The sequence below is a fragment of the Heterocephalus glaber genome, unplaced genomic scaffold (genome assembly GCF_053883595.1).
Source record: "Heterocephalus glaber isolate CG9 unplaced genomic scaffold, H.glaber_assembly_v1.0 deba00001442, whole genome shotgun sequence".
Lineage (NCBI taxonomy): Eukaryota > Metazoa > Chordata > Mammalia > Rodentia > Bathyergidae > Heterocephalus > Heterocephalus glaber.
This window is the reverse complement of record NW_028258296.1, coordinates 55,970,741-56,041,657: the sequence shown is the minus strand read 5'-3', so window position 1 is coordinate 56,041,657 and position 70,917 is coordinate 55,970,741. Positions and strand designations below refer to the sequence as shown.

Genomic DNA, 70,917 nt, shown 5'->3' with positions numbered 1-70,917 from the left:
GGAAGTTTTCTGCCATTATTTCTGTGAAGAGATTTTTTATGTCATCTGCACTCTCTCCTGTTTCTTCATTGAGCCCAATCAGTCTTATGTTATTCTTTTTTGCATCATCTAGCAGCTGCTGGATTGATTTCTCATGTTCCCTTATAATTTTGAAGCAATTTTTCTTTTCCTGGTCACTAATTGCAATCTTATCTTCTATATCTGAAATTCTGTCCTCACACTGGCTCATTCTGTTGTGTAGACTTTCAATGGAGTTTTTCATGTCCTGGAAATCTATTTGCATCTGTTTTATGGATTCCATTTGTTTCTTATGTTGGGATTCCATCATGTTCCTGAGCTCCTCTCTAGATTTATTAATCATGTCTTGCACTAAGGGCACAATTTCTCCTGTTATCTGAGAAATTATTTCTAATTTCATTTTTTCCAGATCCCCTTTTGTTGCCAGTTCAGTGGGTCCAGGTGGTTGAGTATCAGAGGGTTCCATCTCATTTCCCTTTGGGATTTCTGTAGGTGATCTGGAAGTCTAGTTTTGAGACTTATTTATGTGTTTTCTCATTTCAACTGGGGCGGGGGCTGTTAGTGCCTGCACGGATTATCTCCTCTGAGCTGGGTGAGGTGGAACAGGGGCCAGGAGCAGCGGTAGGGATGGTGACCCAAAAGCCCTTTCCTCTGGGCTGGGAGCAGCTGGAGGGATGGTGGCCGGGAAACCCCTTCCTCTGGGCCAGGAGCAGCGGGACAGAAGGTGGCCCAAAAGCCCTTTCCTCTGGGCTGGGAGCAGTGGGAGGGATGGTAACTGGGAAGCCCCTTCCTCTGGACCAGGAGCAGTGGGATGATGGCTCAGAAGCCCCTACCTCTGGGCTGGGAACAGTGGGACTCAGTACCTTGGTCTGGTGGTCTGGTGTCCTCTGCGCCTTGGTAATGTGGCTGCCTGTCTGCAGTGGGGTGATTCGGTGTCTTCTGCATGACTCAGGACCTCGGTAGGGCGTGTGTGTAAATTTTTTTTTTTGATCGTGGCTAGTTGGAGTTCTATATGCCTCACTTATCTGTATGTCCAATTCTCTTCCTCTGTCTGGGAAGTTTTCTACTATTACTTCTATGAACAGTTGTTTTATTTCAATTGCATTTTCTCCTGTTTTTTCATGGTCTCCTATCAGACTTATGTTATTCTTCTGTACATCATCTAGCAGCTGCTGGATTGATTTCTCATGGTCCCTTACTATTTTGAAGAAATCTCTGTTTTCATGGTCATTAACTGCAATCCTGTTTTCTATATTTGATATTCTGTCTTCACTTTCTCTTAATCTGCTGTGCATACTTTCAATGGAGTTTTTAATCTCCTGGATATCTGTTTGAATCTGTTTCATGGATTCCATTTCTTTCTTATATTGGGTGATCATGGTTTCAACTTCCTTCTTATGCTGGGCATTCATGGCTTCCAGCATGTTTCTTTTTTTTTTTTTTTTTTTTTTTTCAGCATGTTTCTGAGCTCATCTATTTTCTTATCTGTTTCTGTTCTAGACCCTCTAATCATGTCTTTCACTCTGCTCACCATCTCTGTAGTCATCTTGGAAATTATTTCTGTTTTGAATTTTTCTAGAGCCCCATTCATCTGTTTTGTTACTTCCTCTGCTATCTGTTCAGGGTGTCCAGATGGTTGATTATCAGACTTTTCCACCTCCTTTCCCCCAGAATTTGCCTTTGGTGGGGTGGAAGTCTGAGTTTGTGCCTTACTTAAATGTCTTCTCATTTTTGTTTTTGGTACTGTCCTTGGTTTAATTCCTGGGTTGATACTTTGAGATTGCTTATTGTAAGTGTCTTTGTTGCTTGTATTTAGAACCCTTATGGAATGATTGCTTCTCAGAGGTGTCTTCCAGATATAGCTGGTCTTTAGGTTTTGAGTCTCTAATGACTCTGAGGCTATCTCATTTTCATTATACTAGGAAGGACACTGATTAGATCAATCACAACACTTTAGCCCAAGTGATACAATCTTAGAAAATGACAATTTGTGGTAGTTATTAATCTATCACCTTTAACTGTGTGAATTAAATCAAAATCGAGGACCAACCCAACATGTTTATAGTGAATAAACTCTTCTATAGAGCAACTTTACCCTTTGGAATGGGAAGTTAGAAGGAGTTGGGGAGGGAGGGGTAGATAAGTAGAAGGATAAGGGAAGGTTAGCAGTGAGGCCAGAGGACAAAGGCAAGAGAAGGAAAAAGAGAAGAAAAGAAAAATAAAGAAGAAAATCCGAATTAGGGCCAGAACAGGAAAAAAAAGGGAGATGAAGAACAATGTGAGACAGCAAGAGAGCAAGTGAGAGAGAAAAAGAAAAAAGAAAGAAAAAAAGAGAAAAATTAAACTTTGAAAAGAGTAGAAAAAGAAGAAAAAAATAAAAATTAAAAATAAGAGTAAAAAAATAATAATTTTGAAAATAACAAAAATGAAGGGCCTCCTTCTGGGTATGTCTCTGCTGTCACAATAGACCACATGGGCAGCAGTGTGCAGAGGTAAGTCAATGAGTCTCAGCAAGCCAGTCACAGACCCATGAGATTCAGGCAGATTTCTGGCTGCAAGTCCCAAGTTGAGCTTCCTGTCCTCTTGCAGGGTTGAACTCTGCAAGGCTCTACTGCAGGTTCCAGCTGCCCTTCCCCTGAAGGTAGTTCAGGTTCTAATGGGAGGTGATGATCCCTCCAATTTACCAAGTACACTGGTCTGGTGTGCCTTTATTGCAGAGATTCTCTTCACTTCTCCAGTGGGCTTCCATTGTCATCAAGGAGCCTGAGAGAGGCCCTCTATCTGTTCACTTCTGCTCTATCTTCTGGAGCTCAGGACAATGGCCTTTATGCCCCCCTGTGCCTTTGTAGTGTGGAACCTGGTAGCAGCACAGCCAGAAGGCCGGGGGGTGGGGGTGAGCTGGTCACTGTGGGCATGGCAAGGGGTCCTTACCATCAGGCTGGTCCTCAGCTTTGTTTTCATTTGCATCTCTCGAATGATCAGTGAAGTTGAACATTTTTTCATATATTTATCTGCCATTTCTACTTCTTCATATGAGAAGTGTCTTTTTATTTCAGATGCCCATTTTTGAATTGGGTCTTTAAATTTGGGGGTCTTATTTTTTGAGTTAATATTCTAGATATTAATCCTTTGTCTGAGGAACAGCTTAAAAAATATTTTCCCACACTGTGGGCTGTCTCTTTGCTCTGTGGGTGGTTTCTGCCATGCAAAAGCTTTTTAATAAGATGAGATCCCAGTTGTCGATTCTTTGTGATAGTTCCTGTGTGATCAGGGTTTTGTTCATAAAGTCTTTGCCTACACCAATGTCTTCAAGAGTTCTACCTGTTCTATCTCCCAGCAGATTTAGCGTTTCTGTTTTAATATTTAGATCTTTGATCCATTTTGATTTTAGTTTAGTGCATGGTGAGAGATATAGGTTTAGTTTTAATCTTCGGCATGTGGAAAGCCAGTTTTTCCAGCCCCACTTATTAAAGAGGCCTAGAAGAAGTCTTCTGGTGGAGTTTGGGGTCTTCCATGTAGAGTATTGTGGGGAAGCACTCTGGGCTGATTCAAAACTCAGGATACCTGAGGACCCTGTAAGGCTGTTTCCTTGCTGTCTAGAACATGCACACAGCAGGACACACTTATGTAAGATTGACTTAGCATAGGCAATCATACATGTGCTACACAGTTATGCAAGGACATGATGCTGTAATACTCGATAACGGCCAATATAAGGGCCAAGGAATAAAGATGAGCTGTTCTCTTGGTGTTGCTGATGTCAGCTCTGCATGCTTTCTTTATCCTGGGGACCTCACCCCTCTCAGCTCTGACAAGTATCATGTCATCTGCAAATAATGATAATTTATCTTCCTTTCCTCTTCTTGTAGGCACCAGCCTACAAGCCTGAACCTGACCAAGGGATGATAAGAATGAAAAATGAACAGGCATAGAAACAGGTTAAGATCTGGAGGGCCAGGGGGCTCATGTCTCTTTTGACATAGAGCCCCAAATAACTGGCGAACCTTAGCTTTATTCACTCAGACATGGATACAAGCAATTAGAGTTGCACTGGATTTGTCTGTCTCCCACCCTCCATAGTATTTGTCCAGGTAAACAACTTACCCTCAGGTGTCTTTACTTCTCCCTGCGCGTTAGCACGCTTGCATGCCCTCTTTCTTCTCAGTGATCCCCAAGGAGGCCAATTAGGCCGCATTCTTCCCATTGGTCTTCCACATCTTATTCCTTTTATTTCTTTCTCTTGTCTAATTGCTCTGGCTAATGTTTCCAGAACTGTATTGAACAGGAGTAGTGATAGTGGGCATCCTTGTTTTGTTTCTGATTTTAGAGTGAAAGCTTCCAGGTTTTGACCATTTAGTATGATGTTGGCTATTGGTTTTTCATAGATGGCTTTTATCAGATTGAGATAAAGACCATCTATTCCAATTTCTGTAGGGTTTTTTTTTTTTTTGGTACCAAGGATCAAACTCAGGACCTTGTGCTTGCTAGGCAGGCAGCGGAACCACTGAGATAAATCCCTGGCCCCAAGCTCTGTAGGGTTTTTATCATGAATGGGTGTTGGACTTTGTCAAACATTTTTGTGCATCTATTGAGATGATCATATGATTTTTTTTCCTTGGCTCTGTTAATGTGATGTATTATATTTATTGATTTGCATATGTTGAACCATCCCTGTATCCCTGGGATGAATCCTACTTGGTCATGATGTATAACCTTCTTGATGATTTGCTGCATTCTGCATTCTGTTTGTCAGTATCTTATTGAGGATTTTTACACCTATGTTTATTAGGGAGATATGTTCTCTTTTTTGGTTGGATCCTTGTCTGGCTTTGGTATCAGGATAATGTTTGCTTACAGGAAGAATTTGGGAGTATTGCTTTCCTTTCAACTTCACTAAAGAGTTTGAAAAGTAGTATCAATAGGTCTTACCTAAATTTCTTGTAGAATTCAATAGTGAATCTGTCAGGGCCTGGGCTTTTCTTTGTTGGTTGGTTTTTAATTACATCTTTAATTTCTTTGGCCAATATTAGTTTGTTTAGAATTTTTATAGCTTCTTGGTTCTGCAGTGGTAATTCATATGTATCTAGGAATCTGTCCATTTCTTATGTGTTTTCCATCTTATTAGAATGCAGGTTCTTGAAGTAGGTATTGAAGATCTTCTGGATTTCTGCAGGATCTGTTGTATTTTACCCTTTTAAATCCTAATTTGTGGATTTAAGTCTTTTATTTCCTTTTTTTTGATAAGGTTGGCTAAGGGTTTGTCAATTTTATTTAATTTTTCAAAGAACTAACTCTTCAATTCGTTGATCCTTTGTATTGTTGTCTTAGTCTCCATTGCATTATTTTCTGCTCTGATCTTTATAATTTCTTCCCTCATATGAGCTTTGGGCTTGACTTGCTCTTCTTTTTCTAAAAGTGTGTGGTTCAACATTAGGTTGCTTATTTGAGCTCACTCTGTTTTTCTGATATGGGAATTCTGATATGGGAATTCACCTTTATAAATTTACTTCTTTGGACTGCTTTTATTGTTTCCTGTATGTTTCAGTATGTTGTATTGGCATTATTGTTTAAATGTAGACTCTAATTTCTTCTTTAATTTCATCTGTGATCCATTAGTTGTTCAGGAGGATGCTATTTAATTTCTATGTGTTTATGCAGTTTTTGTAGTTTCTTTTGCCATTGATTTTCAGTTTTATTCCACTATGGTCTGATAATATGGATGGGATAATTTCAATTCCTTTGCATTTACTTAAGCATTTTCTTTGAGCTAGTATGTGGTCTCTTTTGGAGAACATCCCGTGTACAGCTGAGAAGAATGTGTATTCTGATGGTGTAAGGGGGAATACACTGTAGACATCTACTAAGTCTGTTTGTTCAAAAGTTTGGTTTGGTTCTGATTTTTGTTGTTGTTGATTTCTTTGTCTAGTTGATCTATTTGTGTGTCTGTGTGTATGTGTGTGTGTGTGTGTGTGTGTTACCAGGTATTGAACTCAGGACCTTGGGCTTGCCGGGCAGGCATGGCACCACTGAGCTACATCCCCAGCCTACTTCTGCCCTACGTTCCTCCAGGACTGGCCATTCTTCATCACAGCTAAGGTCAGAAAACCTTTGCTCAGCTGCTTCTTCCAGGATTTATTTCCTTGTGTCGACTCCCTGTCATGAAAAGCTTGTGTTAAATGAACATGTTTGCTTTTCTCTTGTTGATGTTTTTTGTTACAGAAGCCTTAGCCATGATGTGAGGATGGGCGAGGAGAGGACATTTTCCTCCCCTACATGTGGAAATGTCTTTTCCTGTAAACCTGTTTTTAAGGCTGTTGCAGCTGTTCTGAAGCAAGCATCTGAATCGCTATTTCCTTGAAATGAGTTGAAGTCCCCAGATTCCCCCAGACAGAATGAGTTCTCCAGCTCATTCTGAAGCTCCTCAAATATGCTGCAGATTGAGAGGTTTTCCCGAGATCTCCAGTTTGGGGGTTACAGCTGCCTGGAGAGCTTTAGTGTACTGCTTCTAGGAGATCCACAGCCACTGAAAAATACCACTGATGTAACTTAAAGTCAGTTTTCACCCCATCCCATCCTGTGTCCCAAACATGAGGACTAACGATGAGCATGTGCCAGATGCCCTATGCCAGCCCAAGCCCCATGAGTGGTAGCTGTGTTTACTCCTCTGATCCTCACAATAGGTCGGTGTCACAGCAACCGAGACACACAGATGTTAAGTCAGCTCTGCAGGGTTGCTCAGCCTGCGACATGAGATTTGCAACAGGTTTTGTACCTCAGGCAGGCCAGCTCCATGACATGTTCATAACTACTGTGTTTATGGCACTCCTAAGAAACAATCCACAAACGCTAAAAATCTTAACAAGAAATGTAACTCTGCATATTGGTTTGAAAAAACACTGAATGAGGAATCACATGGCAGGCAGGAAATGTCCCAGATATCCTCAGGGTCCACCTATCTCCCCAATATCCTTATCCCAACAAAAGTTCCCCCAAAATCTTCAATGTAAACACATTTCTCTCCACAGCTGTGTTTCCTCCCATTTACAATTTCCTCTCACCTCCCCCACACTCCTTCCTTACAGATCATTTTTTAAAAATTTAGAAATAGAGCTGGGCATGGTGTCGGATACCTATAATTCCAGCACTCTGGAGGCTGAGGCAGGAAGATTACTGTGTGTTTGAGGCCAGCCTGGGCTACATAATGAGTTCAAGGCCAGCCTGAACTACACAGTAAGACTCTGTCTCAAAAAAAATTAGAAATAGAAAAAATGTATAAAGAAGAAAATAACCACTCATCCATTGTCTCGTCTGTGTGATTAGCTACTATAAATATTTTATAGACTTTTCTTCCTATCTATTTTTAAATTATTTGCATTTTTGCAAGAATTATTCATTCTCATTAGATACAACTCAATACAGGAAAGTGCAAATGTGTCATAAATTTAAACACCTTAAATTCAAAAATAACACCAGATAAGCACTGATGAGTCATTTTCCTCTGTCGTCTCCATGACAGAAGGGTGTATATAAAATAGTTTCCCTTCTGGGGGTTGAACACTGCTCTTCTACTAAGCTACACACCTAGCCCTAAATACTGTTATAAAATTGTGGAGTCATTTCTGTTTTTAAAGCATTCAATTTAATAGTGCATGTATATAACAGAAGGAACTGATACAAAAACAAAATCGTCAAATTCCTGAACATTCATTCAAAGTTACTTTTGAAAAAGAACCCTCTAAGGGCTAAAAAATTTAAGAAATTAATGACAAGATTTTGAGTGATTTTCTTTCCAGTCTTCACAATCTTTTTGAGGAGGGGGGAGGGTAAGGATGTTGTGCATGGAACCCAGAGCCTTGCACATGCTAGGAAAGCCTTCTACCACTAAGCTACCACCTTTTGTCTTTTTAAAAATTTTTCACACAGGGTGTCCCTAATTCCCCTGGATGCCTTCAATATCCTCCTGCCTCAGCCTCTGGAGTACTTTGGATGACAGGTGTGTGCCACAGTGTCTGGTTCACAAACTTATAAAGGTCTAATTTTTAAATGTTACAATGTATCTATTTCCAGCTCGGTGCCTTTTGACAAACGAGTTCATTGGAACCACTGCCCAGTTCAAGAAAAAGTACATCTGTATTATTCCAAAATGCCCTCTTGTTCCCCTTTGCAGTCTTCTGATCATTCCCCATCCCGAGAAACCTGTTATCTTTCTGTCACTATGCATTAGTTTTGCCTCTTCTAGAAATCTGTTTCAATGGAATCACACACCATGTACCCTTTCATGATTTTTTTTTTTTTTTTGGTACCAGGGATCAAATTCAGATACTTGCGTTTGCGCAGCAGGTGACGAAACCACTGAGCTAAATCCCCGGCCCTTTCTTGATATTTTTGAGACTCATAATGATGTCTATTTCAATCATCTCATTTTATTGCAGAGCAGTGTTTTGCTGAATGAATTTATCACAGTCTATGCATTTGTCTCTTGACAAACATTTCAATTGCTTCCAGTATGGGGACTATTACAAAGCTGCTAGCAAGTCGTTTATTTTTGTGGATATATGTTTTACAAATTTCACTTTATATTCTTTTTTTTTTTTTTTTTTTACACCGGGGATCGAACTCGGGTCCTTGCGCTTCTGCAGCAGGCGGCGAAATCACTGAGCTAAATCCCCGGCCTATTCATTATCTTTTAATACTAACTTACTATGTGAATGGAATGTCTAAAATAATAAACAAATGGACGAATGAAAGAAATGCCATTTACAATGTGCACTGCCATCGGAGGAGAAGGGGTATTCAGGAAACTTCCTAATTTGCAGTTGGCTGATGCAGGCCAGAAACAAGCTGGAGGGTGAACACGTGTTTCCTCCACTTCTGTAGGCAAAAAGTCAGGCGCTGACAAAAGGGCTAAGGAGTTGGGGGAGGTGAGTGGAATAGGAGGAAAGGAGACGGGAGAGAAAGAGGAGAGGCAGGGATTGCCAAAAATATGAAGAGCGGCTTCGGGGAAATAGCGATACCTGGGGAGTGAGTGGACCAGGCCGCGATGAGGGCGGCAAAATTCTCCTCCCCTTGGCCCTTCGGCGTGGGACGGCGTGGACGTGTTTTCTTTCGGAGGGATGTCGGCCTTCTCCGAGGCGGTGCTGGAAAAGAAGCTGTCAGAGTTGAGCAACTCGCCGCAGAGCGAGCAGACCTTGTCCCTGAGGGTCATCCATCACCGCGAGCACTCGCGGCCCAGCATCACGAAAAGCCAAGCCCAACAGAAAGCTTACCTTTCTCTACCTAGCCAATGATGTCACTCAAAACAGCAAAAGGAAGGGGCCGGAGTTTACAAAAGATTTTGCACCAGTTATAGTGGAGGCTTTTAAGCATGTTTCAAGTGAAACTGATGAAAGTTATAAGAAGCACCTTGAAAGAGTGTAATCTATTTGGGAAGAAAGATGTTTATGAAAATGATGTATTAGACCAACTTAAGCAAGCTCTATGTGGTGATAAGAAGCCTAGGAAGCGAACTTACGAACAAATAAAAGCAGATGAAGATGAATAATTGTTCCTCTCTGGGGTCTCCAAGTGAACCACCACAGACTTTAGATCTCGTTGGAGCATTACAAGATCTAGAAAATGCAGCTTCAGGTGATGCAGCAGTTCATCAGAGGATAGCTTCTTTGCCTGTTAAAGTCCAAGAAGTATAGAAGTATCCCTACTAGATAAAATAACAGATAAAGCAGTGGTTCTGCCGCCTGCTTTGCAAGCGGGAAGTCCCGAGTTCGATCCCCGGTACCAAAAAAAAGAACTTTCTTTGGTTTATGGGCTGGGGATTTAGCTCAGTGGTTCCGCCGCCTGCCTTGCAAGCAAAAGGACCCGAGTTCGATCCCCAGTACCAAAAAAAAAAAAAAAAAAAAAAAAAAAAAAAAAAAAAAAAGAAGCAAGCCACTTAACAGATAAAGGATCTAGAGAACAGCGTTCTAAAATGGTAGAGGATGCTTGTATGTTGCTGGCAGATTACAATGGCAGATTGGCGGCAGAAATAGATGATGGGAAGCAACTCACTTGAATGTTAGCAGATTTTCTTCCTTGTCAAAAGGAAGCCTTTGCAGAGAAAAAGCTTAAATTGGAAGAATACAAGCAAGTGCAAGTTAGCCAGAGTTTCCCTGGTGCACAAAGAGCTCAGGTCCCGGATCCAGAGCCTGCCAGATTTATCTCGATTGCCCAATGTCACTGGCAGCCACGTGCATCTGCCTTTTGCTGGGGATATCTACAGTGAAGATTGATGACCATTCTCTTCCCAGGGCCCAGGACTTTGCAAGAGATGGAAACAGGTTAGGTGAATATTCCTGTAGCGTTACTTTTGTATACTGTCGGGAGAGTGATGCTAACGAAAGAAACAAGTAATTTATATAATTGTTTAAAATGTTGGTTTGTTTACTATTTTATTAGTAAACATGACAGTTTAAACAAAGCGAGGATCTGTGTGTATCAATAAGCTCACAAATAGTGATTATTTTCAAGAGATCTTTTTGTAATTTTTTTTGATCCAAGGTCTTGTGAAAATTTCCATGTTTCTATTTCTTCATGTATTTTCAATTGTTTATCTTTATTTTTTTTCAGTATCTAATCACTGTATACTATCCAGTTACTGAAGGGGAAGAACTAATCAGGAGTTGGGTGACTTTATTATGGTATAGGTAGGACTTGATTATAGGAGAAACTAAATGTTCCAACTTAATCTTCACCTTTCTTCTCCCCAACCCAAGTACTGGTTCTGTGCCTCTCCATGCCTTCAATCCCTAGTGGTCAGCAGTTTAACACTAAACATGGGCACCAACTGAAGGGTCAGGTCAGAGCCTAGAGAACTTGCCTCTGGTAGCCGTCCTTTCCAACTGCCCAGTGTAGAGTAAACAGATGTTAAATAAGGATTCCCTTGATTACACTGTTTAAAATTATTTGAGTCGATTAATATGAGAAAGCTTTGGAAATATTATAAATTTTGACACTCTACCAAGAGAATAACTTTGGTTCTGGAACTGCTTTCTATTTAACACATCAGTTTTTTAACATAATCGATCCCTTTAATTAAAAAACATACCTGTATGGAATTAAAAGAAACAGAATGACGCTTTTATTCCCTAAACTATATGACTTTTAAAAAATAGTATTTTTAGCTCTAATAGCTCTAGAACACAGTATTCATTACTGTTCAGTAAAGTAGACTCAAACTTTTTTTTTTTAGTACCAGGGATTGAACTCAGGTCCTTGCGCTTGCATAGCAGGCGGTGAAACCACTGAGCTAAATCCCTGGCAATTGAAATATTTTTGATGTTTCTGTGGGAATTTTGAGTGACTATATTTGGAAACTAAGCAGTACTACACTACAGGGTAGATCTGGTAAATTTTATATTTGTACATTTACAGATGTAAATACAAAGCAAATGTACTTTTACCTTTTATTTCTATGCTTGTGTGTTAGTGCAGTTGCATGTGCTACAGCTTTCTTTTTGAGTCACATTGTTAAGCTGCAGATTTGTCTTTAATAATGACGTAGGATAAACATTTTTTTCATTCATTGCTTTACATATTAGACTTTTCTTATTGTAAGCACATTCAAATTAGATAATAAAACATTTTTTAAATCACAGAAGCCAATTACATTTCACTACTCTGAATAGCTTCACTCTGGGGGTTTTTTTTCTGTATTAGAGATTATACTTAAAATAAATTTACATTGTGAAAGAAAAGGCATACATTTATTAATAGCTAATAGTTATAGAAACAGTGCTTTTACCAATGTGACCTCTCCCCAAAACAGAGAACCATATAGTAGTCCCAGACCACATGTGTCTTATATTCCAAAGTGTTTTAAACAACTTTTGGGAGTTTGGATACATTTTCTCACAGAAACAACAGTAATTGGGTTCCCTATGCACGCTACCACTGAAAGCTCATATTGGAACCTAATCCACTTAACTATGGATGTACTTAACTTACAATATGGTTGATAATTATTCATCATAGACCCTGACCAATATTTAATAACATCACTCTAAGGAGATTGTGTGCAGCAGCTAAACTCAAACATGGGGGTGTCTGCCTGTGTTGTGTACCTCCGTCCCTAGGTGTAGGAAATAGAAGAAAAGATTCAGCAGAGGGGAACAGGAAGTAACAAATATACAATTAGAAAACTGCTTATATCTATTATGAAAGTATATTTGGGTTTTGTTGTTGCGAATGTGAAGGCAAAAACTTCTATGTTAATTTATTTTCCATATCTTGACCTTATTTATGATCTGCTAAAGTGGTGATTTACCCATATATATGTGTGTGTGTATATATATATATGTGTGTGTGTATATATATCTATATATTCCATTTAAAACTAATTTATAAACTATGAAATTGTGGGAAGATTTGAAATCTTTTAGAAGTTTGTTGGAATATTTTCACCATTAAAGACAGACTTCTGACTTAGATACTGATTTTAATGCTAGTATCTGCTCTAAATATTTATGATAAAAATGCATTCTTTTTTTAAAGAGCTTGATGAGATTTGTGATAAGCAATATTACTCAGTAGTCTGAATCCCTCTCCTTGGTCAATCCTCCACAAACTTCAGTTGGGTGGCTCCCTAACTGAACATAAACAGTAGTCTCTTCTAGAAGTCATGTTCTCAGCCTTACGATAGTTAACTTAGGCCTTAGCAGTAAAGAGCCTTCCTTCTTAAAAAGTAGACTAAATTTTCACAGAAATGGGGTTAAGTTGGGGGTACTATAATACCAAATTCTTAATCATGAGCATTTTCTTCACAGTGTACCTGAGGCAAATCATGCAGCTGAGTTGGTTTGGCCTGGCCCCTCAAGAGAAAAGCATGTCACCATATTTGAATGAGGGGTACTGTGCTTTGAATGGATACTATCACTCTTTTCTCCATGAACAGCGCAGATTGCTGAGTGGCAGTTTGAACAGATTCCCTGGTGCTCCCTCTGCTCTTTCCATCACTACAGCAAGTAAAAGAACCATATTGAGGAACTGGGAGTCTGAGAAAATGAGTTGTGCTCAATACCAACCTCCCTGTGAGGAAAACCATTCCATATGCAGCTATTTTGGTACCTTTTCCACATGCACTCTGAATCAGGGTTTTGCTATTAGAAATCCTTCGGAATCAGCAAAAGCTGGGATGACTCAGTCACCTTGATTTGCAAATTGAAAGAACAAACCTAGGTTATCAGTTTTCGCTGTAAAGGAGCAGTTCATCTCTTCACAGTGTAGTTATTGAACTGGTTCTGACACCTCTTTAGAGAGAAAAATTTCAAAAGTAAAAGTTAATTTTAGGGAAAGGTAGACAGTTCTTTCTCAATTTTTCTAAAAATTTATATAATACGGAGTAACAAAGCTACTAAACTGCTTTGTATTCTATTAAGAAATAGCTCCTCAAAATGTAGTCATGTTTCACAGAAGTTGGACTATGTCAAAGCTTTTTTTTTTTTTTTTGGTCCCGGGGATCGAACTCTGGACCTGGCACTTGTGAGGCAGATGCTGGAACCACTGAGCTAAATATCTGGCCCTATGTCAAAGCTTTTTAAAGTGTACTCCCAGTTATTCTCTGTATGGAAAAGGAACATTGTGTTACTTAATGAATTTATTTATACAGAGCATTTGTTAACAACTTTTAATTTCAGCCACCCACACTGTTCTGAGGTAGCAATAGCACATGGGAAGATGAACTCTCCCTGTTTGTTTATGCTTTTTTCTCTGGCTGTATCTGATGACAGTATAAATGTTAATAAAGTTTTATGTTCTTTTTGAAAAAAAATAGTGGTATCTACATAGTCATCTGGCAAGGATGTGTGATGTGGTAACAAGACTACGGGCAAGGCAGTTGTCACTTACAGGGTGTTTGAGGAAAGTGGAGCAATGTAAAGGGCAGCAGTTCGGTATGAAAGCTACCTGCTGGAAGCACATGAAAATCCACTTTTACAACTTTAGGAGGAGGTTGAAAGTGAGTCATCAGGTGATTCAGCTACCGATGATGACTTGGATCATGTAAGCCAAAGAAGCTGTGATATTGAGACAGAGCAAGATATGACAGATAGAGAAGTACAGAATGAGGAAGAAAGCAGTAATGTAAATAAATATTTGATTAGTCAAAATGAGATAGGACAGTAGGCCATGGGAAAGCTGGCTGGGGAAAAAGGCCTGACCTATTAATTACAAGATTCTGGACACATGCACAGAACAGTTCCCAAAGGCCCTGTACATGTACTTCTGAGAACTCAAGCAGGTTTTCAGTAGGAGGCCTAGACCTACCTGACATCAGCCTGAGGCATAGGATTCCAGCACTGCCTCTCAGGACCCATATGTAGTTCTTAGGTATTTCCTCAAGATTTGGACAGCATAAAGGAGTCAGATGCCAAAAGGAGCTTGCTAGTGTGACTTTCCATGATAGCCAATGCTACGTTTCCCAGACACAGTATGTACTTTTATTTTTGCTTTTACCCTTTTTCTCTTTACTTGGCCCAAGCCTTTGCAGAGCCAGTTTCTCCCCTACTCTTCACCTTTACTTTCTCAAATAAACTTGACCACTGGTTTTTGCTCCTTTTGTTCAATCTTTTGTTTGAGATGAGAAGAACCTGGAATCTAACGCCAGAGGGAGAGATGAGCAAACCAGAAGCTAATAAAGTTTAATTGCCGAGCTACTTTTAGAAGTAGGCTACCCAATAACAAAAATGCTACAAAAGTCATTATACTTGACTGATCCAACATTAGAAGTAGGTGAGAAAATGTTATTAGGTTTTTGCCAGGGGTGAAACTTATTGGACAGAAAGCCAGCACTGCAATTCAGTGTTGGAAATTGTAACAGACAATATGCTACAAGATGTTTTGAAGTACACTAATGATGAAATACAAGTAAAATATTCTATATGCATCAATAGTAATACTGAAAAATATATTTATCATGACACCTATCTGAACTAAAAACCTTCAGAGTAAGACTTTATCATTCTAATCATCAGAATCTAAAGGATTGATGGAGAAGTGACTGAGATTTTTAGAACAATAATGACACTCCGTCAAAATTGCCTACATTTTTCACAACAAAATGACCCACCAAGAAAAAAGAAGAAAATCTGACAATTTGGAGGCTGTTCACTCATATTTTGAAAGCTTTGTTTCAAATTGTCAAGCAATTTATACATCATCCAAATACATAACAATAGAAGAACAATTTGCATCATTTCATGATTGTTGAACTTTCAGCAATATGTGCCAAATAATCTTTTAAAATATGTTATAAAAAGATATGCCCTGGCATATATTGCAAGTATCAACATAAAAAAATAGGCCCTGGTAGATGCCAAGACATTTTATACCTTGAATTTAGAAATTTATCCTGGAACTCAGCCACCAGATCTTTATTCATGCAGTAATAAACCAGATGACATTGTGAACATACTGATTTCACTTATGTCAAAAAATAACCCAAATGGGCTGGGGATTTAGCTCAGTGGTTTCGCCGCCTGCTGCACAAGGGCAAGGACCAGAGTTTGATCCCCGGTACCAATAAAAAAAAAAAAAAAAAACAAATAGGGGCCAGAGACATAGCTCAGTGGTGCCTTGCCTGCCTGGCAAGTGCAAGGTCCTGAGTTCAATTCCCAGTACTGAAGAAAAAAAAATAATAACCCGAAAGTCGTATTTGACAATTGATTCACTGGTTATCCATTGATGTTACATTTGCTAAAAGAACACCAGTTGACTAGCACAGAAACTATTGCAAAAACAAAACAGAGATTCCTGAAAAAGTGCTGCAAGTTCACAAAATAGTGAAATGTATAATACAATCTTTCAATTGCAGAAAGACATAACATTGGCCTCCTATATGGTAAAGAAAAACAAAGTAGTATTGATACTGTCAATATTACACCATGATGATAAAATTGATAGTGAAGCTGGAAGTGGTAGTGCATGCCTGTAATCCCAGCACTCAGGAGGCTGAGGCAGGAGGATCCTGTGAGTTCAAGGTCAGCCTGGACTGCACAGCAAGTCTCCAAAAAACAAACAAAACAAAACAAAAAAGATTGATACTGTATTCTCACTATGAAGCCAGAAAAGGGCACATTTTACAACAAAATGAAAGGCAAAGTAGACGTTGTTGACAAGTTACACAGCAGCTACATCACCCAAAACACAAAGCGTTGGCCAGTGGTTGTGTTTTACTCCATCCTAAATGTGTCAGGCATAAATAATATCACAGTTTACAAAGAAAATAAAAGCACAAAATACCGAGAAATTTTCTTACAGGATTTGGACTGGAATTGATAAATGATCAATTATAACAGAGGAAGAGTATGTATCTGTCCAAAGAACTCCCCCAAAAATTCTGGAGCAGACTGGCGAACATCACAAGACCCTTCTAAGAAGACAGGAAGACCAGCAAGATTTCAAATGTTTCCTACCAAAAAAGACAGGAAAACAAAACACGTGCTATCAGTGTAAATTACACTTGTATATGGAACCTGCTGTTTTCATGTGTGAAAACTGTCTCAGGTGTGATAATTCAAGTAGAGATACTTTTGTGGTAGAGTTTTATTTGAATTGTCATTGTAATTCACATGGGAATTACTTTGTTATTTTTTAATTTAGTAAGCAAACAGTTGGTGTAGAAAATGTTGATATTAAGGCCGGGGACTTAGTTCAGTGGTTCTGCTGCCTGCCTCACAAGCACAAGGTCCCGAATTCCATCCCCAGTACCAAAAAAAAAAAAAGGTAATGTTTACTCTAAACATTCATTACACATTTGATGTTTTATTTTATTGATAGTTCATTTTCCTGTTAAGTACACATTGTATAACAGGAACCTTCTGAGAAAACAGGAAGAAAAGTGATGAGATATGATCTGTCAAAAATGAGAGAGCAAAACTCAGATGTTGTCGGGGTGAGCCAGACTTATGAATGGAACATGCTGCGGTCATGAGTGATGACAGCCTTACGTGTGATAATTGAAGCAAAGATTATTTCTGTTGTTTGTATTTTCATTATAGTTCCTACAGGCATTTATTTCCGCTACTGTATTTTAGATTTTGTAAACAGTTGATGTTGAAAATGTTGATGTTCCCCCTAAACACTCATTACACATTAAAAACATAATACTTATTGATATCTTATTTTTGTTAAGTACACATTAATAAAATTAATACATCAAGACTACTCCTAAAAAGTACCGTTACACACTCTCCACGAGGTGGCTTTCAAAAAAACTCCCTGTGACACCACTCCTAACGACGTAACCGAACAAAAAATTAGAGTAATCTACGTCACTCTATAACAGCAAAACACAGTTTATCCGTGGCACGAAAACGTGACACAAGATACAAAAAAAACCCTATGGTTCGAAGCACAAAAATGTAACACAAAGTACAAAAAAAAACCTATGACCCAAACAAAAAAAGAAACAACAAAACACTCATAAGTTATTCTCCAACCCCTCATCTTTTCAGCAATCTGTTATTAACCGACAAATCGCCAGGGGAGAGCGCGAACGCAGTCCCCCACTACCACAAATTATGCAGTCGAGTTTCCCACATTTGGGGAAATCGCAGGGGTCAGCACATCCGGAGTGCAATGGATAAGCCTCGCCCTGGGAAAACCACCTTCGTGATCATGGTATCTCCCCTGCCAGGTAAGTATGAGGCTTGGTCTCGCCGCCCCAACGGAGCCATCCACTCTCCCCACTTTTCACTCACGGTCACTTGCCTGCGCGCACTCTCGGAACCTCCTAGCTCGTCCACGCAGCAGAGGCATTCGCCCACCACCAGCTGTCTCATGCTCCCTCTCCCGAACGGGAAAGCCATCGCGTTTCAACACCAGGGACCCAACCAGCAGCCCCTGCGCTGCCTCATCTGCATGGGCGACTCCCTCCCGTGACGTCCACAAGCGCCCTTCCCTCCGGCCGACGCCCCGCCCCACGTCGGCTCCTCCCTCCCCCACCCCGTCCACCCCGCCCACCCGCGAGCCGCAGACGCAGACGGCGGGTCGGAGGGGGCGGTGACGCCCCCTTCTGCCCCTTCCCTCGCACCCACGCCCCGGGGGCCGGGGCTCCCCGCCTGGCTCGTCGCCTGGCTCCCCGAGCTGCGCAGGTTCCCACCCTGTGTGTCTGGTCTGGGCCGCCTGCTGAGGCTTGTGTACCCTTCTTGAAAGAATGGCTTTTAATGCGTAGAGTGGAGCATTTATGATTACAAAGGAAGCTGGTTCCTTTCAAATCCGGTCACGTGTGGGATGTAGCGTTCCGGTTACAATGTGACGCTGTCCAGGATCCAAAAGAAAAACGAGACGTATTGGGGAAACTGGAGACTGTGCTCTGGTGACTGCCACTTGCTGGTGTTTTGGAGACAGCCAATCAAATACCATGAGTCTTGTAGGGTTACTGTCTCCAAAAACAGCTGGAAAAGTCCCTCGTACAAGCGTACATTAATTACCCCATAGTTGGTAAGAGATGATACTGTTCTAGCCTAGTTGCCAATGATCCCTCTCAGGTTTTAACTCCAATAAAACCTGTGCTGGGCTGTGGAGCTCAGTTCCTTTTTCCTAGCATGAAGTCCAGTTCAGGCCATTGGAGAACATGGCAATATATCGAAACTGAACACTAAAAGCTTCAAGATGACCCAGGTTCGCTGGATTCTGACAATGAGATCCACAGTTCAAGGAGGAGAGAAAAACTTTCCGGGGTGTCAGGCCGGTCTGAGAGGAAAAACCCGGAAACACCCTGCCCAGGTTTGCACCAGACACTCACTAAAAACACAAGGCAGGTTTTATTCTACACACTGCAGTAGGAAGGAAGGATTTCACCATAGAACTCAGCTGGACACTGTAAGGGTCAGGGGAAGTGGACATCGCTGGAGACCCCTGCAGTAGGTCCCACCCTCCTGTGAGCCACCACAGCACCGGTGAAAGATTACAGAATAGACAGAGCAAGACTTACAGTGGAGAAGCTGAGTCTTGGGTCCTGATCAGTGCTGCTGATGGCAGCAAAGACAAAAGCCCCCAAGCACTTCCAGTATTTATTGAATACAATCGTGAGAGGGAGTAGGGAGCTAGGGAGCTGTGAAGTCACCTAGTGAATTACTGCTGAACACCTGGCATGATGGCGCCAGGCAGGGCTGTCAGGGAGTCGGCACTGCTTATCTTGCTAGGACAGAAGAAACCAGTACCGGGACCAGGTGAAATTAGCAAGCAACTCACAAGCTCAGTGAGAAGCTATGATTCAGGGGAAAGGATTTTAATTGGGGTCACACTGACCTCAGCAGTACATAATTGACCTCAGCAGTACATAATTCATCCGGGCCCTGCCACTTCACAGACCAGGGCCTAGGCCTTGGCGACAGCCATCAGCAAAGGAGCAATACTAGCCCAACTCTGCTAGCTGATATGCCTGTTTGAGTCACACAGAGCTTTGATCTGACTCCTGATATAAAGCAATATATCGAGAAAAAAATATATATATATACATATCTGAATTAGGGAAGGCAAGAAGCACGTGCCACTCGTAGCCTGCTAGTACCGGGCAGGCGTATCTCCTACAGGACACCAAATACAGCACAGAGACCTAGTGATTTATAGCCAGGAGCCAAGATGAGGGAACCTACCAGATGGAAACTTACAAAGATGAACTTGTTTGGATGTCAAAGTGTTGCCATATATACTCAGCTCACAGTCTCACAATATTAGGCAATGAAGTCACCAACGAAAGGAGGAGGTTAGAAGAGTTTTATTGAAAACAAGAAGGCTAGCTTTTGGATTTCTGCCATCCTGCCTGTATGGGTGGCTCCTCAGGCTCTTTGTCAGGGGTAATTAATATACTAAAATCACAGTGTGGGTACAATGTGCAGCAAACTACAATCAACCTACAGGATTGTAAGTACAGTCGCTTAACTAATATTGATCAAATAGAGGGACAAATTTACCAAGGGTATATGGTGAGCATCATTCATTGTTAACTTTGGCTGATCTATAACTTCTAATCATAGAAAGAACAAAAGTGTTCCTGGAAAGGGATGGGAGTATGGGTCCAGATGTTCTGGTCATCTACCTATGTGGCTGATGCCTAGCTGGGCTCACTGGACCAAGTGGTGCTAATTACAGCATAATCTCCAACTTCTATTTATCTCTAGGAAGGCTTTCATGCCTGACTTTCATTAAAATCGCCTGCAGCCACAATTTGGAGCTGTCTTCCTTTTGCATTGACATTCTTCAGGGTCCAATCCCTCTCCGCCTGCCTATTAATTTCTATCAATTTAGCTGTCTACAATAAAAGTTAGGAGAGTCCTGATAACCTGATTAAGGATTACTGGAAAAACTAGGCTCAAAAGGACTCTGCCAAAAGTAGAAGACTAAGTAAACTCAGGGAAGGAGCCCTAAACTCTACCTTGAAAGTTTTTTGAATAAATGCTGACCAACTAAATGAGAACAGCCATTAGGCCAGAGACTGCTGTAGCAAAGGTGTCAGCAGTGGTAGCTAAATTTTGCCAAAGACTTGAAGCCCTAACACTACCCCTAACCTCTGCTGGGCAGCATATTATTGTGGGGTGGGGGGGCGGTGCGGGAGGGTACTGGTTTCTTCTGTCCTAGCAAGATAAGCAGTGTGTAGAATAAAACCTGCCTTGTGTTTTTAGTGAGTGTCTGGTGCAAACCTGGGCAGGGTGTTTCCGGGTTTTTCCTCTCAGACCGGCCTGACACCCCGGAAAGTTTTTCTCTCCTCCTTGAACTGTGGATCTCGTTGTCAGAATCCAGCGAACCTGGGTCATCTTGAAGCTTTTAGTGTTCAGTTTCGATATATTGCCATGTTCTCCAATGGCCTGAACTGGACTTCATGCTAGGAAAAAGGAACTGAGCTCCACAGCCCAGCACAGGTTTTATTGGAGTTAAAACCTGAGAGGGATCATTGGCAACTAGGCTAGAACAGTATCATCTCTTACCAACTATGGGGTAATTAATGTACGCTTGTACGAGGGACTTTTCCAGCTGTTTTTGGAGACAGTAACCCTACAAGACTCATGGTATTTGATTGGCTGTCTCCAAAACACCAGCAAGTGGCAGTCACCAGAGCACAGTCTCCAGTTTCCCCAATACGTCTCGTTTTTCTTTTGGATCCTGGACAGCGTCACATTGTAACCGGAACGCTACATCCCACACGTGACCGGATTTGAAAGGAACCAGCTTCCTTTGTAATCATAAATGCTCCACTCTACGCATTAAAAGCCATTCTTTCAAGAAGGGTACACAAGCCTCAGCAGGCGGCCCAGACCAGACACACAGGGTGGGAACCTGCGCAGCTCGGGGAGCCAGGCGACGAGCCAGGCGGGGAGCCCCGGCCCCCGGGGCGTGGGTGCGAGGGAAGGGGCAGAAGGGGGCGTCACCGCCCCCTCCGACCCGCCGTCTGCGTCTGCGGCTCGCGGGTGGGCGGGGTGGACGGGGTGGGGGAGGGAGGAGCCGACGTGGGGCGGGGCGTCGGCCGGAGGGAAGGGCGCTTGTGGACGTCACGGGAGGGAGTCGCCCATGCAGATGAGGCAGCGCAGGGGCTGCTGGTTGGGTCCCTGGTGTTGAAACGCGATGGCTTTCCCGTTCGGGAGAGGGAGCATGAGACAGCTGGTGGTGGGCGAATGCCTCTGCTGCGTGGACGAGCTAGGAGGTTCCGAGAGTGCGCGCAGGCAAGTGACCGTGAGTGAAAAGTGGGGAGAGTGGATGGCTCCGTTGGGGCGGCGAGACCAAGCCTCATACTTACCTGGCAGGGGAGATACCATGATCACGAAGGTGGTTTTCCCAGGGCGAGGCTTATCCATTGCACTCCGGATGTGCTGACCCCTGCGATTTCCCCAAATGTGGGAAACTCGACTGCATAATTTGTGGTAGTGGGGGACTGCGTTCGCGCTCTCCCCTGGCGATTTGTCAGTTAATAACAGACTGTTGCTGAGATGGTGATTGAATACGGGGACTGTTGTGTTACTGTAGTAACTCTTTATTTTGGTGAGTTCTAATTTTTCGTTAATGGTGGTTGAGTTTTTTGTTGGTCGACAGACTTGTTATTTTTTCTTTGCTTAAACTGATGTTTGTAACATTTTGTGTTTTTATTGAATTTTACAATTACGCTTTTTAACTTCACTTGTGATGCAGATTTTGAAGGTTTTTTTGAGAACGGTTTTTGTTCTGCAAAGATCTTCATGGAAGGATCTCTGAGCGTGGGGAAAGAGAAAGAACTTAATCTCCGTTGTTGCCCATGGTTTCGATGTCGTTTCTCCTTACTGCGTAAAACGTCCAGAAAGTGGCCATTTTTTTCATAGTGGAACAAAAGAACCGCGGGTTTCAGTATAGATTTTAAAATCCCGAGCAGCGAGCGTACCAGGTTCGCTTGCTGACAAAGGTAAATGGGTTTGAGAGAGTTTAAAGATAATTTTTAAAATACAATTTACAGAAAACCTGGGTTTCGTAGCGCACGTTTCTAATCTCAGCACTGGCAGCCCGAAGCAGTTAGAGGCATATTTGGGCTATGTAACGAGTATATCAAACAAAAACCAATGTAGAGAGAAACACTCAGAAATTTAAAATGCGTATCAAACTATTTCAGGTAATTTCCTCTAACAGTATTTTAAATTGCAAAATTGCTACATGTGATATGAGATGGAAAATGTAATACATTGTACTTTCCATTTTGATATTTAAATTGTCCTAAAAATTGAATATGAATGCTATTAAACCTTTTCCTGCTGTTTATGCTGCTTTTGAGAATGGAAGAAAGGATCCAGGCTGCAGCGAGTGAGATATTCTTTACAGGGTTTTGTGTGTAACCACCTGCAGGGTATATATTTTTCTTCGTAGTCCAAATTTGAAATCAAAACCGATCTGCTCATCTACCTAGCCACAGCTCAAAAACTGCTCAAAGGATTTCCCAAGATGAGGTTACAAATGGTAGCATTTTTTGAGACTGTGTGTCTATGTGGTTCAGGCTGGCCTCTAACTGACGGCGATCCTACTGTCTCAGCCTCCCAAGTGCTGGGATTATAGGCCTCTTTTACCACTCGCCCTCAAGTGGCAGTTCTTGCCATCTTGATGTTTTGCAAAGAGCCAAGGATGTGAGTTTTCCTATCAACCAAAACTATCCGAGTCTGGTGTCTCCCTTCAGAAGTTAAACACATGGCATTTACAAGGCTAGAAAGAGGTCATCCCGCCTGACGTGGACAACGCATCCTCCACCTGAAATCCAAGAATCAAGCTGCTTTTTTTTTAACCAAGTCGTGATTTCCTTTTTTTTTTCCTCCTCCTCCTCCTCCTCCTCCTCCTCCTCCTCCTCCTCCTCCTCCCCCCTCCCCCTCCCCCTCCCCCTCCCCCTCCCCCTCCCCCTCCCCCTCCCCCTCCCCCTCCCCCTCCCCCTCCCCCTCCCCCTCCCCCTCCTCCTCCTCCTCCTCCTCCTCCGCAGGGTCTCACTGTGTATTCACACTGCCCTGGAGCTAAGTAGCAGAGAGATCCTCCTGCCTCAGCCTCCCCAGTACTGGGATTACAGGCGTGTGCTACCACGCCCAGCTTTACAAGTCCCGTTTTCTACTTTTTTGGTTTTTGTTTTACTTTGTGTTTAAAACAGGGTCTGTTTGTAGTGCAGGCTGGCCTTGAACTCACTGTGTAGTCCAAGCAGTGATCCTCCTGCCTCAGCTTCCAGAGTGCTAGGATTACCATGTCCAAATCCGATTTCCACATTTCTTGATTTCCAGTTAAAGCATATTTGAAATCCCAAATGTTGTACAATAAGAGTATCTTCATCCGGTTCTCTTTAATGACGCGTCTGTTAGCTGTAACTGGCGCTTCCAATGTTTCTTCCTCCCACGCAGGAGTCCATCCGCGGAGAGGGGCCTCTGGCTGGTGAGGTCCACGTGGCCCTGCCCTCCCCGCTTGGGACAATTTCTTGGGCAGTTGTTTCTTTGCCCCGGGCCACCCTCGGGGAGGGGAACCCAGGCGAACCCCTCCCCCCTCCCCCCTCCCCCCACCCAGGGTCTCCACTTTCCATCTCCAGCCAGGCCAGCGCTTCTGGCTGGGACTTGTGCCCACTGCACTGCCCAGGCGCCATTCGCAAATTGTAATACTGCTTGGTGGCCTCCTCATCCCTCTTTCCCAACAAATGTAGCCATGTCAGTTCCGCCTTCAAAATCTCAGCAAATGTCTCCCGTGGCCTAAGCCAACTCAGAACCTTACAGCTATGAGATGTTGGGAAGTGCACCCCCATCTTCCACACTATGGACACATTACACATCAGCCTTAGGCCAGCTCCTATCCACTTGACGTCTCCCCTTTCCTCTTCCTTTTTTCTCTCTCTCACCTCTTCTTCCTCCTTTCTCCTCTTAAAACCATACTTTCAAATGAAGACAATAGCAATATCTTACTTTCAATGAAAATAGGGCAACCCTTTCCCTTTCCTCCAAAGAGGATGAAGTCCCTTATTTGTCTGATGCTCTTTTCTGCACTGAGTCGTTATTCCACATTTGATGTCTTGTAGGTTAAATAATGAAAGGAATAGTTACTATGAATACATGTTAGGGAAACAGAAGAAAAAAAATAAACATTAACCAGTATTATTCATAGCACAACAAGGAAGAAGTGCAACTATTACAGTCCTTTTTTTTTTTTTTTCCTGAGACAGGGTTTTGCTATGTAGCCCAGGCTGGCCTTGAACTCATGGCGATCCTTCTGTCGCTGGAGTGCTGGGATTGCAGGCATGTGCCACTAGGCCCAGCTTCAGTCCTCGTTTCTGTAGTTGTCACAGGCCATAGCTGTTATTTATATCTTCTTTATTACTGATCCCAAATGTCCTTTGTCCTCAGCAAGGAGCTCTTCCCTAGTAGTTTCTTGTGTTTTCCTCCAGTCTGGATCACTTTCAGTCTTATCTTTATTGGGTTGTAATTTTCCTCTTTCAGTTGCACTGAGTATGAAGGGCACCCCCACATCTTTCCTGCATCTTCATGTGCTCCTTACCCCATAAGAGTAGCAGCCTAGTTTCTCCTTAGTTGTCAGGACCAGTTGTCCCAGCCAGAAAAGTAATTCATTTTTTACCGCTGCCTACTTGTCAAGAGAAGCCAAAAATGACCAGATAGTCCCAATATCCATTTTTTTGTTTTGTTTTTTGAAACAAATCCTCACTGTGTAGTTCAGGCTGGCCTTGAAGTCATGGCAGTCCTCCTGCCTCAGCCTCCCAAGTGCTGGGATCACAGGCGGGTGCCACCACACTTGTCCCAATCCATTTTAACATAGCCATCGTCACATCTGCTGGTGCAAACATTCTCATCTTGAGAACAAAAACTTCTAGACCAGCAGATCGCAAAGATAGGTGGGTGGGAAGGAAAACTTTCCCTAGTGCAGCACTAGTAGTAGTAGTGAGAGTAGCTACTTCCACTTTTGACACTGGAGACACAGCATCCTCTCTTGGTGACTAGCTGGGAGCATGTACCACCTCCTGTGAGGAGTACTTACAGTCTCAAAATGTCATCCAGCTGGCACTCCCACCATCCCATCACAATGGCTTCTCCAGGGTGAAACCAGTGAGCGTAAGCCCAATGCTCTGTTGAAGAAGTTTCTGCTCGGGAACAATGGTGTGGGGAACAACGCCATGGTGTAGAATAAAGCATTCCTGACTTTGACACACTTCCTTCCCTCTGCACCTTCTTTCCTGTTCCCTCCCTTGTTCTCGTGGGAATCCACAGCAGAGCTGAAGCCAGGAGGAACCTTTCGCCCCATGTGTGAGTCTCTTGCCCTTTCTTCTACAGAGACCCCCTGGGTGGCCTGTTGAAGCATACCCAACCTTCTTGGAATATTTTCTAAATGATGCTGAGGGTCTCATCCAGGACCTTGGGCATGCTAGGCAAGGGTTCTACCACTGAACTACATCCCCATCCTGAACAGTGGATTTTAATGCACAGACCCCTTAGACTTACAAAGTCAATTTATTACTCTAATCTTTGTGAGGCTTCCATGGTCAAATAGCAGAGTGAACAAGGTAGAACCAGAGGCGAGTGGCTGAACTTAACCAGTTCCCTAGGCCTTGACTCAAGATGACTCTAGCATACAGCTATGCAAAATATGAAACCTGGAATTTCACTGGTTTCAGGGAAATTGAAGCCCCGGGAAATCTTTTGTTCTTTATGCACCAATTAGAAATAATTCCAAGGAGGGCCAGGGATTTAGCTCAGTGGTTCTGTCACCTGTCTTGAAAGCGCAAGGTCCCAAGTTCAATCCCTGATACCAAAAAAAAGAAAATAATAATTCCAAGGAGAACACAACACGCCCCCTCGTGGTGCCTTCGGTGATCTGTACAGTTGCAGGACCCAATCCTAAGAAAACCAAACCAATTTACAGAACAGTGATGGGTGATGCTCAATACTTTGAAATTAAAGATATCCGTGCTGTCAACGGAGTAGCAGGATGATGCAGCGCCACAACCTAGCAACATGAGATCAGTTGCCCAAATGTGATCTGAGTCAAGACTGAAGGCAACCTGTGTGTGTCGCGGGTGAAATAGGTCTACCCAGATTAATGGATTTCCTCTGGCTGGCGGGCTGGGGTTGGTCGGTATTAAATCACATCCAGGCCTCTGACTGCTACTTCTCGGCACTAGGAGGGCCGGGGTAGTAGACAGAACTTGCTGCGTGGAGGTGGGGAAGGGCTGGGAGAGGCACTCCACCCTCTCCTAGGCCTCTGAGAATGTCTTTTCCCTGTGCTCCTGTCTGCCCAGAAGGAACCAAGAAGAGAAAGGACATCTAGGATAAAAGGATCCTTTTCTGACTCACTCCCAAGAGGTCCCACCCAGACTTACCACAAATTCTCCTACCACTGGAATTTTCGAGCAGAGAAGAGGGCAAGAACTCGGCCGGGGGGGGGGGGGGCAGAAGCACAGACGTTGCCCTTGGGTGAACTTGACTCTCACTCGTGCCTTGCCTTCGTAGATAAGCACCGCTATTCTCTTTCATTGTTTTGAAAACCTGGGTGGCCCAGAACTGGTGGAAGGAAGGTCCTGAGAGACCCAAGAAAGAGGCGGACAGGTCCAGGTTTGCACAAAGTGCAGTTTATTAAGGACAGAAACCAATTTATTAGGGACTTGGGAGGCAGCAAGACAGATGAATCCCAGCAACCTAAGGCAGGAGAATTTTTAGACTAAGCTACAGAAAGGTGGGCAACCAGAATATACCTGGGCTTTGTAAAACAACAACAAAAAATATTAATATGCCAAACGTCAGTGAAGCTGTTCAGGGGCTGTGGATATAGCGCAGTGGTGCAGCGCTTGCCTAGCAAGGCACTGGGGTCGAGGGTTCAGCGAAGATAGTAACTGACAAGATGGCTCCAGGTTTGGAATGAGTCAGGGTTATAGCAGTGCTTTCTACGAAGTCATTAGCACAAGTGAGAGTTCACCAACCCCAAGGGAAACGTGTGCCTCTGCCTCTCCCTGGGGGCCACAGGCCTCGAATTCTTGCCCTCTTCTCTGGGGGGCTGTTGCAGAAATAGAGACCCACACGAACCTGCATAATGATAAGTACAGAGTCAGCTGGCTTTATTATTGAAGAAAATAAATACATGAAAAAATGTTCAACATCACTGGTCATTCGAGAAATGCAAATGAAAAATGCTGAGATTCCACTTCACTCCAGAAAGAATGGCTGCTATCAAGAAATTAAACAATAACAAATGCTGGAGGGGCTGTAGGGAAAAAGGAACCCTGCTCCACTGTTGGTGGGAGTGTAAACTGGCACAAACAATGTGGAAATCAGTGTGGAGATTTCTCAGAAACCTAAAACTACAGGTTCCATTTGACCCAGCTCTTCCCCCTCTTGGTATCTTCCCAAAAGAATTAAAAGAATCAGACCACAGCGATATATGCACACCCATGTTTATAGGAGCAGAGTTTGTAATAGCTAAAGCTTGGGAACAGCCCAAATGCCCATCGACCAACAAATGGATAAGATGTGGGGTTTTATACAATAGAGTACTATGCCATAAAGAAGGATGAGCTTCAGACATTTATAGCTAAATGGATGGACCTTGAGACCATACTCTTAAGTGAAATAAATTGGACACACGTGTAAATACCGCATTGTTTCTCTGGTGTGAGAAACCAAAAGTGGAAAAAAGGACTAAAATGTATAATAGATATTGGGAAATGGGAAGAAAGTGTTCAAATAGGAAGGGGAGGGAGAAAGGAAAAAAGGGACACGAAAAAAAAAGGAAAAAAATGGAACCAAAACTTTTATACATAGGGAGGGGAAGGGGAGACGGGGGAAAAGGCGGGATGTATCATGTACAGGGGCAAATTCCCTACGGTGAGTACTATCATGTATGCCTAAAATGTACCAATATTTTGCTTTAAAAAAAAAAACTATGCTGATAATTTTTTTTTAAAGCTAGAATAGCTCCAAAGCTCTCTAGGATTTTCAGCTCTACTTATATGGAATTAAAGCTAGTGTCCTGCCTTAAGCAAACACCGTTGCTCACTTTGCGCCAGAGACGCGGTTCAGCTTACTCTGAGGTCCCCGTTCACCAATCTTGGGCCCTACAGACGGTGGCGCTCTTCAACCTCTCCCTCTAAGGCGCAGGCGCAGGTGTAGGGGCGGGGCGGAGTCGGAGTCCCGGCCTGTGGCGCGCGCAGCACTGCGCAGGCGCCGACCCCGCGGCGTGTGGGGTGAAGGGGCGCCGGCGTTCACCTACCTGCTCGGAGGTCTGCGTTTCCAGAGTGAAGCCTCAAAGCATTACCGGCTTTAACTACCGTAAACAGTTAAAGAGCATCCGTTTGTGGGTTCTGGAGCACACAATCACAGGGCGTGACCGACAGAGAAGAGGTGGGGAGCAGGTGCCGCTGCGCTGTCCGCTGGCCCTCTCCTCACCGGGGGCGGCTCCCCGCGCAGCCCCGTCCCGGCCTCCCCCGTCCCGGCCTCCCCCGTCCCGCTCGATTTCCTCCCCTCCTCCGCTCTCCCAGTCCATTCAGGGACCGACGAGCCCAGGTGGCACGGCGTGGGGAACTCAGTTGGAGCCCCCAGGTCTCACAGGGACCCTGGCGGATCCTGACAGCTTCCGGAAGGCTGCACGGACTGAGAAACAGTTCAGGCCTCCCCACCCCGGCCGTGCCGCAGGGCTAACATCGGCGTTCTCGGGGTCGTAGGCCGCGTGGCGAATGCCTCCCCCCGCCCCGGCCGTGGAGCATCCCGGAAGGCCTGGCGTCTGCGTCTGGCAGTGAGGGTCCCCCGGCCGCCTCCGATCCCAGATAAGGTCCGAGAGTGCCCGGCGGAGCCCCTGTGAGCCTCAGGGTCTCCCGCTTCCGCTTAGGACTGCGCAGGCAACACCCGAGGCCCGAGGTCGTCCGCAATGCCGAGGTTAAAAAGCACTTTCTGAGACTGGGAAATGAGTTTGAGCGGTAAAGCTTTCGTGTCTCTGTGGCGCAATCGGTTAGCGCGTTCGGCTGTTAACCGAAAGGTTGGTGGTTCGAGCCCACCCAGGGACGGTGCTTTTTACTTAAGGTCCTTTCCAGCTACTTCAAAGCAACCTCAAAAACACTTTGGTCTTCAGATTCCTCTGGACCTCTGTCAGTTTTAAATCAACGCCGAGTATGCGGGGGCAAGACTCAAAGATCCACGAAAAGCATCTAAAAGGAGTATTTCAGCAAAGTGATGTTTTCCCACCATCAGAACCTGGGCCGTCAGTGCTTACCCCAGAGCCACTGGGCCCATCTCCTTACTTCCCAAAGCTGTGTTTTCACAAATTCACATCCTTGGATACCTGAAAACGCTATGGACTGAGAACCAGAAAACGCTAGTTTTCACTACAGCCAAGCGAGTTAAGGACTGAAATCTTGTGACTTTGAACATGTTGCTCAGTTTCCTTGTTTATAAAAGAGAACACGTGGAGTACTTTCCTAATGGGTTCATCTAACATGTAATGAAAAATGTACGTAAAGCATTTGAGCACTTCATACATTTTCATTAAATGTTAGCCACTATAATTTTCAGTGCAGTATTACCACTTATTTGTTTACTTCCACCCTTTAAACAACTGTGTCTTTTCTTTTTTTATTTTAATGAATGCAATGGTCCTGCCACTTTATTTTCCATAACACAAATTCCAGAAGAAAAGGAATTGTACATTTTAAATTGATTATACATATTTTTACCATTAAATAATAAATGAATCAATATCTTAGTACTTTTAAAATACCTTCAATGTCTGAGGATACAAATTACGATATGATAAATATTCAAAACCTGGGGTAAATTCACTAGCAGTAATGACACAGTAATGAAGCACCATCAGCTTACAAGATTTGACGTGGAAACCTATCTTTACCATAGGTTCACAATCAATCCAATCTTTAGAAATGTGGGTGCAAAAATACATGAAAAGGAAGTCGCCGTAGGTTTTTGCAGAACTAGGAGAATTTAACTTTAGAAGAATAATGTGAACTGTGATACCTCAATGCACGATAAAATGAGTGAAACTTTTGTTGACAACTGCATCATCAGTTGTAACAAATATACACACTAAGGCAACACCTTAGTAATAGTAATGTGGTTGTGGTAAGAGGAGTAAATGGGAACTCTGTATTTTCTGTTCAGTTTTTCTGTAAACTCAAAATTTCTCTAAGAAATAAAGTGTATTAATATTTTTTATATGTAAAGAATGAAAAGGCTGTGTTGGCTAGATGCTTTTCATTCGTTCCTCTAGATCTGTTTTCACCATTATCCACTCGGTTGTGTGCCCCCACCGGAAGTCACCTTTTGGAACTGCCTGAAAGGGCTGTCTTGCCCACTGGCTTCCTGTTGACAATAGCCAATGGGAAGTGTTAATTAGGAGGAAAGTAAATATTTCTGCCAGCTGACACTGGTTGTGAGGGACACCTTCCCCCAGCCCCGCCCCCAGGTCACCGCTATTGAGCTATGGTTAGTGGCAACCATAACTTTTATCGGTTTCACGAATAGCTCTCTCCCCTCACCCATTCAGGTCTAGAAAAGGGTCCCTCTGTCGCTAAAGCTGGGAGACCACATTACCTTTTCAATGACCATTCTCCTCTTAAAGTCCAGGAATTCTGAGCTGGAAAACCTGTCAATCCTTAACAGGCCTGGCCTTCAAAAATCCTCAGGGAGTGTATCACAAAATTACCTGGAAGCTCATCAAATCTCTGTTCAACTCATTAGCAGAAAAAATAATCACATGCCTTTCTTTCTGCAATAATTTCCCAATAAAAACTTTACAATCTTATAGGGGAAAGCATGCCATAAAACTCACCACACCTAAAGGAAAACATTTATATATTTAATTTCATTAAAAATTTAACAATTTGTATGGCTGAACAAAATCCTAAACCTATTAAGCACATAACAGCAGACAAAACCAAGGCCTGAGTGATTCAGCCCATAAAATTAGAAGCCCACTTTTACATTCAGTTGATGACTTAGAGAACAAAAGGAAGAGTAGCCAAAAGAGCCAACTTCCTGGGTCCTTGTGCTACACAACAAAATGGATGCCACTGACACATGGGGAGTCAACAGCCACAGTGCAAGATGTGGGGTGCTCTGTGTTCCCTCACTGAGGAGCCAGTGCTGGGCTGCAGTTTTGTAGGGATGGGAAAGTTGTAGAAAGCAGCGTCTGCTGTCAGCACCCAGGCCATGAGGAGCTGTCGGAGAGCAAGCTGCAGGGAGACCCATGGCAGCCCTTCGTAAGCCTCACCTTCTACTGTTTTGGGAAAGACCACAAAGTGCTTGGCTTTGTGATGAGACTCAGTGAAAGCACTTGTCTGCCTTACCTGAGTGAATGTGTACCTGTCACCTGGACATCATGGCAGAGTTATTTCCTTATGAAATTCAAAACAAAACAAACTAAATGTGTGCATGTGTGTGTGTGTGTGTGTGTCTTGCTTGAGATTTGAGCTGTTTTAACAAGTCTGCTTATCCAGTAGAGTTTGGAATGGGTGCCAAGGATACCTGGTAGGCAAAATGGTGGTTATGACCAAGTTGGCCACAGTCACATCAACCTGGATCCATACAAGTTGAAAAACTACAACATGCGAAAGTCTTATTTTACTTAATATTTATTATTATCAAGCATATACAAGTTTATAGTTCAAAGAATCAAACACTCTCACAAAGATTATAATGAAAGTCAACAGTCTCTTGCCTGGGGAAGTGGTGCATGCCTGTTAGCCCAGCACACAGAGGGCTGAAGCAGGAGAATCAAGTGAGTTTGAGGCTAGCCTGGACTACATAGTGAGACCCTGTTTCCAAAAGAGGGGTGGGGGGAGACAGCTTAGAGGTGGTCTGACTTAAACACCTAGATCATGATGTTCTCCTGTCAAAACTAAAACTAAAACTAAATTCATAGAACAGCGACATCAAACGCTTTCTGACCATGAGGAAACAAGCGAAAGACAATTTCAAAATCATATCTGAGCAGAACCCAACACTGTCCAGCCCACAGATATGATCCAATGTCTCCCTTTCCCAACTGCTAAAAGTAGCTTTTGCTTCTTTATCAGTTATACATTTAGCCCCCCTCCATTCTTCCCATCTCATATGAAAACTATTCCAATTTCGAATAGAATTGCACCTTCTGTTCTCCCATGGTTACAATGAGCCATGACACTAAACTGCCTGGGTGCAGGTTTGTTCTTAAGGGTTATGGACTAGAAGCTTCAACGCTGTAGCTTAGATACCATTCTGATTCTTGATTGTGTTAAATAGTTCGTTTATCTCCCCTCCCAAAAGGCCCTTTCAATATAGCGATTTTTCTTGAATACCATTCCAGAGATGTTTATGTACATACAAGTAAAGATGTACATTTTTTTCTTATCAGTACCATCACCCTTTTGATACAAATGATTGTATATTTTTGGTGTTCCTCATTTTGGAATCTTCACTTAATTTTATGTCTTAATAAATTCTTTTCCCATCAAGGAAAAGAAAACAAGTGTATCCCTTTTAAGGCGTCTTCATGCATCAGAGGCCGGGTGGAACGAAGGGAGCCTGGAAATTGCGGGCTCAGAGCTGCACAACTCATCCCACCTCCCGCCCAGGAGGAACTGGAGGTCCTGCGGGGCCCCTGGCCTTCACGGATGCTGGACTGCGTTCAGAGTCCTTGTTTGTCGGTAGGAACTTTGGTAGAAAAGAAACGGTTTCTGGAATGATTTCCCAAAGTTTAAAATGATTATGGCCGCAGTGGGGATTTAGAAGCTCATAAGTTTGTTCTTAAGCGAGGAAGAATTTAGATTTAATACACTAAAAGTGCTACGCCCAACGTGGGGCTCGAACCCACGACCCTGAGATTAAGAGTCTCATGCTCTACCGACTGAGCTAGCCGGGCACTTGAAAGACTCGCTTCCCTATTTCTTTATCATTGTTGGTAATTGTTATTCCTTGGTGATGTAATTCCAAGGCCTAGGGTTTTGCCCGGGCGCTAGCCTTTTACTGACAGCTTTTAATCGCTGCGGAAACCGAGGCTTGGCCGGAGGGACTGGGACCGCGCAGGGCAGGGGGCCCGCCGAGTCCAGAAGCCTTGCAGCCCCTCACCTTGCTCGCGGACCGGATCACTCTGGTTTCCGGGCGGGGGCTGAGGAAGAGGCGGAAGCGCGCGAGGGGACGTGGACGAGGCCTGCGGGAAGCGGGGCCGCGGGGATTCGCTGCTTCCTTCTGGCTCGAAACCCATTTCTCGTCTAAAACACGACGACTAGGAGGGGGGATGAGGTGAAACAGGCCCTGTTCACTATTCTGGGACACAAGTTTGGTTTTAAATTCTGGAAGTTTGTGTTGCCCGAGCAAAAGGCCAAGGTCATCACGTTAAAAGTCCCTGAAGAAACTCGGCTGGATCCCGAGTCTGGGGCGCAGCCTGGCCGGCAGCCGTTTTCACTCGCGCTCCGCTGAGGCTGGTAAAGGCCGACGGAACCTCCCTGGGTGACACTAATTTACTAAAGACTGAAGTTTAAACAAAAGTGGCACCACCAAAGCAAGATCCGACTACGTGCCGTGACTCGGATTCGAACCGAGGTTGCTGCGGCCACAACGCAGAGTACTAACCACTATACGATCACGGCGAGCCACCCGCAAGGCAGCAGGATAGCCTTTAATTTAAGGCCTTTTGAAGCCAGTGGGCCAGCTGCTCTGCCTAAGCCGTGTACTTGGCGTGGCTGAAGCCCCACAGGTCTCGCTCCGTCGCCCTTCTCGGGTAGGAGACCCCGGAGCCTGGAGTCGCGCCAAAGTCCCGACTGAAGGCACAAAGCGGCAGCTGCAGCCCAGAGCCGCGTGCCCAGTCCCCCTCCCTTTCCGCCTCCTAAGAATCACGTCGCCTCGCCCAGCGGTTCACAGGTTCACAGGGCGGCACCGAGGATTTCCCCGTTTCCATCTCCAGCCTGTGCCCTGGGAGCGCGGCGTTTCTTTCCCGAATGAGGGACCGGAAAGGAGCGCGGCGGCGGGCGGTACAGGGGCGTGGGACCCCTCGAGCCCTCTGAGACTGAGGGCGTTTGTGTTGCTGACTTGTCCTGCCCCGACCCTCCTCTGAAGATTCAGAGAAACAGACCGAGCCAGCCTCTACGCCAGACAGTTCGCTAACGAGTTCCCAAAAGGGAATTACTGTCATTTCCTGTGACTCCAGAGGCCGAACGCAGCAGATACGCTTGCCTCGCGTGCAGAGCCAGACGTGGCCCAAGGCTTCTTGGGAGAACGTCCACGAGGCGCGGTCTGAGGACACAGGCGAGGTCAAAGGCCCTTCGCGTTGCTCTCTGCTTTGCCGGGCTTACCCGGACTACTCAAAGTTAGGAGAAAAAAAAAAAAAAAAAAAAAAAAATCAGAAAAGCAAACTGCGTTGGCCGGGAATCGAACCCGGGTCAACTGCTTGGAAGGCAGCTATGCTTACCACTATACCACCAACGCACACGCTGGGTATGCTTCTCCTAGTTCCCTGTGCATGCTCAGCTTCAAATTCTGCAATTCCCTACTTATTTTGAGATTCATATTAAAAGAAATTTAGACTGTAAAACTAAAGAAGAAAAAGGAAAAGAATCTCTCTAGGCTTCCTTGTATTGCAAATTTTGTGATAGTTCTTGTCTGACAGATTCAACGAAAGCCAATTCTAGGTTTTTCTATCGTTCTTTCTAAAGTGAGCTTCTGAAATCCAGTGGACTAGTTCAAGTTCCTTGGACTCTCTTTATAATACATAATTGCTCATTTGAGATTAAGCTATTAATCCTTAGGACAAATGTATAAAGTTAAAGTTGCACTGAGAAAATGAACACATTTTAAAGCTTTGGATGCATATTGCTAACTTGCTGTGTGAACAGATAATCACTTTTCATTGTTCAATGAGTATTACCAAATTAACGTCAATAGAAATAATCATTGCTTTCATCCTTCCAAAAATGCAGGGTAAAACTATAGTCTCACTTTAATTTGCATTTATTTTATTACTACTGAGGTTGATCATTCTTCATAAGCTTGTCAATTATTTGTATTAGTTTTGAGATTTACCAAATCATGTATTTTGCCTGTTTTTCTATCGGTATTTATGTCTTCCCATAGATTTATACCAGTTTATCCTTTGTCTTTTAATATAATTTGTGGGATTTTTAGAAACTTTGGTTTGTTTTTACAGCCTCATCTATCAGTTTAAAATTAAAAAAAAAACTTTTATTTGTGCTTCAAAGTTTAAAACCAAGACACTGAGTTCACAGGAAGTCCACTGAGAGATGCTTTTCTAAGCTAAATATCCGTTTCCCTTTAGACTCACCCACAGAGTTCATACATGTTAATTTCAATTTACAATCGTTGCAGTCTTACCTGTACACGGGATATACCCAGACTACCTAAACTGGATTCAGGATGTTCTTAGTTATATTCTAATTTCACTAACTGCCAAATATTTCCTAGGATGATATGAGTCACTCGAATTCCTTGGCTACTTGTGCAGATGAAACCCAGAGAACTCTTACATGATTGTGTTTTGGGGAGATGATTTTATAGGCGGCGGCAGCAGCAGAAGCAGTTCGTGCTCATCAGTCTGGCACTGCCAGGAGTTGACCTGCAAAGCAGCACACACTTCCCTCTCGTATCACAGATACAGGGATGAGATTCTCCTCCACTTTGTGTCCAAGCCCAGGTCCCATCCATGATGTCTGCCACTGAGTAGCTCTTTTTCAGCCTCAGAAACGGAGACGGAGAATGTATTTGCAGATATTTCTTCACGAAGATTCTTCAGCTCAACGTCTTAGGATGAGTTTCACATAACTTTTTTCAAAGTCACAGCCAACATCTTCAGTTTTTAAGCTCCAACATGCAGCTCTGCTTCTTATCGTCTTTGCAGATGTAAAGAAAGGCCACGCCAAAATCCTGAGGCCACTGACCCAGGTCTGCATCTATGGCAGCCGCCATGGCTTCCCTAATCTATCACTTTTTTCCTTTATGATCTCGGCTTTGCTTTTATCTCGAAAAAGTCCTCTCTAGCCCAAACGATCTAGGATGATCGTTTACTATTTTCTGGAAACATTTTAGTACAGTAATTTCAGTTCTTGAATCCATGTGATAGGTGCTATGAGGTAGTAATTCCACTTCTAGAAATAAGAAAATATGTAGGGATACACACAAAAATAAATCTACACAGGTGCTTGTCAAAATAGTATTCGTGGGGGCCAGGAATTTAGCTCAGTGATGCCACCGTCTGCCTCCCAAGAGTAAGGCCTGAGTTCGATCCCCAATACCAAAAATATATATATTATTTGTAAAACATAAGGAATAGGGAAAATTTTAGTTGAAAATCCATAAGTAGGATTGGTTAAATTCATTTTGATAAAATAAACTTTATTATTATCACTTTTACATTGGACATTGCCGGTGGGAGTGTTAATTGGTATTACCTCTGTGAAGGGCAAATTGATTAAGTTCTATCCACAAATTCACTTGTTTTTTGAGCTAGCGTTTCAACTCCTGGGCATTTTTCCCACACACGAGCAAAATGATATATGTACAAGATTATTTATAGTACTATTGTTTGTAATAACAAAGTTAGAAATAACTTAATTGACCATCAATAGGAAGTTAATTATGGATTATTCATACAATGGAAAGCTATTCTTCATAAGAAAAAATGAGGATGCCCTTTAAGCCTAGCCTGTAGCTATTTCTAAAAGATATTGTTAAACAGAAAAGGCATTACCACAAAGACAAATTTAAGAATCTTGCTATGGCAGCGTCTATGCAAGGCTGGTCTTCAGTCTGACAAATGCATTAAGGGGACGTGTGGTGTTCACATCAGGGAAAGTGGAGAGGAAGTCACCCTACTGTCTTTACAACTTCGGTGTAAACAGAAAAGGCAAAGTACAGAAAAATGTGTATAGATTAATATTGTTTTGCGAGAGGAAATAATATTTTTAAATATATACTCATATTCGTGTACATTTGCATAAAATATCTGACATAATTAAGAAATTTAACAGTTTGCCTCATTAAAGGAAAAATAGATGGTAGTGTGAAATGAAATTTATTAGTTATGCATTCTTGTAAATTTGAGTACTAAACCTTGTAAACATGCTACCTTTTCAAAAACTGAAGTGAAAGAAAATATGTTGCTAAAGAATAATTCTACAGGAAAGTGTTAAAAATATAATTTTTCCCCTTTTATTTTTGGGTAAAAATGGAAATATATTTTTAAGTACACAGCTGTCAATGTAATATGTTTTACCTAATTCCATTTTGTTTCATAGTGTATTAATGGCGATCTCTGGGTGGTAAAATTCTAAGCGACTTTTTTTGTCGTCTTCTCTTTTTTTTAATATTTTCAGTATTTGAGTTTTCGTTGGATGGTGGAATTGATTAGCAGAATCATTGTTGCTTTGAAAGGTTTTATTGGCCAGTGGAAAGAGACAAAATTTTATTCCCTGACCGGGAATCGAACCCGGGCCGCGGCGGTGAGAGCGCCGAATCCTAACCACTAGACCACCAGGGAAGTCGAAAACGTTGTCTCGTCAGGCTTATATGACCATTAAAACTCATTTCTGTATACGATGTGTTCTTATTTTGATTACTTTGGTTTCAAACACTTCCAATATCGGGACCTTTAGTTAGGATTACTTCTCTGGTAGTTTTTTCCTAGAATAGAAGGCACTGCGTAAGAATTCTCAAAGTCTGGGAAGGATCGCGTACACATGATCACAGTTCCCAAGACCAGGGAGAGCCGGTCTGGAGAGACAAAGTTCCAGCTCCTCGGTCGGAGAGAAAATGTCCTCCGCGGGGTCTCCGTTAAAACATCCAGGAAGTTTTCATTAGGGAATATAAAGGACGTCGTGTAGGTAAAGCCAGGAGATTCTGGGATTGCTGTATCTCGTTTGTTATTTTTGTTTGTATGTTTTTATGTCATGTGAATGTAGACCCAACTGAAGGCTAAAACGAGTACTACTACTAAGTAAAAATCACAGCCTACAGTTGCTTGGTGCTCATCAGGATCTGAGTTGAACGCACTAGTGAGAGACTTAGGCACAGGGTCTCTGAGCGCTGACATTTTTAAAAATGATGAAGAGAGGGCAAAGAAAGAAAATTTGGGTCCATGTCAGGCTGAAGGAAATTTTTAACCTTCCCCATCAACGTATTGCAATATCTTTATATGACAGAGAGAGAGAAAGTAGCAACATGTTAGCATGATTCAGATCTTTGCAATATCGTACTTTCAACTTTTCTATGGGTTTGAAATTTTTAAAAACAAGAACTTGAGAAAAACAAAGTGAAACCATGGAAAGCCTCCACTCAGGCCTTTATTTGGTCAGATGACCACAAAGTGATCAAGAGTTCAAATAGAAATTGTAGAAGCACTCCCTTACATCTACACTTAAATAAGAAAATTCTTTCCATAATTAATTGAAATCAAATCATCAATGACATGCATATCAGCAGGGCCTGACAGGGAAAAACATGGGCGGTAGGAGATGAGGGTGTTTGGGCTTCTATTGGTCTGTTTTGCTTTTAAAGTATTAATGTTAAAACGATAAGTATTAATCTTCCACTCATCCAGTCTCCACCTTCCTACGGGTTTAAGTGCTAGAAATTAGGGAGAAGGGTAACTAAATGTTAAACATTTATTTTCATAAAAACTCAAGAATCCTGCTGTCAGGTCACCAATGAGCCTAACGAGCCCACTTCCTTTTACTCCAAACTGTGTCCACTGGACAGCTAAAAAAAAAAGATTTAAACTTTACAGTAACTTCCTGGGCTTGGTACAAGGTAACAATTTATTTCTATCACAAAGGAAATCGTCCTCTTTGTTTCAGTCAACAGTGCTTTTTATGATTATTCTGCTGTCTGCTTGTAGGGAACAGGGAAAGGGGACGTTACCAGAACCTCTGCAGTTAGTCCTGGTCTCCTGTGAGCCACGGCAGCACACGGCGAATTACAGGAAAGGTAGAAAAATGAGACTGAGAAGAAGCTGAGCTTTGGGTCTGATCAGTGCTGCTCTGGGCGGCAAAGACGAAAGCCCCCCGCTTACAGCACCTTTTATTCAGTAGATAGGGAGAAACAAAGTGTAACAAATGACTTCCAGAGAGTTCAGTACATCCAGGTAAACAAGATGTAACAATCCAAGAACAAGGAGGAACTGAGTAGATGAAGATTTTGTTCCTCCCAGGATGTCTTCAGCTGGTGTAATCTGGTCCTGGAGCATCACAGCATCACCGGATCACTGAGGTCTCAGTTGTGACCAGAAGCCAAAATGGAATTATGTCTCGGAATGCCATAGCTGGGCTGTAGGCAGGAGAACTAGGCTAACCAAATGATTTTATCCTAAAATTAGGTAGCATTGCTCCCGACACCTGCTGGTGATTTTCAGAAACAGGAGAACCCGGAAGGAGAGCAGAGTATGAGCTCTGGGAGCTAAATCTCAGTTCCCAGCCTCAAAGCACAAGGGGCCATTTAGCAAAGCACCAGGGCAGGTTTACGTCTCCTGCTCTTCTTGCCACCACGTTGAAGGGTGGGTGGAAGGAGTGCGATTCATTTACCTCTTTCTGCATGCCATTTTCTTTTCTCAAACATCAAAAATATATCCAAAGAGGGCTGGGGATGTAGCTCAGCAGCACAGTGCCTGCCTGGCAGTCACAAGGCCCTGAGTTTGATTTCCGGTACCAAAAAACAAAAACAAAACACTTCTATGAGGAAAATAATGGATCAAGGAAGATTGATTAGATCTACTTTTTCCTCCTCCTAATACAACTAAACCCCCCTGACATTAGGTATAAAACAAGCAGAAGAAGACTTGGAAAGGTGGAGAGAAGAAGGAAGACCAGCTAGGGACCTCAGAAGCCAAAGGACCATACAATAGTCATTTGCCTTTTTTCCTCAAATATTTTAGATTTGGAGCTGAAGAAGCCAGCAACCTGGTAACACCAATAGAAAAACTGAGGGTGCAGCTCAGCGGTAGAGCACTTGCCTAGCATACTTGAGGCTCTAGGTTCAGTCCCCAGTGTCACAAAACACGCAGTGGTAAAGGCCTCCCCGCTCCCCTAGTGTCTGTGGAGGGCTGCGGTGGCCCTGTGGGGAGCAGTAAGGAGGATCAAGGTGTTCCTACGTCCAACCCAGCCGGGCTGGTATCAGTGCAGGCCTAGTGGGTAAGGGCAGACTACCACACCTCCCCACCCACAGACACATACTTCTGCCTGAGGAAATTTTGAGAAAGCCAACCAAAACAGAAAGTTCAAATAAGATCCATCCAGAATTTTGTTGTTTTTTTTTTTTCAAACAGGGTCTCACTATATAGTTGAGGCTGGCCTTGAACTCCATTGCTCAAACACAAAGCAATCCTCCTACCTCAGCCTCCTTAGTGCTGGGATTACAGGAGTGTGCCACCACACAGGGCAAGGTCCAGAGTGCTAAACACAGAACCCAAAATGCTAGGTATCCGTCAAAAAGCACTCCTCACATCAACAATTAATATCTCTGCATGAAAAGAGACCACAACTACACCACAATTTTCCTTTTTTTTTTTTTGAGACAGGGCCTTACTATGTTGCCCAGGTTGGCCCCCAAATCCTAGGCTCCTGATCCAGCTACCTCAGCTTCTCAAGTAGCTGGAAATACAGACACATACCACTGTACCAGGCAGACAAAATTTTTAGAGGCATCATTCTAAAAATGAAAAACACCTCAGCAAAGATACACAGAGCCTCAGTAAAGAAATAGAAGATATAAAGAAGAACCATATAGAAATTTTAAAACTGAAAATTACTATAACTTAAAATTAGGAAAAACAAAACAAAAAAACCCTCAGAGATTCGGAAATATGTCATGAAAAAGATGGCGGCCACAGATGTACACATTAACACCAAAGAAATAACCAAGGTATATGTTGTATCCATGTACAGTTTTCCCAAAAACTTAATGAGGATGAAGATTCACTAGACAAGTGCTATACAGTATTGGTTACCTGTGTACCTGTTACCTCTTTGAAACATCTACAGTGTGAACGAGAAGGAACTGCTGATTGTCAAATAAAGTTATCAAGTATAAATAAATAAATAAATAAATAAATAAATAAATAAAGTTATCAAGCAAAAAAGATCCCCAGTTGGTAGATAAGCTCAAAGCAGAAGACATAACAATAGAAATTGTTTGATCTGAAACACAAAGACAATGGACTAGGAAAAAATTGAGCACAGCATCAGACACTTGTTGGATTATAACAAAAGATTTAACATTTGTGCCATCAAATTTCCAGAAAGAGAATAAGGCAGAAAGAAGTTTTAAAGATATAATGTCTGAAAACCCCCCAAATTTGGCAGAGGATTAAACCTGCAGGTTCAAGAAACTGAATCACAAGCAAGATAAGCCCCAGTGCAGGGCCGGGGATTTAGCTCAGTGGCACTCTACCTGCCTTGCAAGCGCAAGGTCGTGAATTTGATCCCCAGTACCAAAGAAAGGACAAAAAAAAAAACCAATGAAGGTGTGTCACAGCCCCTCCTAGACACTGCTGAACGATAAAAACTAAGAAAAAGTGTTGAAAGCAGCAAAAGGAAAAATTATTTGAATGACAGCAGATTTCTTATCAGAATCTCTGGAGAGCAGAATGCACAAAATTTTTCAAGTACTCCAAGAAAAGGCTGTCCACCTAGACTCCTCTGCGTGTTCCAGTTTCAGTATGTGTGCTGCCAGAGCGAGCAAACCCAGACCTGTATCCAGTGAAGCCATCCTTCAAGGATGAAGGATACAGCTCAACAACAAAACTGCAAATTTTTGTTTTTTAAAATGACCCATTTTTTAAAAAATGACCAAAGGACTTGAATTGACACTCCTCCACGTCTATTCAAGTTATGTATTGGGGATCTAATAGCCCCTATCCCTTAGGCATGCAATAAATTTTGTGTGTTCTTTTCCCTGTTTAAAAAAAAAAGATACTCAAATGGCCAACAGGCACATGAAAAGATGTTCAATGTCATTAATCACTAAGGAAATGAAACTAAAACCATAATAAGATGCCATTTTACACCTACCAGGGTGAGAAATAGAAAGCAGTAGTGTTGGTGAAGATAAGGAGAAATCAGAGCCCTGGTGCATTGCTAGTGGGAATGTAAAATGTGCAGCTGCTATGGAAAACAGTTTGGCAGTTCCTTGGTAAGCTAAACATAGAGCATGACTCATTAATTCCACTCCTGGGCCTATACCCCAAAGAACTGAAAATGGGGACTCAGATAAATATTTGTACATGCACATTCATGGTAGCACTATTTGCAACAGCCCACAGGTGGAAGCAGTCCAGATGTCCTTTAACAGATGAATGTGTAAACAAAATGTGGTCTATAAAGACCGTGACAAGTTATGGGTTTTTTTGTTGTTGTTTTTGTTTTTGTTTTTTTTGGTCTTCTTTTGAGACAAGATCTCCCTATGTAGTTCAGGCTGGCCTTGAACTCACTATGCAGCCCAGGCTGGCCTCAAACTCATGATAATCCTCCTGCCTCAGCCTCCAAAGTGCTTGGAATATAGGCTGGTGCCACCATGCCCAGTTTACAGTTCCATATTATTCTCTCTCTCTCTCTTGTTTTTTTTTCTTTTTGGTACCAGGGATCGAACTCAGGACCTTGCACTTGCCAGGAAGGTCCAGAGCCACTGAGCTAAATCCCTGGCCCTAGTTCCATATTATTCTGCTATAAGAAGGAATGAAGTACTGATTCATGGTACAACTTGGATGAACCACCAAAAAAAAAAAAAGCCATACTAAATGAAAGAAGGCAGACACAAAGATCACATACTGTATAATTCCATTTATATATAATGTCCAGAATAATTAAATCCACAGGGATAAAAAGCAGATTGGTGTTTTCCCGAGGTTGTGGGAGTGACTGGGTCATAAGCCCAGGGTTACCTTTTGGAGTGATGAAAATGTTAGGAATTGGATTGTGGTGACAGTTGTACAACATTTTCAATGTACTAAATGCCACTGCTTATACATTTCAAAATTTTAAAATTGTGAACTTTATATGAATGTATTTTATCACAATAAAAAATAATGAAGGTGAACTGGGGATACAGCTTAGTGATAAAATGTTTACCTAGCACACAAGAGGCCCCATCTCTAAAAGAGGAAGGGGGTGGAATCATAGCGGGACCTTTTCTAGTTATAGACCTTATTCTAAAAGTTATGTGAAAAATAAAGAAGGTAGAATAGCTAAAAACAATTTTGAAAAAGAATTCAATGTGAGGAATCAGCTTACCCATTTTCGAGACTTATTTTATGGTCATACTATTAAAGACTGTGGTATTAGCACAGGGATAAATATAGAAAGTAGAATAGAGAATAGTATGCCCCAACAATTATACAACCAACTGATATTTTACAGAGGTGCAAAAGCAATTCGTGGAGGAAAGATAGCTTTTTCAATAAACATCACTGAAGAAATTAGAAATCCATAGGCAAACAAAACAAAACTTTGGCTCCTATCTTAATAGCTTGTTTTAAAAAACTAACTCAAGGTGAATTACCAACATAAATTTGAAATATAAGACTTTTAGAAGAAAATATAGGAGAAAATCTTCATGACATGATCTAGGGCTAGAAAAAGTTTACACCAATATCATCGTCCATACAAGGAAAACTTGGGGCCTGGCATTTAGCTCAGTGGTGCCGCCACCTGCCTCACCTGCACAGGGTTCTGAGTTCGATCCCCAGTACCAAAAAAAAACAACAAAAAAACCCCAAACAAACAAAAGGAAAAATTGATAAATCAGATTTCTTTAAAATTAAACATGCCTGCTGCACAAAAGACACTGTTAAGGAAACAGAAAGACAAGCTAATGATTACAAGAAAAATATCTTCGAACCATATACAAAAGAAAGAACTATTATGTATACTGTGTAAAGAACTTTCAAAACTCAGCATTTAAAGAACCAGATAATTCAATAAGAAAATGTAAAGGAAGGGAGGGGAAAGAAAAAGGAAAGAGGAAAAAGAAGACAGATAAAGTGATATTTCACCAAGAGAATATACAGGTGGAAATGAGCACATAAAAATATGTCCGACGTCACAAGACATTAGGAAAATATAAACTAAAACCACAGTTAGGTAATACATCTATCAGGATGGCTATAATAAAAAATAGTGATGATACCAAATGGCTGATAAGAATGTAGAGAAACAGATCATTCACCCATTCCTCTTAGGAGTGCTGTATTATACTGTACAACCACTCTATAAAAAGTGCATGGTTATTTTTTAAAACAATGTACAATTGTCACATGACCCAGCTTATACTCTAGTCCATTTATCCCAGAGAACTAAAACTTCATGTTCACACAAAAACCTGTACACAAATGTTTACAGCTGATGCACTAATAATAGCCAAAAACTGGCAAGAAAGGAGATATCCTTTAACAGGTGAGTGGTTAAACAAATTGTGGTACCTCTGTAGCATGGAATACTATTCAGTAACAATAAGGAACCAGTTGTTGATACGCCTACCCCGAGGGATTCAAAGAATTATGCTGAATGGAGACAGCCAATCTTAAAATGTTACATGCTGATCCAGTATGAGTCTACTTATACAACTTCTTAAATGACCAAAGTATAGAAATGGAGAACAGATTAGTTGTGGCCCAGGGTTAAGGCAGGGAGAGGATTGAGGGGCATGGTGTAGCAACATGCAGGATCCTTGTGGTGGTGGAAATGCTCTGTATCTTGATTGCATCGATATCAGTATGCTGGTGGTGAAATTGTTCTTGGGGTGGTTTTTTTTTTTTTGGTGAATAAACTAATAGCTCTATTAATTTATGTGTTTGTTAATGAAGGCAAATATCAGATAATTGTATGAATATTATATATAAAAAATAAATCCAAACTAACAACATTGTATTTTAAAAGTACTGCACTTCTGTTTCTTTTAAAGAGACTTGTCATTTGTTATATAAAACAAACAAAAGGTACTCTTCACACTAAAAACCTCTGGGAGATGAAATAGTTGATGAACTGAACACATCTTTCGCTGAATGCAGACTTTTTTTTTTTTTTTTTTTTGAGACAGGGCCTCACCGTATATTTCAGACCAGCCTTGAATTCACAATGGAGCCCAGGCTGACTCTCGAGATTCTCCTGCTTCAGCCTCCCAAGAGCTGGGAGTACAGGCATGCAGCAGCACACCTGGCTTCTAAGTGCAGACTAGTGCTAGGAAGAGAATAAAGTCAAGCATCAGAAAGAAGACGTATGACAAATTCACGAAAGTCAAAGGACTGTATGTAGTAAAACTACTGCTAATCTTCCCCTCTCATATCGAAAGACCATTCAAAACTGGTCTTTCATACAAATATAAAATAATGATAAAGAGATGGAAAAGGAAACCATACCCATCTGAAATCCTTCATGATACTTTTGTAATAGCTCTGACTCTCTCACCAAAAGGATCAAAATTAAAAATTTTGAAAATGGAAGGCAATGAAGACATTCATTGTACAGTTTTAAATGCACAATATAAAGCCACACAATAATCTGTCATGATGGATATAGGAAAGGACAAGACTCATACATGGTACAGTAGAACAAGCAATCGTATTAACTGAAAAAAATGTGGTACCCAATTCAAAACTTAGACAAGATTGTAACAGGAGCAATTAGACAGCATGCTTTCATAGGGAGACAACATTGCACTAGATTCCACAATGTTACCACTTGTGGGAAATAGATAAAGTGTATACAGAATCTGTCTGTATTATTTGTTGCAGTTGCATGTAAAGGCATCATTGCCTCAAAATAAAGTTTAGCTTGCATTTAGTGAGTATAGAGCTTCAATTTTTCAAGATGAAGAGTTCTGGAGCTGGGCGTGGTGGCGCATGCCTGTAATCCCAGCACTCGGGAGGCTGAGGCAGGAGGATTGCTATGAGTTCCAGGCCAGCCCGGGCTACATAGTGAGCTCAAGGCCAGTTTGAATTGTATAGTGAGACCTTATCTCAAAAAAAAAATGAGTTCTGGAGATTGGCTTGCACAACAATGTGAATGTATGTCACACTACTGAATTGCACACTATTTAAAAATGGGAAAATGGTGAATTTTATGTGTATTTTACCACAATTAAAATTTTTTAAAGGACTGGGGCTGTTGTTCACTGATAGAGTACTTCCTGAGCATGCACATGTGGGAGATCCTGGGTTCAAGACTCAGCATCAAAACAAAAGTTTTTTCTTTTTTCTTTTCTTTTTTGGTATTGGGGATCGAATTTAGGACCTTGCGCTTGAGAGGCAGGTATGGCGCAAAACAAAATTTTTTAACCAAAAAAAAAAAATTTAACATCAAGTAGATTATATAAACAAAGAAAAAGTAGAACTGATTTTTTTAGAGGTAAAGGAAAGGTAAACAGAATGACTGCAGCACTCCAGTAGCAAAGAGGCTAGAACTGATGTTATCTCCTCTCCAAGTTGCTTGAGATTCTTTACTGGTAATTTTAAGATCTATAGGAGTCCCTAACTCCTTTATACCACCGTATTTTCCCAGATAATATCAGGTGACATTAATCTTGATTTTTCCTAATTGTCCACAGTATTTCTATCTGTCTGGATATTCCTATTCGTACCATCCCTGTAGACCAGCGGTTTTCAACCTTGGCTGCAAAGGAAATCACATGCAGGGTACTGAAAATGTGCTTGTATTTGAATCCCCTCCCCAAGTTTCTGATTTAACTAGTCTGGAGTGTAGTTGGGGCATCTTTTTTCTTTTTCTTTTTCTCCTTTGCAGTGTTGGGGATTGAACTCAGGGCCTTCCACACACTAGGGAAATGCTCTACCACTGAGCTACTTCCCCAGCCCCTGAGTTTCAGAATATTTTACGTCCCCCCACCCCCATGATTCTAACACGCATTCAAGGTTAAGAGTAATTATTTAGGCACTGAGTGCATTTTCCCAGGAAGCACTATGTCACTTTTACATTACATTCAACTGTTACTTTTTATTTGAGTATATTTTGTCTTAAGGTCTTAATTCAGGTATATATATTTCTAGCAAATTTTAAGTGTTTTGCCAACATTTTCAGAACTGAAGTAGGCCAACTAGTTGAGAAATTTCCCGGCATAGCACCAAGAACCAAGTTAATTTTGGTTCATTAATATAGTCCAAATCTAAGGTAGAAAGGAGGAAGGAGATAAAAATCTAACATTTGAGGAGAATGGCAGACACTAGTATTGATATAGCAGCGTCTAAAGTACAGGTCTAAAACGCACAAATCTTTGCCTAGTTAGCAATAAATGGGGGCACATGCTCTCTCACACACACACACACACACACACACAGCATTAGTTATCAACCCTAATGGCATTCGATTCTCATGTCAAGTTCCCTTGCCAGTCTAATTTGGGTTGTTTTATCTACAACAGTTAGCAGGTAGCCAAAGGAACTTTACTGGGTTCTGGGTTGCTCACCTGTCCTTCTGGAGTTAGATTCCAGGTTCTTGTCATTCCAAACAAAGAATTAAATGAAACAACCAAAACAGCAGTGGCAAGGTTTACTTGAAAAAGTAAAACTGAAGAGTAAGAGAGAAACTGGCTCTGCCAAGAGAGTTTGGGCCAAATAAAAGATAAAAGTACTCCCTAGAGGACCCAGGGCAGATTATCATGAGGAAAACCACCATAGCAAGCTGTTGGCGCCTGTGTGCTTTTATGCTGTCCAAATCTGGAGGAAACCCAAGAGAACATCTACATCCAGGTCCTGAGAGGCGGTGCTGGGATCCGGCGCCTCAGGCTGAGGTCAGGTCTAGGCCTCCTATTGAAAACCTGCTCAAGTTCTCCTGAGTTGTTTATGTGCAGAGCTTTGGGAACTGTTCCATGCATGTAATTAAAAGGTCAGCCTACCTCCCCAGACAGCTTTGCCATGCCCCAGTTCCTATCTCAGGAGACTCACCTCAAGTTGGAAGCCAGCCTGGGCTACATAGTGAGTTCAACGCCAGGCTGAACTACATAGTGAGACCCTGTCTCAAAAGAAAAAAATTACAATTCCCATTGTGTCTTACATGTTATTATTCTTCTTTACTTCCAAAAGTAGTCATTTTAAAATTCAGAAATTGTTTAGATTTAACCACAATTTTATACCTTTATCATTCTTTTCATCTTTTTAAAATTCTTCTGTACTAAATGCTTTAATAGTTCTTATGATAAAAATCTATCGATAGAAATTCCTTTAAGTTTTGGTTTGTTTGAATGCATTTTGCTTATTTTAAATTCTGGAAAAATGTTTTACTGGAGTATAGAAGTCTAAATTGGCTATTATTATCTCTCAGCTTATCAGAATTACACCACAGGTATGTTTGGAATAAAATAGAAACAAGACCACTCTGTAGCCACAAATGACCAAATATCCCCTCTTCAGACTACATGAATATAATATGAGTGTATCCCTGCCTATATGTGATATATTTACGTAAAAATATATATAGCTACTTCCAGTATCTTTCTGTGCCACCATAATGGTGCCTATGAATGTTCTGGATGGTGCACTCAAGAACATCAATAATACCAAAAAGTGGCCAGGTGTGGTGGCACACGCTTGTAGTCCCAGCACTCAGGAGGCTGAGGCAGGAAGATTGCTGGGAGTTTGAGGCCATTCTGGGCTACATAGTGAGTTCAAGGCCAGCCTGAACTACATAGAAAGACCTTATCTGAAAAACAAAACAAAACAAAAAGAGCCAGGTGTGGTGACACACACCTGTAATCCCAGCTTCTCAGGAGGCTGAAGCAGGAGGATGCCATGGAAATTACTGAGACCATGTCTTTAAAAAAAAGTCTAAAAGAGAAGAAAACTCCAGGTTCTTATTAGGCCATGTTCCAAAATCATTGCCTAATATTTTTGTTCATCACCTAGTTTGTTTTTTTTTTTCATTTTATATTTTATTACTTCAAATGCTTCAAACTATGAGAAATCTTTGGTAAAAATAAAGACAATAAGGCCGGGGATTTAGCTCAGTGGTTTTGCTGCCTGCTGTGCCAGCTGAAGGACCCAAGTTTGATCCCTGGTACCAAAAACAAAACAAACAAAAAAAAAAACAATAAAATTTTCACAATAAATTTACTCAAAGCATTGGACAATATTCTTCAATACACATGAAATAATATAAGAATGTTCAGAGTCCTCAGGGAGGAAATTACTGTACAAGATTCATAGTTCTTCATTTTAAAACAAAACTGCTTTCATAAATATTTAAAATATTTCCTAGGTTCTTACCATATATTAACATTTGTATTTCAATAAGTATGTTGAACTTTAAAGTATTTATATTATTTTTTTATTTTTTAAAAATTTATATTATTTAAATAAAAATCAATAAACATATCACCTAGTTTTTAACTGTGATGATGATGCGTGGTTACATTGCCATATTTAAATTGTATTTATGTATTTTTGGTACCGGAGATTGAACTCAGGTCCTTGTGCTTGCAAGGCAGGTGGCAGAAACACTGAGCTAAATCCCTGGCCCGACATTGCCGTATTTTAAAATTGAGGGTCACAGAGTTAGGAAAATTGCTATAAACCTCACAGGCTGGTTAAACAAGTATGAAAGCCAGGTCTGGTGGGACAGGCCTATAATCCCAGCATTTGGGAGGCTGAGGCAAGGGGATTTCCTCGAGGTTGAGGCCACCCTGGGCTACATAGTGAGTTCAAGGCCAGGCTGAACTGCATAGTGAGACCCTGTCTCAAAAAAATTAATTTGTATTATCTTTTAGAGATACTTGCACATGATGTTTCTGCTTTGCTACAGCCATAAAGCAATGGAGCCAGCTGACCATAGACTGAAACCTCTGAACCCATGAGCCAAAACAAATCTTTCCCCCTTTAAACTATTTATGTCAGGTATTTTGTCCCAGTGATACAAAGCTAACACAATATTCATCAAGTACATGTTTCAATCTTATTTTATTACCCCATGAACTTCTCCCTGACCCCAGATTGTTTAGAAGCAAATCCCAGATATCATATCTTTTCATCTGTATATAGTTCAAGATGTATCTCTAAAAGATAAGCACACTTTTAAAAAAGTAGTATTTGGGCTGGGGATTTAGCTCAGTGGTTCCAGTGCCTGTCTCACAAGCACAAGGTCCCGAGTTCAATCCCCAGTACCAAAAACAAAAAAGTAGCATTTAACAGACAAGTTTAATGATAATTTATGACAAATCATCAAGTATGTTGGAAATATTTTTGTTTGTTTGTTTTTGGTACCAGGGATCAAATTCAGAACCTTGTGCTTGCCAGGCAGGCGCTGTGCTGCTGAGCTAAATCCCCAGCCCTGTTGGAAATATTTATCAGCATTCAGATTTCCCCAATTATTTAATAATTTTCAAACTGGGCATGGTGGTGCACACCTGCAATCCCAGAACTTGGGAGGCTGAAGCAGGAGGATCACCACAAATTTGAGGCTAGCCTAGGCTAAAAAGTGAGTTCAAGACCAGCCTAAACAACATGGCAAGACCCTGTCTCAAAAGGAAAAATAAAATAGTGACACAGTGAACATCTTTGTACCCAAATATATTTGTGTGAATATCTGATTATTTCTTTAGGGTAGATTCTTATACGGACCTCCTCCAGGTTATGAAATTGTTCTCCTCTCAAACTACATGAAGAGAAAAAGAATCCTACATTTTCAAACCTTCAGCAAAGCACATAGAACTGCCAACTAAAGCTGTGGGGCAGCAGGAGAAAGTTGCTTTTGCCACCCTGAATTCACACCAATCTTATCCAAGCTGAGTCTACCACCTTGCTTGGAAGTAAACACATAATTTCTGGCCAGGTGTCTGAAACTCCAGCAACAACGATCACAGCTAACACCTAATCTGCACTTGACCTGTGTCAGCAACTCTCCCCGGGATGTAATGATATGCATCTCATGTGGCAGATATCATTTGTTACATACACAGCACCCATGCATGTTCATAGGTGCACACATGGATGTAGTCCCCATGAAAACTGCCAGGAAGATGCGTGATTATCTGTAATGGATAGAATCCCCAAGGGAAGAAATGGTGACACAGAAGGGTCAACTGGACAAGAACCTCCAACTTCCAACCGTTAGGCCTGGGATTTGAACCCAGATAACATGGATCTACAGTGCTCGGACCTCATTGTTGTACTAGGCTTTGTGGACTTGCAGCAGGTGCTCGAGGTCCATCCCACCCCTCAGTTTACAGGAAGGAGCACCTGGGTCCAGAGGGGGTTAGCAAACTACTTCAGGTCACACAGCAGATTGGATGCATCTCGAACCACCCTACATTGCCAGTGGCTGGGGGGGTCTTCAATACCTGTGAGGTTCCCTCCTCTCTGCCCCACCAGGATATCTGCAGGGAGTGGCACCACTGCATTGAGGCGGCAGGTGGGCATGGCTGGCACTGGTCAGGGCACTGTGGAGTTGGAGGCATAGAGGAAGGACCCGCCAGTCTGCCCAGCCACCCTCTTGCTGTAAAACATGATGACTCTCATGTTTTGGTCTTCAGGATTTTCACACAGATAAGTTCAGAAAAAATAATAATTTTCTTGCTTTTTAAACTCAGGACCCAATAAAGTCCACACTCTGCAATTATTTGATGTCTCTTAAATCCCTTTCAGTCTATAGGTTACTTCTCCGTATTTTTTTCCATTTATTTGTTGAAGAACCCAAGTCATTTGTCCTGTATTGTCACAGTCAAAATCTGCACCACTGAAGTACATTTGATGCTCTTGTATTTCCTGCAAATTAGTAGTTAGCTCTAGACTAAAGGTTGTTCAAATTTGGATAAAAGTGTTTTTTGTTTTGTTTTGGCAAGGCTACTTCTTTCTTTCTTTTTTGAGACAAGGTCTCGCTCTGTAATTCAGGGTGGTCTTGAACTCTTTATGTAGCCCAGGCTGGCCTCGAACTCACAGCAATCCTCCTACCTCAGCCTCCTGAGTGCTGGGATTATGATGTGTGCCACCACTCCCAGCATTGCAAGGCTACTATTTCATGCAAGGTGAGTTGTGTACTCCACTTCAAAACAGGAGGACATAATGTTTCCCTCTCTTTTTGTAATGGATTATGGTCACTTTTGCTTATTACTTAGATACATTAATTCATTAGAAATTACACAACACTGGTATTCTGTTACTCCTTCATTTATTCTTTTTTTTTTTTTTTTGGTACTGGGGATTGAACTCAGGACCTTGTGCTTGCGAGGCAGGCGGTGGAACCACTGAGCTAAATCCCCGGACCTTCCTTCATTTATTTATTGGAACACTGCTGGGCCAGGGATTTAGCTCAGTGGTGCTGTCACCTGCCTTGCAAGCACAAGGTCCTAAATTCAATCCTGCTATAAAAAGAAAATTTCCTGTCATCACAAGGCATATTTCCCATAAGAAAACCAGGATAAATACTTGATTCTTTCCAATTACTAGTAGTTTTCAAAATAATGAATTGATCCAGTAGCTCTTTCCAACAAAGATCAATAAGTTTAAATTTTTAACTATCATTGTGAATTCATGGATTTAAACTTAGTAGATGTGTTTTAATCTATTATACATAATACACATTTTGATAATTAAATTGGCTTATCTTTGGCTACTGGTAACTACTATATTCTAGTTGCCTCTGGAATCCTTTTGACATAATCCTAATAGTTTCTGAAAGTTTCCTTGTTTAACTTGGACAATTCCTGTCCCAAACCTGGAATCACCTGTGTCTTCAAGAAATCCTGGTCCCGTTGGAAAAAGGTATTTAGATAGCTCAACTTGGACACTAGGGCATTCATTGCTATGGGGTCACTGTTTCTAGGCTTTTGCAGAATAAACCTAGGAAACTTTTTAGGTTAAAATGCATCATGAACTCAGTTATTCTTGCAATTTAAATTTGGAATTATAGAGTTTTTAAAAACTTAATTTCATCAACATAAATCATTGTCTCTTTATTCCACATAAAAAATCATGGTTCTCAATAACACTGATATTACTCATTTGTTGTTGCTGTTGGTTTTGGTACTAGCAATAGAACTCAGGGCCTTGTGTTTGCCAGGCAGTCACTGTGCCACTGAACTAACTCCCCAGTGGCCCCACCCCTTTTTTGAGACAAGGTCTCAGTATGCAATCCAGGCTGGCCTAGAACTATGTAGCCCAGGCTGGCCTCGAACTTGCAGTGATCCTCCTGCCTCAGCCTCCTGAGTGCTGGGATTACAGGCATGCACCACCACGCCCAGCTCTACTCATTTGTTTTATCCCACAATACACCCCAAGTAGTTCTAGAATAATGCCAACATACACAGAAATAATGCTAACACTACCACCAATAATATGAATACTTTAAAATATTTTTGCACTTATTCTTATTATTAGAATATATTCCATTTTGTATGTTACAGTCAAGTTATTGTGTTTTAAAGTCACTTGAATAGATTAGTTGGGGACATTTTGCATTTTTGTAATAAAACTCTGTGACATGGCCTCATGCAATGGAGAGAAAAACTAAATTTGTCAGTAATCTATGTCTGTCTGTCTGTATGGATGTCCCAGGCATGGTGGTACACACCTGTAATGCCAGCTGCTTGGGATACTGAGGTAGGAGGCTTGAAAGTTCAAGGCCAGCCTGAACATCTTAGAGAGACCTTGTCTCAAAAGAAATCAAAAGGCCTGGGGATGTATCTCAGTGCTTTCTGGGTTCAATCGCTAATACTACAAAAACTACAGTCATGTAAGGTGGCGCATGCCTGTAATCCCAACATGCTGGGAGGCTGAGGCAGGGGGGTCACAATTTAGTCTCAAAAAATAAAAATAAACTGGGAATGTAGCTCAGACCAAAGACCCTGGATGCAATTCCCAGTACCGGGTGTGTGGTGGGAAGGGGAGCATGCATGTCTGAGGAGAATGCTGTGAGGACCTACACATCCTGAACTAAATGTAGAGTTGATTGGTACAGATGCCTCGGTGACACTTCTGTAGTACCCTTGCATTAATTTCTCTCGGCGAGTGCTACAAGATGGAGAGCCCAGACAGGCCTGTGGTTGCACAAAACATTACATGGCTAAATTCCTTGGCTGCAAAATGTTTAAAAGACACAAGTTCATGCTCTTCTACACAAGCATTGTTTTGAATCTTTTTAAACATCTCTCTTCAACTCTCCTCTCCTATGGATTGGTAACCTGCAAAAACCTTTATCTCCATCCCTTCTTCACCTCTTTGCTTTTGTTAGTCTTCTTCCCCAGCAACTCAGAGCTCATATGCTTTGTGTGATGGATGCAGAGGAGGGGGAGGAATTGCTGTACAAACTAAGGTAATGGAAACGGAGGAGGCAAGGGTATAGACAGCTGCAAGATTCTGAGCTAGAGAGACTGAACAACCCCTCATCCTAAACAACTCCAAGCTCAGGTTTCTTCTCTGGACAGCTGGCTTTTTTAGTTTCTGAAATACCCTGCGACGAGGTGGGAGGAGCTGCACACTACCTCTTCGGGGGATCTGGACAGCCAGCTTCATCTCGGATAGGATGAGTAGAAACGACACAGGCTGTTGGATATGGTAGTGACGAGGGTGGTAAATGGGCAATATGCAATTGTCCACTGTAACTTTTAAAGGCCAGGAGCTCATTATCGAGAAGGCTGGAGGGCTTCCTGGAGTAGGCAGTGACTTCAGAGACCTATAAGCTGGAACTGGTTATCTGACTTGCCTGTCTCCCTCAAACACACTTGGCACCTAATATTCCACATTGTCTAATCTTCCTGTCCTCCCCAGTGCCTCCACTCCCATACCCTAGTGCCACCAACCTTCCTGGAATTTTGGACTTAGCTATTTTTAAAACCGTCAACTCAGTAGCCACCTCCCTCCCCCGCTCAGCTGTCCAGTCCTCTGGCAAGCCATGTCCTCCCCCTTCCCCCACACCAAGCCTCCCAGCTCCCTGACCTCAGGGAGATTGCAGCTGGTGTGCGGGCTCCGAAGCTGCGGGAAACATGAAGAAACAGCCGGGGAGCCCCTGGCTGCAACAAGCCAACAGAATAGGCAACCATGGCTGGAGAATTGGATATCAGGGTAATGTCTGACCTCTGGAAACAGTAAGTCAAAATGAGATTGCAATTGCTTTAAAAAGCTTTCCGACTGAGGTGCAACTTTTATAAAATTGCAGACACCTACTTGGCTGTCTCTGGTCCAAAAGTTAGGATGCCCCAATCCCCATTTGTCCTCTGTCTCGTTTCCTCCTGATCTCTGACTGCAGGCCATGTGAAGTATAATGTTCTGTCTCACCTCTGGTGGTCTTAACTATATTTTGTTTGGTTTTGGTTTGCTTTTGGCGGTAGTGATGGGGATCAAACCCAAGACCTTATGCAAACCCAGGGCCTTGTGCATGATAAGCATGCACGTTTCCACTGTGCTACACCCTAACCCTCACTTCAAGACTTCTGGCGAAGTTTTAGGAGTTCTCCATGCCCTCTACTCTGTAGTTTTCTCATTAAGGCCAAATTTAACATTCTTCTACTGTACTCCTACTCAGCAGTACTCTCCATATTGGGCTGCCAAGGGCTTCCAAGGCTACTCCTTGGTGTATATGATTTGTCCCACAACTCCAGCCCCTCTGTCCTACTCTCCCTCCTGCAGGACCCTTTCCCTAATCATAACCTTACTTCAAAAGATGTGAATTTGGCAGGAGGGAGGTAAGGAGTTAGCCTCTCTCCAGCCAGTGCCCTCAAAAGACGAGGAACTTCTGATTTTGTGAAGGAAAGAATGGTTCTTCAATTAGGTTTGGAAAAATACAAGAATTGTTAATTTAGTAGAAAACAAATATTGAATCACATGCTTTGTTGGCAGCCTTTTTTCTGTGAGTAGAAGGATTATGACTGCAGGCCTCTGGAGCACATGGAAGAGACTGGCTCCCTTTCCGTTTGAGGATTAATGATCTAGAGGGCATGAGTATCCCATCTTTACTCTTTTTTGTGTTCTTTTGACACAGAAGAGAAAAGGAAATGAATGGCTCCTGGAGGGTGTCTCCTGTGATGGGAGGGACGGCAAGAGATCCGTTTCTGAAGTATTTTCAATCCTAGCTCTAGGATGGCTGAGATCTACTGTCCCCAGGACTCCTTCAAACATATCTGCTGTTCGGTAGCTCAGGATGGGCCAATGCAGTGGACTCTGACCCCCGTCAAGTTCACTCAACTCCCCTCCGCCCCCACCTCGAGGTATTGCACAAGGGAGCTGAGCGTGAACACAGGAGCAGGGGCCAGAGGCTCCCCAGCTACACTCATGGTCTCCGGTCTGCTCATCCTTTTCTTGATCTCCCCAGATTCTCTTCACACCAACCCTCCCGATCTTCAATTCTCCTCTTTCCCCATGCCCAGCCAAATTTCTTTTTTCAGTCACTTCCAGGACTGCTGGTCAAAATTCACTAGGTAGGAAGGTCATCAGCTGGGAAGAACCGGCGCCTGGGGGGACCTGGCTGGATAGGCATGGGGGATCCGAGTCGGTCCCCTGGTCCCCGGTCCCCCCATGGCAGTCCCCCAACCCTAAGCACTCTCACTCTCCTGCTGCTCCTCTGTGGACACGGTAAGGAAGGGTCAGGGAAGGGCTGGGGAAGCTCGAGGGCAGGCCGCAGGGGGGGGGGGGTGTGAGCGTGGGAGGGAGGACCTGCGGGTATGAGCCCCGTGTTCGGTTGCCCGCCTCGAGTAGCTGTATTTTCCATTCAACCTGGGGGAGGGCACTGGGATAGTGCTCTGGTCGGCAGGGAGAAGAGATCAGGGGATGGCGCCTTTTCAGCGAGACTGAAGGAGGAGAGAAGGGGGCGCCGACTGCTGGGGGCCTTAGCCAGTGCAGGGCAGCGGACGTCCGGTGTTGGTTTGGGAGAGCGAGGCGCGCGCTCCGTGGAGCGGGGGTCTGGGGAGCCGCTCACCGTCCCTCCCTCTGTCCTCAGCTCACTCTCAGTGCAAGATCCTCCGCTGCAACGCCGAGTACGTGTCGTCCACCCTGAGCCTCCGGGCCGGGGGCTCCCCCGGAGCTCTCCGCAGAGGCGGCGACAGCCGGGGCGGCGGGGCGGGCGGGCTGTGCCGAGCCCTGCGCTCCTACGAGCTCTGCACGCGACGCACGGCCCGCACCTGCCGCGGGGACCTGGCCTTCCACTCGGCGGTGCACGGCATCGAGGACCTCATGATCCAGCACAACTGCTCGCGCCAGGGGCCCGCGGAGCCGCCCCCGCCCCGCGGCCCCGCGCTCCAGGGCGCCGGCCCCAGGCCCCCCATCCCCGACCCCTGCGACTACGAGGGCCGCTTCTCCCGGCTGCACGGACGCTCCCCGGGCTTCTTGCACTGCGCCTCCTTCGGGGATCCCCACGTGCGCAGCTTCCACCACCACTTTCACACGTGCCGCGTCCAAGGAGCTTGGCCCCTGCTGGATAACGACTTCCTTTTTGTCCAGGCCACCAGCTCCCCCGTGGCCTCGGGGGCCAACGCTACCACCACCCGGAAGGTCAGGCGCTCAGTTCTCCTCTCCGGTCACCCCCGGGGACCACTCCCTCCCACCCCCTTCCCTTTCTTCCGGAACCACGCTTGCCTCGGGAGTCTTCACTGCCTCCTAACAAACACTGTAAAGCAGTTTCCCTTGCTGCGAATTGCACGCAGGTGCAGAAAACACTGAAGAGAAAGCTGGGACTAGGAGAGCTAGGGCGTCTCACAAGGGATGCTGTTCTTTCTCCTTGGGAGTTGCTGAGATTGAGACCAAAAAATAGAGGGTGGGCCTAGGGATGAGGCGACCGGAGTCGGAATAGGAGAAGGGATGGAGACACCTGGGCGTGAAGGAACCTTGCGTCCTTCCTTGGGTCAGATCCCTGTGTATGGGGCTGACTGGTGGGAGGATGCATTGGGCCCAGAATGAACTGTTTTCCCTCTTGCCCTCACAGCTCACCGTCATTTTTAAGAACATGCAGGAATGCATCGATCAGAAGGTCTACCAGGCTGAGGTGGACAATCTCCCCGCAGCCTTTGAGGACGGTTCTATCAATGGAGGTGACCGTCCTGGCGGCTCAAGTTTGTCCATTCGAACTGCTAACCCTGGGAGCCATGTGGAGATCCGAGCTGCCTATATTGGCACAACTATAGTCATCCGGCAGACGGCTGGGCAGCTCTCCTTCTCCATCAGAGTAGCAGAAGATGTGGCCAGGGCCTTCTCAGCTGAGCAGGACCTGCAGCTCTGTGTTGGGGGCTGTCCCCCGAGTCAGCGACTGTCTCGCTCAGAGCGCAGTCGCCGGGGAACTATCACCCTAGACACTGCCAGACAGCTGTGCAAGGAAGGTCTTCCGGTTGAAGACGCTTACTTCCAGTCCTGTGTCTTTGATGTTTCAATCTCTGGTGACCCCAACTTTACTGCGGCGGCTCAGGCAGCTCTGGAGGATGCCCGAGCGTTCCTGCCAGACTTAGAGAAGCTGCACCTCTTCCCCTCAGATGCAGGAGCTCCTCTCTCCCCTGAAACCTTCCCAGCCCCACTTCTTTCAGGGCTGTTTGTTCTATGGCTTTGCATTCAGTAAGTAGGCGAGCAATCTCCTGACTAATTTGGGAATGTTTTGGGGACAAAGGTTGGCATGGAGGAATACAAAGAGCTGCTAAGAAAACAGTGGCAACTAAGAGATATGTGAACCAAATGACACTTATCCCCAGAGTCAGATGAGCTGGAGTCCAGGGTTGAAATGATCATAGAATAAGGATTCTGGGCAAGGCTTTTGCATTCCAGATCTCTGGAGGGACTCTTCACCAATTGCCTCCGTCCTATTTATAGTAAACCGATTGTTCTAATCCATCTATTCCTGAGATGGCTCAACAAGCCTGGGGTTTTGAGTGTCCTGATGATCAGTAAAGAACTTAAGCATTGATGTTTTTAAAGGGCAAGAACTAAAAGAGAAAGACATGACCATTACCCATGAGAAACTCGAAAAAGGGAAAAAGAATTAGAGAAAAAAGTCTATTTGATGAGTATATGTGAGTAAGGTATATTTGGCCTTCTTGGTTCAGAAATGAAGAGGGCATTGTTTGGGTCTTAGGTGAAGGGGATTGTACTTTGGAGAATGACACAGATAGGACAGAAGCTATTATCCCGACTCCTAACTAATCTGTTATTAAAGCTATTTATTCTCCCCACTGTCCTCTGCTGCCTATGTTGAATCTTTCTATATATGTGTCCCATGGAACAAAGGCAGTGGGCTCACCTCACTGAAAGAAGGCTCAGATGTTACTAGCTCTTCTTTCTGTCCTCAGGGAATTTGTAGGCTATTAGAGAAACAAAATGATTGACACAAAGGAATCGAGTGTGTAATTTACTAAATTCTATGGTAAACTGGGTGTGGTGCTGCATGCCTATAATCTAAGCACTCTGGGAGGCTGAGGCAGGAGGATCACAAATTTAAACCCACCATGAGCAATTCAGTGAGATCCTGTCTCAAAATTTAAAAAAAAATTATTTTGTTGTTTTTTGGGGACAGGGTCTTGCTTTGTAGTGCAGGCTGGCTTGAACTCACTGTGTAGCCCAGGCTGGCCTTGAACTTGCTGCACTCCTCCTGCCTTGGCCTCTGAGTGCTGGGGGATTACAAGCATCCACCACCATGCCTGGCAAAAAAAAATATTTTTTTTTTTGAGAACTGGAATGTGTCTCAGTGCAAAGGCCCTGGGTTCTATCCTAGTACTAGAAAAAAAATTATATGCTATAAACATGCGTGCATATATATCTCTGTGGTATGATGCTTTTAATTCTTTTGGAAAGATACCCAGAAGAGGAATAGCTGGGTCCAATGGGACCTCTAATCCTAGTCTTTTGAGGAATCTCCACACTGATTTCCACAGTGGTTTCTCCAATGTGCTCTCCTACCAGCAGTGGAGAAGGGTTCCTTTTCCCCACAGCCCCTCCAGCATTTGTTGTTAGGAACAGATTAGAAGACACAGAAACAACCCAAACACACTCAGCCTCCTTATCTTTGACAAAGGGGCCAAACACTTCACTGGAAGGATAGCCTCTTTAGTAAGTGGCGCTGGGAATACTGGCTTTCCACATACCAAAGACCAAATCTAGACCTGTATTTCTCACCGTGCACTAAACTAAAATCAAAATGGATCAAAGATCAAAATATTAAAACAGAAACACTAAGTCGGCTGGAAGAGAGAATAGGCAGAACTGTTGAGGACACAGGAGTAGGCAAAGACTTCATGAACAAAACACGGGAAATACTACAAAGAATCAACTGGGACCTCATCCTATTAAAAAGCTTTTGTACTACAAGAGAAATCACAAACAGAGTGGAGAGACAACCCATAGAGTGGGGAAAAATTTTAGCCAGTATCCTCAGGCAAAGGGCTAAAATCTAGAACATGCAAAGATCTAATCACATATCGATTATTACTTTCTTGTCTCCTCATGCCCGGCTCTCTGACAACCCTCCCCCAACATGTGTAGCCACACTGGTCTGGGTGTATGAAACAGGGAGTCCCAGCTGCCGTTTCAGACTTCTGCAATTCTTCCCCTGGTTTCCCTCCTTTAAAGCACAGCCTGATGCTTTCTTTTTGGGGATCGAACTGGGGACCTTGTGCTTTCGAGGCAGGTGGTGGCACTGCTGAGCTAAATCCCCAGCCCTGCCCTGATGCTTTCTGAAATAACCTTTAACCTGGAAAAGAATTTGTCAGAATGGGAGAAAATGAAGGGCAGAAGGTTAGGGTACTACACTCAGGGCTGTACCTAAACTTACAAATAATATAGCCTTTTATTTTGTTTTGCTTTTCTTGCACTAGGAGTTGAACCCAAGGCCTCCAACACGCTAGGAAAGTACTCTACCACTGAGCTGCAACCTCAGCGAGCTTCTCCCCACCACCTTCTTTCCTTTTTAGTTTTCTTCCAGTACTGGGGATTGAACCCAGGGAATGCTGAACTACATCCCCAGTACTTTTTATTTTATTTTGAGACAGTGTCTCACTAAGTTGCTAAGGCTGGGCTCAAACTTGTGATCCTCCTGCCTAAGCTTCTTGAGGACCTGTGTTATAGGCTTGGGCCACTGTGCCTGGCAAACAGACATTTTAATGCAAACATTTTTTTAAAAGAACAGCTCCTTGTATTGGAGCTCTTAATTCAAGAGTAACTTTATCCCACAAGTGTGGAAATTCCAAGTCAGTTAAGAAGAATTGCAAAGCCAACTGGTGAATAATACTCATTTCCTGTCCTTTAACAGTCTTCCTTTGCTGAGCTTAGAGTGGAGTATTACCAGTGGAGTATTTAAAAATGGATAGGTCATATCTGGGCATGGTAGCATATATCTATAATCCCAGCACTCTGGGAACTGAGAGGCAGGAGGATTGCAAATTCAAACCCAGTGTAAGGAACTCTGAGACTTAGGGAGACCCTGTCTCAAAATTTAAAAAAAAATTTTTTTTGGTTTTTGTTTAAAGAGCTGGGGATGTAGCTCAGTGCAAAGGCCTTGAATTCAAATTTAAAAAGAGTTCAAAATAAGTACATGAAAAGATACTCAAGATAATCAGTCATTGGCTGAGCATGGTGGCACATCCATGTAATCTCAGCACTTGGGAGGCTGAGGCAGGAAGGTTGCCATGAGTTCAAGGCCAGCCTGGACTACACAGTGAGTCCAAGACCAGGCTGAACTCTGTAGGGAGACCTTGTCTCAAAAAAAATGAAAACAAAACAAAACAACAACAAAAAATATCATTCATTGGGGGAAAATCCACATTGAATTAAAACCATAATGAGACAACAGTGAAAACTCAAAAATTAAAATTAAAAAGATTGGCAATACCAAATGTTGGTGAGAATGTAAAATAGTACAATCATTGTGTGAAATCATTTGGCAGGTTATTTTTTTTTAAGTAAATATACCATTAGTATATAATCTAGACATTCCAGTCCTAGGCATTGACTCAAAAGAAATAATATTTGTGCACAAAACTTGCACATGAATGTTCATAAAAGTTTTATCTGTAATACACAAACATATACTAATAAAAAGGCAAAAATAAAAATAAAGCAATGAGGACAATATGGAATATAAGAGAATGCTTTATCTGTAATAACCAAAAATTCGAAACAACCCAATGTTCATCAACAAGTGAAGGATACACCAATTGCAGCAAATCTGTAGAAGAGAATATTACTTAGCAATCAAAAACAATACATACAACAGCATAAATGAATCCCAAAGTAATAATGCAAGTTGAAAGAAACCATATAACTGTCTGTTTTCTATTACTGTAATGAAATAACTAAGGCTGCATAACTTTTAAAGAAAAAAGGTTTAGTATAACTTCATTGAGAAAGGAGGTTTATTTAATTTAAGTTCTGGAGGCTCACAGGCATGGTGCAGCACAGCTGGAGCACAGTGCAGGAGGGAGGATTGCGTAGAAAGACAGGATACCAGAGACAGATTCCGGGTGGGGCTTTCTCCTGGATAACTTGCTCTGGTGGGAAGTAACTCTGGGTCCCATGAAAATGACTTAACCCTTCTGAGGGAAGTCCCCCCCACTGCCTAAGCACCTTCCACTAGGCCCCACTCTTTTTTATTTTGGTACCAGAGATCGAATTTGGGACCTTGCGCTTGTGAGGCAGGTGGTGGCACCACTGAGCTAAATCCCTGGCCCTAGGCCCCACTCTTAAAAGCTCTGTCACCCCAGCATTGCCACAGTAAGAACCAAGCCTCTGACATAACTCTGTCTTTAAAAATGTTTTAATAGTACCTGTTTGCAGTATATAATGTTTACTTTCATCTTAGGGAGTGGGCACATGCACTTAGCACACCGTAATCCTCTTTATTCCCTTCCCTCTCTCCCTCCCCGTTCTCTAGGTCCCTTCCTATTCTCAAATGATCCTCTCCCAGGTAACACACGAACTCCTGGGCACAAACCACATCCAAATCCAGCAAAGCCAAACCAAACCAAAATAAAAACATACTTTGTTTCCATTTGTGTAAAATCACACAAAATGCAAACTGACAGTGAAAGAAAGGATATCAATGGATGCTTGGGATTGCCAGAGTGGGGAGAGGGGCCAGGGGGAACTTTCCAGAGTGATAGGCTCGCTCGTTATCTTGATTGTGGGAGTCATCTCAACCCATGCAATTATACCCTTAAAATACAAGCAATTTGGGCTGGGGATTTAGCCCAGTGGTTCTGCCGCATGCCTTGGAAGCACAAGGACCTGAGTTCAATCCCTGGTACCAAAAAAAAAAAAAAAACAAAAAAAAACCAAGCAATTTACCATCTGTTAGGTATACTGAAATAAAGTAGTTTTTTTTCATGGCTAGGCAAGCCAACATGGCAGCACATGCCTGTAATCCCAGCATTCAGGAGGCTGAGGCAGGAGCACAAGGCCAGCCTGGCATACATAGTGAGACCCTGTCTCAAAAAACAAAAATGAAAATGAAAACCAAACCAACCAAACAAACAAACAAAGAAAAACAACAATAAAAAAAGAAAAAAGTAGATAGTCTAGGAGCAGTCATGCATCCCTCTAATCCCAGCTATTTGGGAAGCTGAGGCAGAAGTATCTCAAATTCAAGGCCAGCCTGGATGATTTAGTGAGATTCTAAAAAAAGGCTAAGGATGTAAAGCAGTGTGAAGTCTTGGGTTCAGTATCTAGTACAGTAAAATCAATCAATCAATCTATCATCTATCTATCATCTATCATCTTTTAAAATGGGAAGCCTACCTTTCTCTCTTCTTTCGGTGATCAGACAAAAGGCTTAGGAAAGAAAGATTTAAAAACACAGGGCTGGGGATTTAGTTCAGTGGTTCCAGCGCCTGCCTCACAAGCGCAAGGACCCGAGTTTGATCCCTGGTACCAAAAAAAGAAAAAAAAGAAAACACAGCCTTTCCTCCTAGGAAAACACGGGAAAAATGAGATGACAAGGCGAGGGAAGAAGGTACTAAATTATTTTATATTGCCTTTTCTACGACAAGGTCCATATTCCTTTCTCCATAATGTCAATTCGCAAGGTCAGAGACCTTGAAAATGATGGGTATTTTCCAGTTTCAAACCCGACACTATTTCAAAATTCTGACTTCCCACTTCACCAGTAGTCAGCAGGGGGCGCTGGTGACTAAAAAGTCACTCAGGGAGACCGGGCCAAGTATCCAGGAATCAGAAAATTAATTTCTTCAGGTTATCTGATATGTTGACCATTTGATATAAAATATTAATAGGTATTTGACAAAATTGGCATTTAAGGAATAAATGAAGATAGATGTAAACTAAAGTATTTAAATAATATAACTACACAATAAAAGGTTGTTCAATATACAAAATATAGTGCTTGGCTCAACAGTGGGTATTATTTACAAGGTGAAAATAATGTACTTGTTGATGACTGACTTAGCTAAAACTGTGATACAGTTACTGAGACGATGAGATCAAAGGGAAGGGAAGATGGAGATATAGTTTGATGCAACAGCTGTAATTTTGAGCTGGGTATTAGCTCAACAGTAGAGTGCTGGCCTGGGATGAAAGAGGCCTTGGATTTGCTCCCAAACACCACAAAAAATATTTTAATAAAAAAAGAGTTAAAATTTCAGTCACTGGTCAGGTGTGATGATGGGACATGCCTGTAATTCTAACACTTGGGGAGGCTGAGACAGGAGGATCACTGTGAGTTTGAGGCCAGCCTTGGCTCCATAGTGAAGTCAAGGCCAGTCTGAACTACACAGCAAGACCTTATCCCCCAAAAGAAAAAAATTCAATTACTATAACTCAAAGATAGTAGATATGTCTAATATTTCTAAATTTAAAAATAAATGAGTACCAAAAAAATAAATTAGGAAACAAACATGAAGAAAATTGCAAATGAAAAGTTGAATTAAAAAATAGTCTGAGTTGCTGTTTTATTGTACAAGCATTTAATATCATATAATTTTTACTGCATTATATTTCTTTTTTGTTTATTTGTTTTGTTTTTGCTTGTTTGTTTGTTTTAAAATTAATTTTATTGGGGGCTGGGGATTTAGCTCAGTGGTTCTGCCACCTGCCTCGAAAGCACAAGGTCCCGAGTTTGATTCTGGTACCAAAAAATAATAATAATAATAATTTTGGGGCCGAGGATTTAGCTCAGCGGTTTCGCTGCCTGCTGCGCAAGTGCAAAGACCAGAGTTTGATCCCTGGTACCAAAAAAAAAAAAAAAAAAAAAAAAATCACAGAATAATTTGGTTGGTACATTTTAGGTATACAGTATAAAGACATTCATCATTGGAGATTTGTACCTTTACATAATATGTCTTATTTTTTCCCCACTTCCCTGTCCTCCCTTCAATCCCTCCATCCCTCTCTATTTATACTTTGTTTCCATTTTTTCATTTTTCTCATGTTAATTCCATTCCCTTCTTTCCTTTCCCCTACTCCTCCCACTTCCCCTTCACCTTTGCCCCTTTCCTTCCTATTTCACATTATCTATTATACATTTTGATCCTTATTTACACTTTCAGTTTCTCACACCAGAGAAACTATTCGGTATTTACACATGTGTGTCCTGTTTATTCCACTTAAGAGTATCGCCTCAATGTGCATCCACTTAGCTATAAATGTCTCTAATTTCTTGTTTTTGATGGCTGAGTAGTACTCCATTTTATTAAAAAACCACATTTTCTTTATCCAGTCTCCAGTTGATGGACAACTGGGCTGTTTCCAAGCTTCAGCGATTACAAACTGTGCCGCTGTAAACATAGGTGCACTTATATCGCTGCGGTATGATTCTTTCAATTCTTTTAAGAAGATACCCAGCATGTATCTTGAGATAGGGCCTCCCTATCCAGTTCAGGCTGGCCTCGAGCTCACTGCATAGCCCAGGTTGGGCTGCTACTTGTGGTGATCCTCCTGTTTCAGCTTCCTGAGTGCTGGGATTATAGAGATGCACTCCCATGCCCCACATGTGGACTATGGAACTGTGTGGTGGCTCTTGCTTGTAATCCCAGCAGTTTGGGATACTCAGGTAGGAGGATCACAACTTTGAGCCCAGGGGAATTTAGTGACATCACAAGACCCTGTCTCAAAACAAACAAACAATGATCCCCAGTACCAAAAAAAACCAAAACCAAAAAACAAACAGGCTAGAGGAGTAGCTCAGTGTAAATGGGAATGAGGCATGGCACACATCTGTAATCCCAGCCCAGGAGGTTGAGACAGGAGGTTCACAAATTTGAGTCCCATCTGGGCACTTATCAAGACCCAGTCTCAAAATGGGTGTGGTGACGCACCGCTAAGATCCCAGCACTCAGGGGCTGAAGCAGGAGGGTTGTCTGAGTTTGAGGCCAGCCTGAACTACATGGTGAGAACCTGTCCCAAAAACAAGCAAACAGGGCTGGGGATTTAGCTCAGTAGTTTCACTGCCTGCTACACAAGCGCAAAGACCCGAGTTCGATCCCCGGTACCAAAACAAACAAACAAACAAAGACCCCGTCTCAAAACAAAAAATAAAAAGGTCTGGGGATATAGCTCAATGGGAAGATCCCAGGTTCAATCCCAATACCAGGGGGGAAAATGGTGGGGGGTGGGAGGCATTTTTTACTTTGGTTTGAGCTTTTCCCCTTAAGTTTTTGTGGTGGTTTGCTTGCTTTTCTGTTTTGTTTTGTTTCTGTTTTATTGTGTTTTTCAGTGCTAGATATTAAACCCAGGGCCTCGAGCGCCCACCCCCTACCCCGACTCAGTACTGGGGATCAAACTCAGGGCCTTAACACTGAGCTACATTCCTGGGCCATTTTAAAATTTGAGACAGGGTCTCACTAAGATGCTAAATTGCCCAGGCTGGGCTCGAAATTGTGATCCTCCTGCCAAAGCCCTGGGATTTTAAGTATGTGCCACCACCCTCAGCCTTTTGACTTCATAAACCTTGTGTGCATCTCACCACTTCTCAGAGCAGCCCCACTCCACCGGCCCACACATCTCATGGCAAGTTCCTTCCTTCATTTCTTCTCAAGGGAAGAGAGGTAATATTTAGGCCCAATCATTTCAGTTCTCAAAGTTAGTCCCAGGGAACTGCACCATCTCTAAAGAAGGCAGGGGAAGGCCGAATATTAGAAAACAAAGGCCTTCCTCAATTTTCCTGTCTACTCCCAAACCAAATGAATCACCATCCTCACAACAATTGATAGGAAGAAATAATTACATGTTTCCTGAGATAAAGCTCGTGTGTGAATTCGGGGTGGGCTTAAGTGCAATCCAGGGCTGCCTTGGAATCATTCTCTGGTTTTGGTCATTAAAACAGTAGTTTTAGTATGCAGAGTTTCATGCAGTCAGTCTTCCACACGATACCTGTACCGCCTCTGGGCAACTATTTAAATCATATTTTTAAAAAATTGAGTTAATCAGAATCTCCATCTCACATCTCCCCCCCTCCAGCCAAAGAGAGAAAGGCCCTTTGCTAAAACTACAGCATCTGAAATAGATAAAGGTCCTGCCATGGCTTTACTTCTTTTCATGGGGAATGCAGTGCCCTGCATCTATCACAAGGAAGCCTAGGTCGGGGGAAAATCCCAGCAGGGCTGGAGAAGGAGCCATGCTCAGAGGGGTGAGCAGGGCAGGCTCTGTGGGGACCACGTCAGCTGACCGAGCTAACTAAGTGTAATGGTTCATTTTGACCCTTCCTCAGAAGCTTTGAAGTCCTAAACGATTCCAGGCCCGACCTTACCTTTGGTCTTGCCTCCATTCAGTGGGAAGAAACAGATAAACACATCACTACCAGATAAATGATCAACATTCATCATGATAGAAGCATGCCTAGCATGTGGCTGGAATACAAAGAAGGTGGGAATTAAATCTACTTGGAGAAATCATAGACAGCTTTACAAAGGAGGTTTTTTGTTTTGTCTTTTGCGGTACTAGGGATTGAACTCAGGGCCTTCGCACTGAGCTAAATCCCCAGCCCTGTTTAAATTTTAAGACAGTGTTATTAATCAATTGCTAAATTGATTAATAGGCTTGAATTTGTAATCCCCCTGTCTCAGCCTTTCAGAGGGCTGGACCATGCCTGCCTAAGAGATGACTTTTTTTTTTTTGGTACCGGGGATCGAACTCGGGTCCTTGCACTTGCGAAGCAAGCAGCAGAACCACTGAGCTAAATCCCTGCCCCTAAGAGATGACTTTAAAAGAAAGAAAAAAAGAGATAGACTAGTGAAAAGATCTACAGATCTTAAGTCAGATGAACTTTGTCTAAGCCATATGACCATAGACAAGTGCAATTACTTTATCTCACACACACACACACACACACACACACACTCTGTAAACAAAGAAAGTACTGTTAACTGTCATCCTGGCTAAAAAGTAGGAAACTGTTTTAGTATACAATTTCTTCCTCTCAGTCACAAACTCTGTATTTTCTTCACCTGTCCCTTACTCTCGAGATCAAGAATCATCTTCACAGCTGGGCGTAGGGCACAGCTCTAGTCCCAGCACTCTGGGAAGCTCAGGCAGGAGGATCACAAATTCAAGCCAAGCCTGGGAAATTTACTGATTTAGTGAGGTCCTATTTCAAGATTTGAAAAATTTAAGGGAGGGTTGGGGATGCCACTCAGTGCAAAGCCCCTGGGTTTAATCTCCAGGGCTGTCCCTCCCCCCATATCTAGCTCGCTAGCTTCTATCTTTATGACTCAGACACATGGTGGAACGGTCTAGAAAGGTCAGGTTTCGGGTCTTGGAAAAGTTTGTATATTTGAGACAATTACAGGATTGGAGATCTTGAGAGTCCCTACATTAAACTACCCACTGGGTGGCAGGGCTGAGCCAACTGGATTTCTGAACTGGTGAAGAAAGAATTTCCCAGAAAAGGGAAGTTGAGTTCAGTACACAATGTCCTCACTCGTGCTATAAACATCAGCTCAGTCCAACTTCCTCTCAGAAAAACAAACCATCCTCTCTGCTGCCTCCCCTCCCTGGCTCGGATACATAATCAGGCCACGGGCTTCGGAGAGGGAGGGGTCAGACCCAGTACAGCGAGGCAGAAGGGACTGAAGTTGGGGTTATTTTAAAGGCTAACGCTGACGAGAAACAATACCCAGATCCGAGTCGGCACGTCCTGACGCTATCGGTTCAGCGTGTTTACTCTGTGAGATGCTCTCTCATACGTGCTGGGAAGAAAAGGACAAAGCTCCTGCTCTCTAGGAATCCTGCGCCCCAGTGAAAGGCAGTTTACCTGGAAGCGCAAGATGAGAAACATAAATACGGAATGTTCAAAAGAGAAGGAAGTCATATTTAGTTGGAAGGTAGAAGAGGGGAAGATTGGGAATCTAGACAATTTCCGAGAGGCCGTCATTCGGTTGTTCACAGAAGAGTGGATAGGATATACAAAGCAGAGCTGGAGAAGCCAGATACTTTAGGAGAGAGACAAGTACAAGCAAAGGCAAAGGAGGGTATATTTGGGAGACACTTGAGTGCTCAGGTTGGCTGAGGTATGTTCGGGAAAGTTTGGTTGAGGCCATTTTTCAAAGGCTTTAAATGCCAGATTTAAGCATCTGAGTCTCAGGAAGGGATTTTGGAGAATCAAAGGAGCAGACAGGGATAAAATTTTGCTAATCTACTCACAGTTCATAGATGATAACAGGAGGATTAGTTAAATGCTATTAAAATAGTCTACGCAAAAATAACAAAGCCGTGAACCTGAGTGGTGGTAGTGGAATAAACAAAACAGGAGTTGTAGAAACGCTAGAAAAATGGCCTGTACAGAAATCCATAGCTGACTGGGTGTGGGGAACATCAGAGGAGATCAAAGGCAATGCATAGCTGACTGGGTGTGGGGAACATCAGATGATATCAAAAGCAATGTCTAGATTTGTTTTGTTTGTTTTGGTACGGGGATCAATTTGGGTCCTTGTGCTTGCAAGGCAAGCGGGGAAACCACTGAGCTAAATCCCCAGCCCATGTTTGTTTGCTTTTTGAGGCAGGGTCTCATTATGTATCCCAGCCTGGCCTTGAACTCATGGCAATCCTCCTGCCTCAGCCTCCTGAGTGGTGGGGTTCCAGGCATGTGCCACCACTCCCAACTGCAATGCCTGGATTGTAAACCTTAATGACCGAAAGAACTGTATTGTGATTCCATGAAAACAAACAAGGAAAAAAAAAAATGGGTTTGGGAACAGGGAGAAGACTGTGAGTTTAATCCTGGACCAGCTAGAATTTTAGAGACAGGCTAAATGTATGTGTGGATTTTAATGTGATTTACACACAGCGATGTACAGATGGGGAAAGTAAAGAAAAAAACTTACAGAAAGAAACAGATGAGCCATTGAAAAGGCTATAAAGGGATGGGGAAAAAAAGAATTTTGATAGGGAAGATGGAAAGGGTAAAATACAAAAAGTCAAAATGAGTATCTAAAAATGGCAGTTTTCAAACTGTATAGGAGTCAAAGGGAATAGTCCTAAAAAACTAGTCTGGTTTCCTCTGAAAACCTTGAAGAAAACCTTTGAGAGGCAGTAGCGGAAGCCAGATTATAAAGGGTTAAATTTAGT

General features: G+C 42.8%; 1 protein-coding gene, 7 non-coding genes and 1 pseudogene across 10 annotated transcripts; 4 read left to right on the top strand and 5 right to left on the bottom strand.

Moving 5' to 3' along the window:
• The first annotated feature begins 8,772 nt into the window (after positions 1 to 8,772).
• Positions 8,773 to 10,388, top strand: LOC101706655 (regulation of nuclear pre-mRNA domain-containing protein 1A-like; annotated as a pseudogene).
• A 7,139-nt stretch (positions 10,389 to 17,527) lies between these two features.
• Positions 17,528 to 17,691, bottom strand: LOC147827768 (U1 spliceosomal RNA). Its single transcript, XR_015452147.1, has one exon. It is a non-coding gene; the product is annotated as a U1 spliceosomal RNA (small nuclear RNA).
• A 4,082-nt stretch (positions 17,692 to 21,773) lies between these two features.
• On the top strand, positions 21,774 to 21,937 carry LOC147827767 (U1 spliceosomal RNA). The gene has a single exon (XR_015452139.1). It is a non-coding gene; the product is annotated as a U1 spliceosomal RNA (small nuclear RNA).
• Positions 21,938 to 29,447: 7,510 nt separating this feature from the next.
• On the top strand, positions 29,448 to 29,521 carry Trnan-guu (transfer RNA asparagine (anticodon GUU)). Its single transcript has one exon. It is a non-coding gene; the product is annotated as a tRNA-Asn (tRNA).
• Positions 29,522 to 33,296: 3,775 nt separating this feature from the next.
• Positions 33,297 to 33,369, bottom strand: Trnak-cuu (transfer RNA lysine (anticodon CUU)). Its single transcript has one exon. It is a non-coding gene; the product is annotated as a tRNA-Lys (tRNA).
• A 655-nt stretch (positions 33,370 to 34,024) lies between these two features.
• Trnah-gug (transfer RNA histidin (anticodon GUG)) lies at positions 34,025 to 34,096 on the bottom strand. The gene has a single exon. It is a non-coding gene; the product is annotated as a tRNA-His (tRNA).
• A 763-nt stretch (positions 34,097 to 34,859) lies between these two features.
• Positions 34,860 to 34,931, bottom strand: Trnag-ucc (transfer RNA glycine (anticodon UCC)). The gene has a single exon. It is a non-coding gene; the product is annotated as a tRNA-Gly (tRNA).
• A 2,992-nt stretch (positions 34,932 to 37,923) lies between these two features.
• On the bottom strand, positions 37,924 to 37,995 carry Trnae-cuc (transfer RNA glutamic acid (anticodon CUC)). The gene has a single exon. It is a non-coding gene; the product is annotated as a tRNA-Glu (tRNA).
• Positions 37,996 to 55,326: 17,331 nt separating this feature from the next.
• Hjv (hemojuvelin BMP co-receptor) lies at positions 55,327 to 64,292 on the top strand. 3 transcript variants are annotated; one of them, XM_004853928.3, is made up of 4 exons: positions 55,327 to 55,523; positions 56,820 to 57,006; positions 57,371 to 57,921; positions 58,352 to 64,292. In XM_004853928.3, the coding sequence occupies exons 2-4, from the start codon at positions 56,910 to 56,912 to the stop codon at positions 58,973 to 58,975; spliced, it is 1,272 nt and encodes a 423-aa protein (XP_004853985.1). In that variant the 5' UTR covers positions 55,327 to 55,523; positions 56,820 to 56,909; the 3' UTR covers positions 58,976 to 64,292. The 3 variants fall into 3 exon arrangements, with proteins under 3 accessions (XP_004853985.1, XP_004853984.1, XP_021121489.1); XM_004853927.3 differs by having other exon boundaries at positions 55,343 to 55,523; positions 56,508 to 57,006; XM_021265830.2 differs by having other exon boundaries at positions 55,343 to 55,523; positions 56,417 to 57,006.
• The last annotated feature ends 6,625 nt before the right edge of the window (positions 64,293 to 70,917 follow it).

Excerpts from the sequence above, each read along its gene's own strand:
- Hjv (XM_004853928.3), top strand. The coding sequence starts at position 56,910 with ATGGGGGATCCGAGTCGGTCCCCTGGTCCCCGGTCCCCCCATGGCAGT. Across the intron at positions 57,007-57,370 it reads GCTGCTCCTCTGTGGACACG|CTCACTCTCAGTGCAAGATC; the intron begins GTAAGGAAGGGT and ends CTCTGTCCTCAG. Across the intron at positions 57,922-58,351 it reads ACGCTACCACCACCCGGAAG|CTCACCGTCATTTTTAAGAA; the intron begins GTCAGGCGCTCA and ends TTGCCCTCACAG.